Source organism: Scardinius erythrophthalmus (genome assembly GCF_964197995.2).
Source record: "Scardinius erythrophthalmus genome assembly, chromosome: 17".
Classification (NCBI taxonomy): Eukaryota; Metazoa; Chordata; class Actinopteri; order Cypriniformes; family Leuciscidae; genus Scardinius; species Scardinius erythrophthalmus.
The window spans coordinates 39,818,323-39,874,285 of NC_138237.1; the positions used below are offsets into that span (position 1 = coordinate 39,818,323).

The 55,963-nt window shown below is 40.1% G+C and overlaps 1 protein-coding gene across 1 annotated transcript; it reads right to left on the reverse strand.

Annotated features, from left to right (window-relative positions):
- Positions 1-3,717: 3,717 nt before the first annotated feature.
- Positions 3,718-19,429, reverse strand: slc22a4 (solute carrier family 22 member 4; the record flags this gene model as incomplete). Its single annotated transcript, XM_081391501.1, has 10 exons — positions 3,718-3,775; positions 4,739-4,874; positions 6,482-6,664; positions 9,009-9,223; positions 9,828-9,928; positions 10,008-10,134; positions 15,280-15,451; positions 15,541-15,695; positions 15,846-15,949; positions 19,037-19,429. 10 exons carry the CDS (start codon positions 19,427-19,429, stop codon positions 3,718-3,720), a joined length of 1,644 nt encoding a protein of 547 aa, XP_081247627.1.
- Positions 19,430-55,963: the final 36,534 nt, after the last annotated feature.

Sequence of the window (55,963 nt, forward strand, 5' to 3'; positions counted from 1 at the left end):
AAGGATCGAATAATCAACCCAACTGGAACTCTCACCCTTCCTAACCGGGAAAACTCATGCATATACTCAAAAATACTCAAACAACCATACTCACCAAATGATCTCAATCAAAAGGAATAAACAAATACAGTCCCCAAAATATATAAAAAAACAAACAAATGTTTTTTACCAACCAAATTGGACGAGCCCCCATTATGTTACAACCCTGGCTCTAGGGATGCAACATAAAGGACATGACAACAAAAGTTTGCCAATCAAAATAAAGTTTATTTAATATTAAAGAAAAAGGGGACTGTAGAAGCAGAAACACTACTGCTGCAGTGCTGGCTGCAAGACGAGAGAGAGAGAGTGAGAGCATGTGTCCAAGACTTTAAGTGGCTCCCTTCAGGTGGCACCAATTAACCCAATGATTGCAGATGAGCTACCAGGGAAACTGCAACGAAACACAAATTAGAACACTCCCACATAACACCACCCTCTTTCTCAGCGGTTCCCTCCGTATGAAGGTGGGGTGTCGTCAGGCAGGGTCTACATGAGGTGGAGCAAGACAGGGTGGAGAGCATAAGGATATGCTCTCACTAAACTTCGTAAAAGAACAAAAGCACGGCTCTCTCCTGAGGCCTCTTCCAGTTCTGAAAGTCGTGAGGTTTATTTTATGCTAGTCAGGATAGCAGATGATTTGCTCTGCCCTTACTTTGGGAGTTGTGTGTGGACGCAGTGAAACTGTTGAAAACTTTGCAGATTTTCAACCTGTTTGTTTTAATGTCAGTCGTTTATGTAAATAAACAATGTTCACTCGTTCTCTGTGTTATCTGGACTGAGACAAGACACTGCGTCGTGTTGCCCGAGAAAAAAAAACGCTCCATGAACAATGTATAAATAATGTTTTTGTGCTAACATTTTGAGAACATTATTAAAGACAGTAGAGCGTTGGCGCTTGCAACGCCAAGGTCATGGGTTTGATTCCCAGGGAAAGCAAGAACTGATAAGAATGTAAATTTGTACCTTGAAATGCAATGTAAGTCGCTTTGGATAAAAGCGTCTGCCAAATGCATAAATGTAAATGTAAAAATGTAAATGTTCCCTGTTAGCTAGGAAGCAGCTCTACGGAAGACAATAGTGTCATTATTCAGATCAATTCAGTTCAAGTGTTTTTCTCATCCAATAATGTCAGTATAGTCAGATCAATAATATTGCTGAATTTTAAAGGGGTCCTATTATGCTTTTCCACTTTTTCAACTTTAGTTAGTGTGTAATGTCGCTGTTTAAGCATAAAAAAGATCTACAAGGTTACAAAGCTCAAAGTCCACTCTAAAGGGAGATATTTTATTTAACAAAATCCACTTTTCAAGAACTACAACGAACGGCTCGTTTGGACCACAACCAACTACAAGACGGTTAACTGATCCTCAGCCTTGATTTTGTGTTCGATTACTATTTGTATTACCTTAGTTTTCTGACAAATATCACAATTAAATGTAGAGAAGATTTCACTAGAGAAGATTTCACAGTTATAAAGGGGCGGGACATTTCCCGAACAGGTGCCAAGCGCTGCCAATCACAACACACTGAACCAGCTAACCAATCGCAGCACATTTCATAGTTCGGAAGGAGGGGCTTCATCTGAATCGGCTTGTTGGAGCCAGACTGGAGAGAGGTTATAATGTAAAATATGTGAAAAATAATGCCTTTTTTAATAATAAATTTTATTTGTAATGCACCTTTCTCAAACTCAAAGCGCTACAGCATGTACAGAACAAAATAAATCAAACAAGGAGAAAAAATACAAACATAAAAAAAAATACACAGTAATAGGTTATAAATTAAAGCCTTGACTAAAAAGATGTGTCTTAAGAAGTTTCTTAAAACAATCCACAGAAGCAGCATTCCCAATAGATGCAGTTAATGAGCTCCATAACTTGGGTGCGTTACAGAACAATTAAGCATGATCAACAATCAAGCATGAAAACATTCAAGTACACCCCAAAAGCAAAATCAAGACTTTGTTAAAGGGCATAATAGGACCCCTTTAAATGTCCACAACTGATCAAGCTAAAGGCGACAATGGCAACTCAACGGAAGTCAAGCCAAATGTATGTCATGACGTCAACTCAACAGCATACTTCATGATTAAGGATTTAGGGTTAGGGTAAGTCGTTTGTGTCACGAGTGAGGTGGTTAAAATCAAGCACATGACAAAGGAGATACAATAGGATACTTTAATTCAAAACTTAGACCAGAAAACAACAAAAGATCACTGATAACAATATATAATGCAAGACAACGAACAGGGAGAAACAGAGGGCTTAAATACACACAGAACAGATCAGGGGCCTGTTTCAATAAGGAGGTTCAACCAACTCTGAGTTAAAACTTGAACTCTGAGTTGACTTACCCTGAGATGGGAAACTCTGAGTTTTCGGTTACAGAACAGCTGAAATGAGTTAGTTCAATCAACTCTGAGTTGACCCACTCTGAGTTAAGCTCGTGCACCACAACTATAAAAAGGCATTATCAATGGAGCGCAGATATTACGAGTCACCATGGCAACAGCGCCAGACAAAAAGAGGAATTGCTGTTATACAGTGTTGGGTGTAATTAATTACCAAGTAATCTAAATATTGTGATTTAATTAAAGGGATAACTCTTAATTCTTCTGTAATTTAAAATAAAATCTGATGTAATTACATTAAATAGGCTACTGCATAGACTATAGAGAACAATTCTGTATAAAACAATAGTGGATTTAACATACATTTTTAAAAGGTATATTTTTTATGTAACCTTCTCCCTCTACGCACTTTGGTCAATTCAAGAATAGTTCATGCAATTGTATATTGTTTATTTGAAAGCATTAAAAGTGCAGTTTCTTGTCTCTCCTTGTATTGTTCAAGTGGTTGAGGTTGATATGGGATTTAGTAATTAGTAATAAGTAGACCAATACTTTCTAAAGATAGTAATTATTACATTAATCTAATTACACTGTTGAAGATAACATTGATAACTATTTTAGAGTAACTTACCCAACTGTTATAATATCAGAGGTGAAACTGGAAGAACAGTCTGTGTTATTCAACCTAATTTTAATGTTCATGTGGAGCAATCCTGCAGGTATTAAAAGACCATGGCAGCAGCTGAAAATTAAATATAAAAACATAATTCAATCAGGTAAGGCTTGAGCATATCATGGGTGAAGGCTACCTGACTTTACAAACATTTGACATATTAAATAACTAAATAGCATCCAGTGTCTAGCAGTGCAGCAGCATTTCTGGATGAGGGAATTCCTGGACGGACTTCAGAGCCACTCCTGAAGATTCAAGGCCTTCATAAAATGTAAGAGGTTAACATATGTGTTATTTTTTAGATAGGCTATTTTTGATATTTCCATTTATTTTACTTTGAGGTTGGGTTTTTTGTTGGTCCCAACAGATTCTGATGGTAATATCTGTCTTTTAGAGCCTCCTGTCCCAACAGAACCCCAGGCAGTCGTAAGTCGCCTACTCAATACACCAGAAATTAAATAGTGTTATAAAGTGCACTCGACCAAATGCTCATCTTCACAGGACGATGAGGATAAATAGTTTCTGTTGCCACAGAGAGGCCTACAGAGGTAATGTTAATATTATGTGTCTACACATCAAACAATCTACACATTCAGATTATTTCACATTTTTATGTGGATAATCTAAGTTTAAATCTAAGCATAAAAGGGTCTTATCTCTCCCCCGCCCTCAGAGTGTGGAAGAACAGCAGGAGGACGGTCCAGCAACTTCTGTTTCACAGATGAACAGTTCAGTGATTTCCAGTAAATGCCACTGTTTAATTCTGTAGAATTTGTTTAGAACTACATTATGTAACTCTAATCTACTACTGTATTTTCAGTTGCCAGTTAAGGAGTTATATAGACTTCATCTTATTAAAAAAAAAAAAATAGAAAAAAACTGCAGTAAAAATAGCAATATTTTATTTATTAATAAAATATTAATTTTATTAATAAAAATTTACTGAAAGAATGAATGAGGTGTTTAAACACCGCTTCCCCTTTAAAAAAGGGGAGGAGACCGATAGAAACTCTGGGTTTACCGAAGAAAACCTGCTCCCGACCAGGTTAGGTTCACAGAGTAAGTTACCATGGTAACTGACTCTGAGTATAAGTTACCGCTCTTTCAGAAACGCCTTGACTTACTCTGCTTTGTCAGGTTTAACATACCTCCCATTCTGAAACAGAAAACTCAGAGTTTCCCTCATTTCAGGGTTAACATACTCAGAGTTTTCACTTAACCTCCTTTCTGAAACAGGCCCCAGGGCAAATGAACCCAATGACAGTAACCATAGTAACTAACAAGACACAGCTGAACCAAATGAACTAATGAAGGAGGAGTGGCTTGAAACTGAACAATGAACACAGAGGAAGTCCAAACACAAACAGAAACGTGATAGTTTGATGGATGGGACAACATTTTGTTAATTGTTACTCTCCGGTTGTTATAATTTCACTTCTTTGATGACTACTGTCTTCATCAATGAAGCCTGTTTTTTAGAGCTCCTCAGCCTGTGAGATAAAAGCAAAGAAATGTTATATTTTATAACGGTATTTCTGATCATATTCAGGCTTTTAAGTACATGTATTCTATTTAAAAAACCCAAACTCAGAACTGAATTTAGAATATTTAATTCTTCATCATTTTTAAGACTGCATCGATTATGAAGATGTGAGGATGAATAATGCACTCACCCTTTTATTCGCTGCATCTGAGCAATGGTCTCAGGAAGAACTTTTCCTTTAGTTTCTGGTAACAGTAAAGTAATTAAGCCAGCAAAAACTGCCAGGCTTCCAATTACAATATAAGGAATATAGCTATAGTAGTTACCTTTACAGAAAAAAAAGAAGAAAAAAAAATCATTTACACAAGTGATGACTTATGCAATGTTCATATTGCTCATATACACTGCTCAAAAAATTAAGGACACACTTAAATCACACATTGGATGTCAATGAATGAAATTTTCACTTTGAAAATCGTATTCATATACATTCTGTGCTGGTGCCGAGGTTCAGACCGACAGGAAGAGGAACACCATCGCCAACATGAAGCTCCAAGAGTTCATTGGAAAAACCCAGCAGGGAAGACAGGGGGCCCTATTTTAACGATCTGAAACGCAAAGCGCAAGTAACTTTGTGGGCGGGTCTTGGCGCTGTTGCTATTTTCCCAGCGGGATAAATGACTCTTGAAAAAATCTAAAATGGGTTGGTCTGAAGTCGCTTCATTATTCATAGGTGTGGTTTGGGCGTAACGTGAAATAAACCAATCAGAGCGACATCTCACATTCCCTTTAAGAGCAGGCGCGCTTGTTCTAAAGCGGATTCCTATTATAACGGCGGATTTGCCAGGAGCGGTTCACAGCCGAGGAGAGCAACACTCTCGTCAGGGACGTTGGGGATGGAGAAACACACCCAAATTAACTTCGGTTAAAAAGGCGTATGATAATTTGGGTAAATGTGTAAGCTAGATGTATGCTTTTATAATAAATTGTCTATCTATCTATCTATCTATCTATCTATCTATCTATCTATCTATCTATCTATCTATTTATCGTAATAATGTATGATTTGCAGAAATGAAAACTGCTGCTTCTGTGTAGATGAGAGAATCAAAGTGTATGCGCGTTGTGCAAACGCTACATTGATTATGGCCAAGCATGCGCCATTAAAATAGCATATGAATAACATGCGCAACTCGCCACTGACTTTAAACTATTTTTCCTGGTTAGTGGCGCAATTGTTTTCTAAACCTGGAAAATAGCATGAATGAACGTTTGCGCCGGAACACGCCTCCTTTTTTGCGCTGAACCGCCAAGAGCGCGGGTGCAAAATAGGAATGATACATGCGTCACTGTACAAAGTCAATTGCGCTGGGTGCGAGATAGGGCCCAGGGTCTCTTCTGGGGTGAGCCACGTAAATCTGTTCAAAAGCATCAATAAAGGATCTGAAAAAGCTAGAGATTACAGAAGTGACCAGATTGGAAGAGGAAATACTTCTTGTGAAATTTGTTGGCCAAGGTCAACAAGGCCAGTGGACGAAAGTGGGCCGACATCCAGCCAAGGTCAGTCAGTTGGAGCGACCTTTGGAGAATTCCCCAAGCCAGGATAAGTTTATTATTAGACCCAGTTACGACACAGTTCCTAGTCCAGCTAACCTGGCACTGTGTTTTGGGGCGATGGCAAACAAGAGACCCCAGAGCCTAAAGAGTCAGCCTGTCCAATTTGTTAGTGCACTTTCATTTGCACCAAGTCAGTGAAACTAGTTTACAATCACGTATGCATCCTAACTGGACAGATTGATATTCTGAATTTTAATTGACTTGGTGTTATACTGTGATTATTAAATGTTCCCTTAATTTTATTTGAGCAGATTAAATCCTATAGCAAATAATCCTATATAAAATAATAGAAGAAACATAAAAACTGTGGCTGTACCCAAGTATATGATGAAGGGAGAAATGATGCTCCCGATGCGAGCCGTCATGGAGCAGGATCCCATGGCCATGTTCCTCACCACTGTAGGAAACAGCTCTGAAGTCACGGCATAAACTACACAGAACGCAGCGGTAACACCAAGTTTTCCCAGCATCTCCACTAAGATTGCCAACTCCATTAGGTCTGCAATGACAAATATATACATTCTCTTTATATAGGCATGCAGACATGATCAAGACAATCTGCTGAAGTTCAGACTGAGCTTCAGAACGAGGAAGAAAGGTAATTTAAGTGACTAAGAACGTGGCACGGTTGTTGGTGTCTGAGAGTTTCAGAAACTGCTGATCTACTGGGATTTTCACACACAACCATCTCTAGGGTTTACAGAGAATGGTCTGGAAAAAGAGGAAACATGCAGTCAGTGAAAATGCCTCGTTGAAGTCAGAGGAGAATGGCCAGACTGGTTCAGCTGATAGAAAGACAACAGTAACTCAAATAAGTACTCGTTACACCCGAGGTCTGAAGAAGAGCATCTCTGAACACACAACACGAACCAACCCTGACGTAGACGGACTACAGCAGCAGAAGACACACCGCAAGCTGAGGCTGCGATTCACGGGCTCACCAGAACTGAACAATCGAAGCCTGGAAAAACTGATGAGTCTGGACTTCTGCTGCGACATTCAGATGGTCGGGTCAGTATTTGGTGTAAACAACATGAAGGGATCATCCAGCCCTGGGTCAGCGGTTCAGGTGATATAAATGCCAGGTGTCTTTTCCAATATAACGTTTTTGTTTTGTTTTTTACTGCAGAGTCAACAATCTTGCAATCTCTACAGATACAGAAGGGTTTAATGTAATAGTTTACAATGCAATACAATGAGATATTAATTTATCTGCATTTATTTATTATGTTATTCAGACATTTAAACTGATGAAAACTGTTGGAAAAGATTAGACCTACATGATATTAGTATTACAGACATCATCTGTCAGTTCTGATCATTTACAATTTGCTGTTAGCACTCTAAGCATCAGAAATTCATGAAGCTTCCGAATGTCCATATCTCTCTCTGTATATGAAGAGTTCAGATGCAAAAGCCTCTACGTGCCATCTGAAATTTTCTTCTAGAATGATCTTTTTTTATCAAGCTCGTATATTGTCATTTGAAATTACTTAACTTAAATATGCAAGCTTGATAAAAATGATCATTCTAGAAGAAAATTTCAGATGGCACTTAGAGGCTTTTGCATCTGAACTCTTCATATACAAATTATTTTTGAGAAGTTTGGAAGAAAAGAAACAAGAATTTTGACTTTTGTCTGTCACACATGGTTGCGGAGTTATTAGTGAAAACATAAAGCTGATTATTATACGATTTTTTGTTACCAAATTTGTTATACATACTTTTTTTAATACATAAATGTTATACATATTTTTTTTTGTTGCAGTCAGCTACAAAAGCTAAAAAAGTTTCAAAAACGTTTTTTTGATGTCAAGCAATCATTATGGAAGCTAATAATTTTAATTCGTTTTTTTAATAATCATAATTTTTTTTAACAAATTTGTTATACATACTTTTTTTAATACATAAATGTTATACATAATTTATTTTGTTGCAGTCAGCTACAAAAGCTAAAAAAGTTTTCAAAAACGTTTTTTTGATGTCAAGCAATCATTAAGGAAGCTGAAAATGTAAAAAAAATATATATATGTAGCCTATATTATGTATATATATATATATATATATATATATATATATATATATAGATAGATACATTCAATATATATATATATATATATATATATATATATATATATATATATATATATATATATTATATTCTACTAACTATAAGTAACTTTGCAGCTACATGTCAACTAACTCTCATTAGAATATTAGTAGACTGTCTGCTTAATATCTGCTAACACTTTATTTTGTAGGTCCCCCAACAGATATTCTACTAACTATAATAAGTAACTTGGCAACTACAAGTCAACTTATTCTACTAAACCGAACCCTAACACCTAACCATAACCTACCAGTCTACTGACAGTCCACTACAGCCTACTAATACTCTAATGAGAGTTAGTTGACATGTAGTTGAAAAGTTAGTTATAGTTAGTAGAATGTCTAAAATGGACTATCAAAATAAAGTGTAACCATATATATATATATATATATATATATATATAGATAGATAGATAGATACATACAATATATATATATATATTATAGACAGAAATGAAGACTGAGATTTGTGCACAATAACACTCTTGTTTATATAAATGAAATCCTTGTAGATCATGTACTAAAATGTCATTTGTCAAGTGAGAGAAAAAGTCATTTGGCTTCTAAATTACAGCCAATGCAACTTCATCAACATATTTTTGTCTATTGCTGTCCAGAGGATAATCCATAAGCTTAATTGTAAACCTCATTCCTGTTCAGACTTAACAAAGGTTTTGTAACTACATGTAACTTCCACACAGTTAGATGTGATGCAGGACAGGATCGGGTCTCACCTTTAGGAATGAGCTGTACGATGAAGATCATTGCTCCACCCATGAGAAGAGTGGAGGACTGGCAGAATCTCCTCCTGCAGAACCTGAGCAGAAGCATGGCTATGATGAAAGCTGGGACCTCCACCACCGCAGACAGGAATAAATTCAGGTATGGGTTTCCATGAAGGTTTGTGGTGTTCAGAATTAGAGCGTAGTAAGACATGGTGATGACCATCCTGACGGAGAAAAGCAGCACTTGTTTATGTCAGCCCTCCTCTGGTGTCTCACGACTGCGTCTACATTAATCCGGATACATTTGAAAACAGCGTTTCGTTTACAAACGCTCTCCGTCCACAGTAGCGTTTTCAGGCATTTCAATGCAGATGAGAAACTTTTGGAAAACGCCTGAAAATGCTAAATTCCCCTTTACAGCGCATGCGTAAAAACCTCACAAAAGCTCACTGAGATGATGCAGACGGAAACATAAATAATACAGTTATTGTGCAATTTTTCTGACAGGATCATTTTTATTTATCTAAATATCTCAGCGTTCACTGATCGTCCAGGCCGCTCTCACTCACCATTATATGTTTGGTCTGAAACACTAAATCTCTCATGTTTCACCGCAGGACTGCAAATGTGAGTGAATCCTGTCATCTTTGCAGGACTGTGATATGAAGAGTTTGCAAACTAGCATATTTTATCAAATGTGTGAAGGTGAACGGCACATAACAGGCACAATACCGGTATAAACATGTACAACAGCGTCACATGACTAAATTTACGTCATCGTTTTTTTAAATACCTGTTTTTAAATTAAAATAAAATATTACTGCATACCACAGAAATGAACAAATCGTGATGGTTAAAACAGCATTAGAGTTCCTTAGAATATCCAGAATATTGTGTTTTTTCTCCCTCATCTTTGCTGCCTCCTCAATCTAAGGACACATGAAAAGCATTGATGAAACTGGAGCAGGTTTGAGTTTATTTAGGGTGTGTTTGTCTAAAGTTCATCACCTCAGAAGAAGTGAAGAGGACTTCAGGAGCGGAGACCTTGTTCTTGTGAGCCGCGAGTCTCAGTATGGCCTCGGCCTCTGCTATTCTTCCCTGAGAGAGGAGCCATCGGGGAGACTCTGGGATAAACCTGGAGCATGACAAACACAAACACTTTTCTTACCAGTTTAGTTTCAGACAGTTTAGTCAGCTTTAAATATTAATTCAAGAGATATATATATATTAGTTTTTTTGTGAGCATTTTAAGCCACTGTACTTTAAGCCATTACTATAAATAGTAATTAAATAATGTTATTATTTTACACTTTAAATTATTAAGACTTTATATTCTCAGCGTGGACCTGCTTAAGATATTTTTGTATATTTTATGTAGCTATTTTTTCTCATGCTGAGAGATGAGCATATGTAAAGATGTGGCCAGAGCAATAAACTGCACACAGTTGAAAATAAACACCGTTTTCTTAACATTAGTAAAGGCATTGCGGTGGCTTGGTTTCGATAAAAGTTGTTTTTAGACTAACAATAGGTTTTGAGTTCCGAAACCTACAGTGTTTTATAATACAATGACCTCTTATGAAAAGGGTTAAAGTCCCCCTGTAGTCAATAATTGTATCCCTTAAAACTCATCTTTGATCGGCAAAATTAAATATTTAAAGGGGTGGTATAATGCTCTTTTCACAAGATGTAAAATAAGTCTCTGATGTCCCCAGAGTGTGTGTGTGAAGTTTTAGCTCAAAATACCCCACAGATATTTTTATATAACATGTTAAAGTTGTCACTTTTTAAGGGTGAGCAAAAATGCACCGTTTTTGTGTCTGTTCCTTTAAATGTAAATGAGCCTCGGCACATTTTGGGCGGAGCTTCAAGAGCTTGTGTCCTGAAGATTTCAAAAACTTTTTTGTTTATGTTTAAATTTATGTAGCTGATGTGGAGTTAACTATCTTCTAATCATTGATTAGCATATTCTATCATGATAATCTGTAAATCGCATTCCCAGGGGCGGGGTTTATGTAAATTTTAGAGTTAGTGATGTCACTAACCCGGGAGAAATGTCGTGTAGTCCACTAACTTTAGTTAGTGTGTAATGTTGCTGTTTGAGCATAAACAACATCTGCAAAGTTACAACGCTTAAAGTTCAGAGCAAAGGGAGAGATTTGCTTTTACAGAAATGGCTTTTTAAGGACTACAACAAACGGCTGGTAGAGACTACACCACATTCCTCCCGGGTTAGTGACATCACCAACCCTAGAATTTACATAAACCCCGCCCCCTGAACACGATTTATAGATTATCATGACAGAATATGCTAATCAATGACTAGAAGATAACTACACATAATTAATCAGCTAACCATTCAGAAATGTCCTGTTGCTTCTACATGTTGTCACTTCTTCTTGAGTCTCTCCATCATTGTCCGACTCCGGTTTGAACATAAAAGGCTAAAAGTTTTTGAAACTTAAAGGGTAACTAAACCCTAAACCAACTTTTTTTAGTTAATGATCTGTAAGAATGGGGCTTTATTAGTGCTGTTCATTGATTCGAGTAACTTTTTTGACATTTGGGTATAAAGTGTTTTAATTTTACAATATATGGTGTAAAAACGTCTGAGTGCTGCCCTCCTCAGGTTGAACAGTGGCTACTGCAGTTGAATTTTCCTATTGGATGTTGCGGTGGCAAGTGACATAAGCGGTGGCAGGTGACGTAAGCAGGTTCCAGCTCACCACGCTCTTGGTACGAGCTAGCGTAGATTTATCTGTATTGTACAGTGGGCAGGAGGGTACTTAGGTGTAGTGTTGCTGGGTGCAACAGCACTGCTGGACTGCATAGCTTTCCAGCAGACTTGGAAATTAGGCGCCAGTGTTTGCATGCACTTGGCCTGGAAGACCGTGAGTGTGAAACCTGCATTTTACGCGGGATTGCTTCTCCAACGCAATAGAGGTGGAAATGGGCTTCTCCACACAGCTCGCGCTGAACAGCGACGCAGTGCCAAACGCTGCTCCTCGATCCTGCATGGACTCCACCACCGCAGCGGCATCTTGATGTGAGTGATCATATATATAATAATCACAATTTATGGTTAGGCTAAAGTAAATCCTCTGGGGTCGACAAACGCATCGGCACATTTTTCGGGATTTTTTCACATAGCGGCAAAATATGAAAATGCCTATAGAGAGCGCGCGCTATTGACATCAACTCGATAAAACTCATCAGATGCATGTACTTTACGTCGTCTTGTGACCCTGTGAGCAAACTCGCCATTTTAGAGAGTCTGACAGCAGGTCTCAGGTGCACGCCCCCCCGCTCACGGTTCGTCCCCTCTCTCTCCGCTGTAGTCTGCCCACTTTTCTAGCATTTTTCAAATATTGCCAGTGGGTGGAGTCAGGCTCTGACCAGGGGTTTAGTTACCCTTTAAAAGCACACAAGCTCTTGAAGCTCCGCCCCCTGCGCCGGGAGCAGCAGCTCATTTGCATTTAAAGGGACAGACACAAAAACGGTGCATTTTTGCTCACCCTCAAAAAGTGGCAATTTTAACATGCTATATAAAAATATCTGTGGGGTATTTAGAGCTAAAACTTCACACACACACTCTGGGGACATCAGAGACTTATTTTACATCTTGTGAACAGGGCATTACAACACCACTTTAAAAGTTTTTTCCTTGAAAAAGATTTCTTCATGCCTTAAAAAATCTTGAATGTAACTCGACACCCTTGCCTCATTTAGTATGCACAGTTCTATGAATATGCAGATGAGCCCCACCTCCACTCACTCACTCAGCTCAGAGATCCACTGGTTGACGATCACACGTTGATCTGATTGGTTACAAGGTAGTTTGTGACGTCAGAAACACCAGCGATTTCAAAGCGTGTTTTTGAGACTGTCTTTGGTTCACTGCAGTTTTAAGGAGGAAATACTCAGCAATGCTGTCGACTTATGAATTTACACATGCTTTGTCTTAGGGCCCTTTCACATCTACCTTGTTTGGTCTGGATTTTCGGACTTTTCAGTTTGGTCCAAATTAAAATTACAGGTGTGAAACCTCCCCCGGATCAAACTGAACAAAGGTTAGGTTCGTTTCTAGTGTGAAAGCATTTTCTGTATGGTTCGGACTTTCAGACCATTTACAGGAAGATCCGGTGGTTCCCGCGTAGCCTAAACAACCGAAGAAGAATATTTATGTGCAGATCTGTCAGTCCGCACACACACACACACACATTTATATTTGTCCTGCCAGCGATGATAATATGTTCGCACAAAGAGGATGTTCATTCGGCGAATGTGGACAAGCCTCGAGTATAGCTGGAGCTGCTGGGAGTAATGCCATAATTAAGTATAGTGGCAACGATATGCGTCGGTTCATTCATTCTTGTCAAAGTTACCCGGCGCATTGACAACACCCTGACGTCAGATGCGCGTCTGTTTACAAACCAATCAATGTCAAGATGCATGACACATAGATGATGACGCAAGTACGTCATGTAAAGTTTTTTAGTGCGCTCGCATAATTGCAGTGTGAAACCAAACCAAAACTAACCGAATGTATACAATTATCAAAACATGACCTTTGGTTCGGACCTTGGTGCGACTCTCAGCTGTGAAAACACCCTTAAAGCATTTTAAAAACTCCACAGAGACTTATAAACAACATTTAAAAGTTTGATTTTCACCACAGGGGGACTTTTCTCAATTTATGATCCCTTTTTTTAGGGACACAAAGTAGCTTAGACACCTAATATGAAGTGGGGCTGCAGACATAGTCTCACAATATAGTCTTCTGAGACATATGAAATATCGTATGTCCACACTATGTGACTGGATTGCTTTCTCCATATATTAACGACCAGTGTTGTGTGTAACTCATTACAAGTAACTTGAGTTACGTAATCAGATTACTTTTTCCAGTAACTAGTAAAGTAACGCATTACTTTTAAAACTAACAACAAAATTGTTACTTTTTCAATTAAGTAATGCAAGTTACTGTTATGGTGATGCGGAGATGAACCCAATCGCAGACAGTACATACTTCACACAAGTTTTATTAATGACAAAAACAGAAAACAAAACCCACGAGGAGGCAAAACAAGACAGGAGTACAAGACTATTTTAGACTGACAAGACTAGACTAAGACTCAAAAACTAGACAAAAAACTAACAGCTAAGACAGGAACAAACTCTTCTTTCTAGACAAGACTTTCAACAGGTTACTCATAGATTGTTTCACACAATGAATGACAATGAACCGGCACAGGACAGCAAACACAAGGGGATTACTGTAAATAGGGAGAAACTAATGAGGGAAACAGGTGACAAGGGTAAAGCAATGATGACTAAACGAGGATAACAAGGGGGCGGGGCGAGGAACGAGACAAAACAAGCACATGGCCCAGCAAAAGGCCATGTGTATGAACATAAAACATGGGTCTGTCATGATCCTGCCTCAAGACCAGGGAAAATCAAAGACTAGAAGGCAGAATCATGACAGTTACTTTGTTTTCCCTATTTATTGACTGACCATAAGCAAAAACGACTGTAGATGTTTTTTAATTTTTTTTTATTGGTAAAGTAAGTGTTCAACTTTTTTCTCCCGCATCCTATTCTTTCGTTAACCAAAATAACAGCAGTTGAAAGGCTTTCTTGAGCGGCGCCCTCTACTGGACATGCGTGATTTTGCATTTCCTTCAGCCTGAGGATCATTATTTCACTTTTGGTGTGAAAGGGTCTTTACATTTGCCCAAAAATATAACTTTTTTGTTTAAAAAAAAACAAGCCCAGCCCAGGTGAAAAAAAGTAACGTGAAAATAACACAAAAGCATTACTTTTCTAAAAAAGTAACTAAGTAACGCAATTAGTTATTTTTTAAAGGAGTAACCAGGGTTTGAAATTAACACCTGCCAACCTGCCAAATGCGGGTAAAAATCAACTGTGGCGGGTAACGCTGTCAAATCACGACCCAATTTGGCATGTTACTATGTTTACTCACTTTGCTGGGTAAGTTTGTGTAAACCAAATCTGTGCAGATTTAGCGGAAATCCTCAACTCGTGAGTCAGTGAAAAAGTTAATTTCAAACCCTGGGAGTAATGCAATATTGTAATGCATTACTTTTCAAATGCGTAACGTTCCCCAACACTCTTAATGATCTCCTGCTTGTCCCGGGTTTATAGCCGTTTGATGTTAACTATGAAATCTCTTTCTTCATGTGTTATCTTAATTCTTCACACCTGATCTTTCTTTCTGATTCTCTGTGGCTTTAACTTCGTCTCTGCACACACTCACCACCACAGCGGTAGATACAGGACTCCAGTGAGGGCGTTCGTGAGCACCAGCCATCGCCAGCTGCGGATGAAATAAGCTGCTAATGGAAAGAGCATCAGACCGATTCCAGATCCCATGAAGACACCCAGAGAACCGAACACCACCCGACTCGCTGGACTCAGAATTTCACAACCTGTTCATCAAGAGGAATGCATTTTCATCAGATGAGAAGGGACACAGATGACTTTTGAAATCGTGCATGATTGTAATTCATGGTTTTACCTAGGACATATGCTACAACATAATTAGAAAAACCACTAAATCCCACAAGGAAGTAGATGGCAGTGAAGATTTCCCAGCTTGGAGAAAACATCTGGATTATGATGGTCACTGTCTGCATAGCCATCATGGCAAAAAGTATAGGTTTTCTGCCGTACCTGCACATATCAAATATATCATATTTTATCATTTCAGAGTCATATTTGAATTCCACATATTAAAAGTTTAGCTTAGCTGTCAGCTCTATTAACCATTAGTGTATTTTGTGTGAAGATTCGAGAGCTAACACTTGGATTGTTGGCGCTAACCTGTCAGACATCTGTCCTGAAAGAAAGGTCCCCACCAACACACCAAAGAAGTATATAGATGAGGTCAGTGGGCCTTTGTACTCATTCTCACAAACCAAGTCCCACTGAAAAACACAAAGACAGAAAAGTAACTTAAAGTTAATGTATGTATAATTATAACTTCCATTCCTTTGAAATCAAATAACTGTGATTTCTTGTTGCATCGCTGCTTCAATAGGTAGAGAATTACAATAATATAAATAAAGTTCCAGGTGCCCAACCAAAGGGAACACTGATCACCATAATGACGAGTTCAAACAAAACATTTGAGGAAAATCGACATCAATTTTTGAAGTCAGCTTATGTCATGTTCTCTCAAAATGTTCAGTTGTATTGAAAATTCAACATTTAAGATGACTTTGGGAAATGAGTGAATGTAAACAGAAAAATAACCGCAGAAGTGGTGCAAATTAGTGAAAAGTCTATTAAAAATTGCCCTGCCTTTATTTATTATTATTATTTATTTATTTTGCTTGACAAAATGGCACTCAAACCAATCAATAAATCTTAAAGTGTGTTTTCTGAGCAAACAAGGAATAGTATGGGAATAGTATAGATTACTATATTTTAACAAATAAGTTGAAACATTTGGTAAAGTTAACTAAAAAAGTGTTCCCAATGAACACATTACAGTAGTTAAGAAGGTATTGATTTGAAGGATTCAGTTAAGCTGACATGTATAAACGTAGAGGATCTTTATGCTCTCCTCAGGAGCTGTATCTTTGTAAGCTCTCCTGCCTGTGCTCTTTATGGAGATGGATTCATTTATCCTGCCATCCTTCTTATGGAAGATCTCAGGGATGCTGGATATACTTATGTTATTGAGATCTCTTTAACATCTCAAATGTTTCTCCTAGACAAAAATGAGTTTACTTTAACATCAAATGGAGACTTTTGCTTGAGTCTCCTTCTTCTCACACTTCTCTCCTGAGACAAAAACTCTAACACTCTCACAACGGTCTCCTATATAGTTTTAGAAGAGATCCCAACAACATCACACACTGTGCTCATATTTTTCTCTTAAACTAAAGACCCTGTTGGTCTCATAATTGTCTCCTCCAGAGTTTCAGACAAGAACATCACACATAGGCTCAGAGTTTTCTCCTCAGCTAGAGAAACTGTAGCGCTCATTTGTCTCTTTTAAAGTTTAGAAGAGAACTGAACAACTTTACAAATTGTGCACCAAGTCAAGTACTTGAAAGGCACTAAAGTAAAAAAAAACAATCCATAAATTCAAAGTTTAAGCCTATATTAAGAGTGACGTTATGCAGAAATAAGGTTAACGTAACTCTTAATTGCTGACACACAATAAGAAAATATTGAATATCCAGTGTCAAGGAGAAAATCTGAGCATAGTGTGTGATGTTGTTGAAGTCTCTTCTGAAACTTAGGAGGAGACAAATATGAGACACCTGGAGTCTTTAATTTAGAAGAAATATCTGAGCACAGTGTGTGACGTAGATGATAGAGTGTTAGAGTTTTTTTCTCAGGAGACGTGTGAGAAGCAGGAGACTCAAGCAAAACTCTCAATTTTATGTTAATGTAACCTCATTTATGTGTTTGGATATATAATACTGAGCATTGAATACAAATTTAAATGAGTAATCCATCATATTCTGAAATGTTTCATGGTTTTTAAATGATATTTACAGTATTTACAATATTACAATGTTTATCCTAAAATAAAATTGAAGACATCTTAAGACAAAGCTGATCCATAAATGAGACATATATTAGAATCAGCACTTAGTATTGTGAGCTTAGAGAAACCCCTGTGGGCCGCACATCGACATCGAGACACAAAAGGTACAGCTAAAGGTACTTTCCTTCTCCTGTTCTCTTCTCGCCTTTCCCACCTCACCTCTCCTCCTACTGTCCTGTCCATTAAAGGGTTAGTTCACTCAAAAAATAAAACTCTGTCAGTAATTACTCTCCCTCATGTTGTTCCAACCCTGTAAGACTTTCTTTCTTCTTCGAAACACAAATTAAGATATTTCTGATTAAATCTGAGAGCTGGATCACTTCTCCATAGGCTTCTGGGTAATTGAAACTTGAAAACAGAAAGTTAGTAAAGACAATGTTAAAATAGTCCAAGTGACTACAGTGGCTCAACCTTAAGTTTATCAAGCGACGAGAATAGAGTAACAGTGCAGCGCTTCTGGGTTGTACGTCAGAACGGAGGCTCACTATTGGCCGACGCTGGTCATGTGTGTGATGTGTGTGATGCTGGCCAATAGTGAGCCTCCGTTCTGACGTACAACCCAGAAGCGCTGCTGTTACACTGCGTCAACTGACTCAGAGGCCCACACAGAGGAAAATGAATTGTTGAATAAAGTCGTTATTTTTGTTTTGTTTTTGCGCACAAAAAGTATTCTCATCGCTTGATATACTTAAGGTTGAGCCACTGGAGTCACTTGGACTATTTTAACAATGTCTTTACTAACTTTCTGGACCGGCAAGTTTCAATTACCCAGAAGCCTATGGAGAAGTGATCCAGCTCTCAGATTTAATCAAAAATATCTTAATTTGTGTTCCGAAGAAGAAAGAAAGTCTTACGGGGTTGGAACAACATGAGGGAGAGTAATTACTGACAGAATTTTCATTTTTGGGTGAACTAACCCTTTAATGGACAGGACAGTAGGAGGAGAGGTGAGGTGGGAAAGGCGAGAAGAGAACAGGAGAAGGAAAGTACCTTTAGCTGTACCTTTTGTGTCTCGATGTCGATGTGCGGCCCACAGGGGTTTCTCTAAGCTCATTTTTGGGTGAACTAACCCTTTAAAGATGCAAAAAAATAACAATAATAATAATAAAGAGCAACCTTTGTAAGGCAATAAAGAGATCTCCCATGTTTCTCAGAGGCATTCTCCTTTCTCTCAGAACTTACTCATGTCTCATTTGTGCCTATTTTTATTTCTCCTAAGCAATTTTTAAGAGAAATACCTGTTGATACTAAAATGAGAGATATTTGAGAATCACAACTAAGTCTCCTCTGGGCAGAAACAAGCCAGAAACACTTATTGCTTCCCCCAATCAAAGTTACTTGAACTGATCTTCAAAGGATCATCCAGATTCATCTCAAGACCAGTTTGGTCAGTTGGACATTAGACCGTACAGCAACAGTACATGACCATACAAACAACCTGCCGACTGACCTCTGTCACTGTCGTAGACTCGTAAATCACTTTACTGTAGTTCCAGCCATTCATACAGGACTCGATCTCTATCTCACTGACATTGACATCCACATTTGGTGTGTAGTTAAGCATGGTAAAATTTCTCAGTGTTTCCATGTTGTATCTGGAGCAGGAACTGCGCTTTAAAACGCCATCTTGCATCACTGTTGGGATTGCGGCTTCTCTCCACACGTCACTGATGTTGTACTCCTCAGGGATCAGACACTCGTGAGGTGGCGTATCACCCACAAAAACGATGTAGAGGCCCACAAAACCATTTGGAAGGATACTTATAGCTAATGCAAAGAAAACAGTCAGCTGGAATGGACCCCATGTTCCCAGAAAAGAAGTGATTTCATCATAATCTCTCATTTTTCTCCGCTGTTAGCAAAGTCCTCTTTCTTCTTTCAGTCAGTTTTGCACATGCTTGTAACCCCTCCCAAACACACAAATCTGGACTGGAATGTTTATGATACACTTCGGAAAGGTTCCCCTCATTGGCTGTTTAAAGTCCAGTTGCTGACCAAGGGATCGCTTAACAATCATTACATCAGATACATACTAATCTTTGAATCATAATGGATTCAAGAAATGAGCAACTCAGTGACCTTTGTAATTTCATGAGTAGAATTTCAGAGAGAAAAAAAAATCCAAGCGTTGCTGTGTGTCTAGTCTAGACATTCAATTTTAAACATGACAGACATATTTAAATCTGATAATATAACCTGTCGCTCTCATTGGACAGCACTGATGTTCATGTTGAGTAAGGCTAGGCTTAGGCAATTACATTTAAACTGGAAAAACTAGTTTTAACAGGGAAGGATTTTGCGGTTACAATAATATTAATTAACTACATGTACATACTATAGAGTTAACGTTAGGGTTTAGGGTTAGTTTCTATGCATAATCTACTGTTATTACTATAGTAAGTACATATAGTAATGTGCAACTACATCACCTTAAAATAAAGTGAACGAAGGTATTTTTGGTGCAAATCAGCTGAACGCCTGTGACGGTGGAATGTGTAGTTGTAGAGAATAGCCAAACGTGTGTATCAGTACATTTGAAGTCACAGAGAGAAATGTTTTAAGAGTTGCAGACTTGTAGACTTTTTTCTCTCTCCCACAAACACAACAGTTACACCTTCTCAAATTCTTCATTGCAGGTTCACAAATCACATTCTACAAATAACAAATGAAGAAACTCATGCGCTCACATTTCTGCTGCTGTGAATATGGTGCAAAACGCATTCACACACCCGCATCAAAAAATGTGAAGTCACAGAGAAATGTTGCTGAATTTATTTAATTTATTTATTGCTATGCTCTTCTGATACCTTACTTTATGAAGCTTTAAAACTGTGCCATCTCTGGCAAAGACGTCCACAACCATATCGATGGCCTAATAAACATCTTACTCCCTGCACCGTTTCTCTTTGTCATCTGTTTTCTCTTTGACCATGTGTTTCACTGTATACCTGGATGCACAGTGATGATCACTGATACAAATGCATTATCTATTTTGTTGCACAACAAACACTCATTCAACATTTTTTACAAACCATAAAGTTTCATAACTTCTGACTTGAACTCTTGAGAAATAAAACCTTTAAACTTTGTTGGATCAGTGTTAAAACACGACATTCTGGCATTTTCATCACTTAAGATTTGCATGACAAAAGTTTGGAATCACTTTAAGAAATGTTAAACTTTTATAAGGATGCATTAAATTGATCACAAATGACAGCAAAGACATTTATAAAGTAACAAATAATTTCTATTTAAATAAATATTGTTCTTCTGAACTTGCTATTTATAAACAATCCTGAAAACATATGTTGCATAATGATTTCCTCCACACTTCATTGAGCAGTGATAAGTTTCTCAGGATAACTGTGATCATAATCAGAAATGTTTCTTGAGCAGCAAATCAGTGTTAGAATGATTTCTGAAGGGTCGTGTGACACTGAAATCTGGAGTCATGAGCACTGCCATCACAATAAATACATTTAAACATCAAAATAGAAAAAAAAGTTGATGAAAATATTTTACATTATTACTGTTTTTCCGATAAATGTCTTGGTGAACACAAACATACAGAACCTTATACTATTACCAAACCTTTGAACAGTGTACATATTATCATATCAAAACCAGCAAAAGCACACTTTGCAATCAAAACATTAAAAAAAAAATTATTACATTATTTTGCCAGTATGTATAATTTTAAATATATATATTTTGTGAACATTAAATTGGTTGCTATTCTGTAAAATAATGTTTTTCTCATTTACAGTAAGATATATATATATATATACAGTGCGTGCAGAATTATTAGGCACGTTGATTTTCTGATCATATTTTATTCCCAGGAACATTTTGCCAATTCCAAACCATATTAATCTTAATAACTACTATTAATTTTGCATTTAATCATTTATAAGTGATATATAATTGTTAATGAAGGCTGGAAATGAAAAATGCCTTATTTTCAGGTGTGCAGAATTATTAGGCAAGTTTTCTATTATAGATAAAATAAGCCAAAAAAGATATTTAACATAGACTGAAAAGTCAAACATTATTAAATCCCCATGAGAAGAATGCAATACTAATGCAATACTAGAGATTGCAGTTAAGGCATGACCATTGGACAGTGAAATGATCATTGGGTCAGCAGGGTCAGACAAAAACAGGTGGAGAAGAAAAGACACATGTTAACTGCAAAAGAATGAAGAATTAAGGTGAAGAATTAAGTGTGAAAACATCAGGAACCCTTTAGTCTTCAGCACCACCATTTTCCAGAACTGCAGCCTACCTGGAGTCTCCAGAAGAGCAAGGTGTCAGGGTCTCAGAGACTTAGGTTAGGTAATTAGCCCATAGATACATTTATGCAGGTTTATTTCATTTATTTCATTCAACAAATGATAACAATTAGTAAAAGACCGTTTTAAAGCATCTTAAGGTAGGCCTACAATTTATACAACGAGTTGACGTTTGCTGTGCTTTATATAGGCCAACACAAGGTAAATGTCTGCAATCATTTAGTCATTGACAAATGCACAAAACGTGCAAACTAAAAAAATATATATTATCTTTACGAAACAATAAACAAACCATGAATATTCATGTAGGCTCCACCCACTGCCTCTACAGATGCACAACTCACTTTTGCTCCACATTTTTCACATAGACCAATAGTGCAAAAGGGAGAGTGTGTGAAACTTGTCACTTGAAAGCGAAAAACAGTGTTTGAGACTCGTCGCAGCAGATTCAAGCAGTTGTAGTCACGTACTTCTGCTTGTCCTAGAAAAATATCCAAGACATTTGTGAGAAAATATTCTACAAGTGTGCAACTCTCATTAGAAGAATTCACATACTGATTTGAGGATGAGCAACATTTCTGAATTGTTATTTGTAGAATGTGATTTGTGAACCTGCAATGAAGAATTTGAGAAGGTGTAACTGTTGTGTTTGTGGGAGAGAGAGAAAAGTCTACAAGTTTGCAACTCTTAAAACATTTCTCTCTGTGACTTCAGATTGACTGATACACACGTGTGGCTATTCTCTACAACTACAGATTCCACCGTCACAGGCGTTCAGCTGATTTGCACCAAAAATACCTTCATAAAAGTGTTACCGGTTTTGCTTATATGTTTGGAGGGTGTGATTTGTTAAAAAAAGTATTTGAAAGAGTGTTTCGTCAAATTTTGATGTAGAAATTTAGACAATTCAGAAATAAGGTGTAATTCATATAAAAAAGTAAAAATACTGAAAAGAATTGTTTGAAAAAAAGGTAACACTTTACTTGAAGGGGTGTGCATAAGACTGACAGCTTCATAATCATGATATGACACATCATTAATATGAAGGAGGTTTTATGCATGTTAATGACAATTGTCTTTAAGTGTCATTCGCTAAATTATGTAATTTTTAATGCAAAGATGACATTGTTTGAGATGTCTTTGTTATGACAACTTGACATAAACCAATACATCATAACATCAAGTCATAAATGTGTCATAAACATGACATAGCAGATTAATCATCAAACTTAAGAAACTACTTAGTTTTATGGCTTAACATGAAATGAAAACTAAAAGACTTTTAAGTCACATGAGCTAGTATTTTATTCACAATAGAACATAGATAACATAACAAACGTTTAAACGGAGACATTTTACAATTGTATCCACTACATGAGCTCATTTCAAATGTGATGCCTGCTTCAGGTCTCAGTATGGCTGGGACGGGGCATGTTGACCATGGTGTAGCATCTCCTCTTCTTTTCAAAACACTTTGAAGACGTCTGGGCATCGAGGTTATGAGTGTCTGGAGTTTTGGTGTTGGAATTTGGTCCCGTTCTTGCCTTATATAGGTTTATAGCTTCTGAAGAGTTCGTGGTCGTCTTTGACGTATTTCTTGTTAAATGATGCGCCAGATGTTCTCTCTAAGATCAGGCCAGTTCAGCTCCGGACTCTTCTATGATGAAGCCATGCTGCTGTAATACCTGCAGTGTGTGGATTAGCATTATCCTGCTGAAATACACAAGGCCTCCCCTGAAATAGACGTCATCTGGAGGGGAGCATATTAGTAGGGTAGGAAGGGGGGTTCACCTGCACCCGAAAGGTATATTTTTTTAACCTAGTTTTTTGTAATCCTTAAGGTGTCTAGTAAAGGAATTTTGATGTTCCCCACGCAAATTATTGTCCCATATATGATTTTTTGTATCATCTTTTGTGTCCGTGCTTGATTTTCGGCTGTGAAAAATGAAAACTTTAAATCTACATAGAATCTGAACAATACATCCTACAGACACAATCCACCCAATTTTCTCTTCGTCTTTGCATGAGGAATTGATAGATACGAGGATTGTTATGATTAGATGATGTTTGGTGCATTAAAACTCAAATAAACGCAAAAAAAAAAACGTAAAAAATCGGTGACATTGGATCACTGGAACTCCTCCCCCATGGACCCTATTGATATATGTTTTCTAACTTTTGTATTTTTATAGTCTTTATGATGTCTAATAAGCAAATGTTGATGATCCCTACTTGAAAAATTGTCACATGTTGGTCCAAATGAACATCTCCCATAATAAGGAGTTACTATTCAAACCGTTATATTGGTATCATATTTATTGAAACAAAACAGAAAACCACTCATATTGTCAAATGTGTGTATATATAGGGTATAACAAATCCCCATTAGAATAAACGGAAATAGAAAAAAGTGATTCTAATCAAAGGTCAAAAGGTCAAGGGCAATGATGTCTATTCATCATACAGCAGGTCTTCATAATCGACCTCTTGCTCCTCGTCTTCTTCACCATCTCCATCCATCTCCTTGACTGTTTCCTCCAGCAAGTCAGTGAGTAAAGTGGGGAGGACAGGTCCACAAGACCACACTGGTTCCAGGGTACCCTCTTCAGTCTTTTCCCAGCCTTGGCCAGGATCATGGGGCTTGGGACACCAGAATATCAGTGTGGCTGCTCTCTTGTAGTTGGCCAGACGGTGGTCGACACGGTTGATGTGTGGGACCAGGCTGTCTCTCTAGGGCGGGAGCCGGGACAAATCCACCTTGAATCTGGTGGTAAGCGTCTCATCCTCTCCAAAAACTCCTCGGCAAAAACTTGAAGATGCGATGCACCTTCTGCTCATTATATAACCGCACTGTGAGGAGGGGCAGCTGATGCAAATATCGGCTCGCTTAGTTACACTCGAAGTCGATTGGCCTCTCTAGCGACATTCCTATTTGTCAGTCACCGACATGACGTCACCGTTCCCTCCTTCAGGGAACATAGGTTACATTCATAACTGAGACGCTACATTAAATAAATGGTACTATAACATTTAAGGAAGAAGTTGCTCTATGAATGTAGATTCACTCCAGATTTGAGGCAATTAATCAACTGTCGCTTTCATTGTGGCTATTATGATATTCAGACTAATATTAACCCATTTTAATTGTACTCAATTAGTGCCAGAGAATTGTTTTTATATGACAACCGGTTTATTCATTCTTGTTCTCTTTATTGTGTGGGGAAATTCAGATCGATCTCGTCGCTTTCATTGTGGCTGCAAAATGATATTCAAGCTCTACTATTATCTATCAAAGATTATTAATGATAAAAAGATTACTAATTATAAACATATCTGAATATGAAATATGGCATTAATTTCCCCATTAAGTGTGATTAGGGGAAGGATTAGGATGAAATCATGTGAGTACAAGTAGGTTTTGTGGCACACGAAAAGTAGATGTGTCCGGAGAGTCCAAGAATCTGATTTGATTCAGCAAGCAGTCAAGCTGTTTTTTGCAGATGAAAAAAAGCACATAAAGAGAGACATTATTGAGTTTGAGGAGACAAAAGAAATGTCTGTAGTTGAAGATGTTACAATTGGAAAACTCCATGCAGAAACCAAAGTTGCCACTTTTGCCGTTCTAACAGTAAATCGATGAGAGAGAAAAAACACAAGAAATGAGCAGTTCTGACTTTACAGATGACACAGACTACGTTTACAAGCTGTCAATATTCGGGTTATGGTCGGGTTAAGGTCACTATTTGGGTTTCTGAAACATTCGGAATAACCCGTTTACATGCGTGAGTAGAGAGAGTTACTCCTGTATACATGGAATTGGCAATATCCTGATGTAAACGGCGACGCACAGTTTGCGTCTTGACGTACGGACAACCTTAAGACACAATATGCGTCATTTCCGATTCTTCTTCCTATATCCAAAGACAACAACAACAGCAGCAGCGGCACGCGGATAATGAATAGTTCGGGGCAGATAGCGATCGCCTTTGTTTGCGCTTTCCTCCTCGCTCCAAAAGTGTGGTGCTGTCCTGCGTCTCGCCATGTTTACCTCTACTTCTTGTTTACTTCCGGTATACTGCACGCGGGTTTTTGTATGCGCCGTCTCTCGGGTACCCCAGGTATCATATCCGGGTTTTTAAAAACCGGGATATGAGCATATTCGGGTTTTTGCCGGTGTTTACATGGCCGTGCGCGACCGGGTTATTGCTAATATCCCGGTTTTGAACGGGTTATTGGCTGCATGTAAACGTAGTCACAGATGTGGTTGGGTCTCTCTTTATGGGGTCAAGCTGTGTTCCCTAGTACAGTAAGCATTAGACCTTTTAGAAGCAGGATTAAATTGGTAAGATTTACTGGGGACACAAGGGAGAGAAGCTGTTAATCAAAGCTCAGTTTATTGTGCACATATTTGCAGAGTTTATTTAGTCTGTCTGTTCGTACAAACATCAATGATTAAACAGAAACTCAAACTGACTGGAGTGCAGTGACAGGCCTATGGTTTCTTTCTACTATTATATAAAGAATACAGTAATTCACTGGATGCTCAGGATTTTCCTGATGATAGAAACCCATCATTCTGCTTTGCTCCGTTTTACGGGACCAGGGAGTTTGTCTTGCAGTCTGCACAAAGAGAGAGAGAGGTCGAGTATATTTAGAAGAACATTGGACAAAACTGGCTTTCAATAGGACAGTTAATAACAACTTGATAATGAAAGTTCAAAACTGAGAGTTATTGTTTTTAAAGACTTTCATATTTAGTCACATGTGTCAGCATCCAGCTGTCAGTCACTGATTCCAAACATTGCACATATAGTAAAAGGTATGTCATTACAGTCAGGAGCATGAAATATTGTTGAAAACAGTGATAGCATGCACTTCCAACAATTGCTGAAAGAGAATTAATTCAACCAAAGTCAATGGCCAAGGACCCAACTAAAGGGAACACTGATCACACTAATGGTGACTTCAAACAGACTTCAACAACCTTTGTACATGTACCATAAAGCCAAACTGGTTTGCAATAAGTGATTTTTTCTGTTTTTGGAGTTGTTTAATCATCCTCTGGTGAGATATTCATTTTATTTGCAGTTACATTTCATCTAAGGCTGTGTGGCTGTAAGTCGGTTGTTGTAATGGTCACCAGCTGGAGTGCCCATGACAGAGCCATAGAGAGAAAGAGTTGCGACACTCCCATAGACCTCCGTTGTAAATAATGGCGGCGCTTTTAACCGCCTACTTCCGGGATTAGAAGATCGGAATAGTTCTAAACACTGTCATTTTGGCGTTGGACACCATTCACTTACATTGCTGCGCGTCGAGTTGTTCTAGAGTTAAGTTGCTGAATATGACTTTTGATTTGTCAGCTGTCTATATTGTATCAGAGGCCCTTTGCGATGCTTATACTGGTCTTCATTTGTACATGCACAGCGTAATTATTTATATTTTATGTTGGTTGTTTCAACCAATTTTCAAGCACTGCCTGCTAGCTAGTTAACTAGTGCGACTTCGTCAGCTGTGACAGTAAGAGTTCGGTAATGAATCACTACCACCTTTATGGCAACTTTTATTTAATTTAATTTTTTGGGATATACTAACTTTTCATTATGTTTTATTGTCTTGAGTGAAGCGGCTTGTGAGAACAATGCTGGACCTCTAGGATTGTTATGGGATCACCAGTCCTGTCTGTTTCATGGATCACCTGCCCCTGGTTTTTGTTTTTCTTGTTCACACACACACTCACACAAGCACACATTTTTGTTGTCTGTCATTGTTTAATAAAAAATATTTAAGCGAACTCTGAACGGACCCCCACGGCAGACCTCTTTGCGTGATCACGAAGGTAGGCTAATGGCTGAATCGGCATTTATAAGCAAAATCACGGGAATCAATAGCCTAATACAGCCCAGTTGTGCTAAAATAAATATCATGAGACGTCCATCATCAGATGAATGACATGGAAAAGTTAAGTTAGAGCCGCTAAAGCCAGTGCTACTACCCATGCGAACATGAACACTGAGCTTTTCCCTCCAAAAATATAGCCTAAAACTTGTCTCCAAATGCAAAACTGACATTAACAAAATGCAATAATGCAATAACAGCTGGAAAAGTACTTGGGTGTGTGTTTTATTTTATATTTACCGTTCAATAATGCAATCGCTGCTGTCTGTCCCATAGAAGAGCATGACAGCCAGCGTGTGTTGTGGAACTATTGGGGCTTACATGAACCACGTGACAGCCATAGCGGCGACATCAGAGAGTGTCGCAACTCTTTCTCTCTATGGCTCTGGCCCATGAGAGCCACTAGAGGGCACTCCACACCGGACTATCTTGTTCACTCACAGACTACATTTCCCATAACTCACTGCCCGAGTTCATCACTGATTGTATTCACCTGTAACTCATTCACCTGTATCTCATCACCTTGTTAGTTTCAGCCTATTTATTCCTTGTTCATTCATTCAATCATTGCGAAGTTTTGTTTAGTGTCACACTGCAACTCTGAGCGTTGTCCTGGTTTTCTTGTTTCTTGTTTCTTGTTTCTTGTTTCTTGTTTCTTGTTTTTCGGATTTCTTGCCTGTTCCTTGGATTACTCTCTTGCCTCTGACCCCTGCCTGTCTTGTTTTTGTTTTGTTTGTTTGGTCTACCTGTGTTTTGACCCATTGCCTGTTTATTGGATTACGTGTCTGGATTGCCCCTCAATAAAGCTGCAACTGGATCTCACCTTCGAGTCTCGGAGCAGTTTTTTGACAGAAAACAAAACCAAGACAGGCAGGGGTGACAACAAAATGACAACATGGTCTAGGCAATGAGAAATGAAGGGATTTGTGTGTAGAGTTTTGCAGTGACAGTTCAACAAATCTGACTCATGTGTCAAAACAGGGAATAGTGTTTATAGTTTAGTGAAATGGCTGTGCTTTTTGATAAATGGCGTTATGGTTTTGAAATTTTAGTTCAAAAGCCTGGTTATAGTATTTAAGCAATTGAGAAAAACTGTAAATCTTCTCCTGCTCTAGATGTTTTAAATCACTTATTAAAACATGCTCGTTTTGTGTAGCATTTGAAACGACACTAGTGTAGTAGTATGTAAGCTCATTAACAAATACGTCTTTTGTAATTAGCCAAAATGTGGAAAACCATAAGCTGGACATCATCTTCCTGACAGAAACATGGCTTGACAGAAATCATAATTTTGTCCTAAATGAAACATCTCCAGCAGGTTTTAGATATTTCAGCTCCCTAGACTGTTGTTTTATTAGTTCTCTAGACTCAACAAGGGCTTTCTTGATGATCTTGGATAACTGTTTTCTAGGATTTTAAATGTGAATAGTGATTTCACATTCACTAACTTTGAATGTGATTTAATCATTGGTGATCCATATGTATGTAATTTCTGACCCATCGACTGTTAATTTCACAGAGTTACTAAACTCATTTGGCCTTATACAGCATGTTACACACACACAAACATGGACACACACTTGATCTGGTGATCTCATGTGGCTTAACCGTCAGTAGATGCTGCTATAATCTGACCACTATTGTGTCGTCTTTAAGATTTCAGTACCAAAACTGTGAGTGATAAGAGCAGTGTCAATAAGCGCTATCTCCCAGCGGATTCTGCCGTGACCTTCATGGAGCTCGTGTCATCTCGCCTTTCTCTCGCTTACCTCTCTGTGAACACTTATGTTGAGGATCTTAGTCTCAGGCTCTCTGAATGTATGAACTGTGTTGATCCTTTAAAAACAAAGACTCTGGGACAATTAAAGCCCCATGGAGAAATAATACATCATATTAAAATTAAGAAGAGCCTCCAGGAGAGCAGAAAGGCAATAGAAGGGCACAAAGCTTACAGTTCACCATGATATCTATATCTAAAAACGTTAAATAATGCAATGAGGTCTGCAAGAAAAGCTTATTTTTCAAGTTTATTTGACCACAACAAAGACAACCCTAGATTATTATTCTCCTCTATCGATAGGCAATAACCACTCAGCTCAAATATCATCAGAGTTTGCAAAAAACATTAATGACAAAATTACTTCCATAAGACGAAACACTGCCAGCACTTGCCCTACTTGTAAAGTCTCCAACTCCCCAGCTAGTCGTTTGTAATGCAATCTGTCCTCTTTCTCAGCTGTCAGCCTCAGTACACTTACAAAGATCCTATCACATATGAATTCCTCTAGCTGCTCTCTAGACCCATTACCCACAAAATTTCTCAAAACGTTATGAACTGCTTTTTACCAGAAATCCTGAATATCCTTGATCGGTCCCGATAGCAAGTCTTTCCACAAATTTTAGAGAGAGTTCGGCCCATTCTGAAGAAAAGTCATCTTGATTTTTCTGTGCTCAGTAACTATACAGACCAATCTCTAATCTAATTTCTTGGTAAAAGAAAAGAAAAAATAGTATCCATACATCATAATAACTATCTCAATGCCAATAATCTTAATAAGACATTTAATTCTGGCTTCCGGTAAACCACAGCACAGAAACAGCCTTGATTAGTGTTTTAAAATATCTGCAATTTAACTGTTAATTATTTGAAGAAAAATACACTGCTATTTATTTATTGATATATAAAGCCATTTTGGGTTAACTGCCCTCTTATATTTGTTGTTTTATGCAACGGATTTGCCTAGCAATTACTCATTATGCTCTCAATCAAGTTACAATCTACGGGCCCTATTTTAACGATCTATGTGATCTTAATGAGTAATTTGTGTGTTTTGTCTCTATTCTCTTAATGAGTAACGGGTGTGTTTTGGGCGTGACGTGAATTAAACTAATCAGAGTCTCATCTCTCATTCCCTTTAAAAGCCAGTTGCACTCTTGTCATGGCGGATTCGCTATTTACATGGAGGAGTTTACAAGCGGAAAGACTGAACGCTTCTCTAGTGAGGAAACGGATCTGCTCGTGTGCGACTAGTGTATGATAGGGCCCTTTGTTAGAACTAAACTTGGTAAAACTTCCTTCAAATATGCCGCCACCTCAGATTGGAATGTTCTCCAGACTGAGATGAAGCTGCAAAACTTGGTGCCATATAATCATTTTTTATTTATTTATACGTAATCTAGAGAGTTAATTAACTGGTTGTATGTTTTATGTTGGATTTAGTATTGTGTTGCAGCTTTTCATAAAACAGGCTCCAAAACAAATGTAAACAAAACCTCTTCTCAGAGATGTAAATAGCTGCACACAAGTTTGGTGGTGATCCAGGGACATCCCTGTCAGTGCATAAACACAAATAAACACACACACTCAAAATTGATCTGATGTTACATTCACATAGCCTGGGAAAACCCAGACAAACTTCCGGCACATTTATATTTGCTCTGCAAGTCAGTCTGGCCAAGAGCCCATTCAAGCCCATTTCCAATCTTTCCAAATCTTGGCACCAGTCACAAACGTTGAGGCGGGCTTTATACAATGATGATCGCTCTGATTGGTTTTAGGTCTATCCAATTGCGCCCAGAGGCATTTGAGCGATGTCCGTTGGTGATGTCCCTTTGGAAATGGGATGTGAACGAAGCTTCCCCAGACCCACTCTCAGTTACGACTGAGAAGGGTCTGGTGTCAACCAGGCTAACATTCACATACCAGAAGCACACTATGTACAGCGCAACAGCGTTCACATACCTTGAATATTTTACCATATGCATTCTAATCAGGTGCCAAGGCAGCTGAGTGGCTGTGAGCAATCAGTCCTCTGATTGGCCATGTACAGTTGCTCTGGCACTGTGATTGGCTGAGACACAGAGATCTGCTTATGGTCTGTACTGTTTTTGCCTGGCGGTGCATCTACAGTATGCACTCTGTGCCTCCTCCCACACCATCTTATTTAAACATGTTCCTATTCTCCAAATAGTTGGGTTTAGGTTACGTCAGGGCAGTGTTAACTCTTTCCCCGCTATTGACAGAAATTTCCGGCTTTCCGTGTTTTCACTGTTATACAGTAGGGGGCGCTATTACACATCCTCTGAAAGAGTACTGAATCTCCTGATGAAAACACAGGCAAAGAAGTTGCAGAAACAAGCAATAGCATATGTAAACATATGCACATGTAAAATAACTCGATCGTCAACAGCATATAAATTAGGGCTGGGTATTGACACAAATTTCACAATTCGATTCGATTTCGATTCACAAGCTTGAAATTCGATTCGATTTCGATTTCGATTCGATTCAATATTGATTATTTTGGATATCAGGTACAATACATGGCAAATTTTCTCAAGGAAAACAAATCTCTTCACTAACACTGTAAACTATGGGAGTCAGTGGTAGCTTATAGGCTTCATTAGCCTACTATAATATTGAAGGTAAAAATTAACTGATTTGTATACAAACACTTAAATTACACTTTTATTTATTTTTATAATAATAAAGTTATATGAAATATAAACATTTAAATGGTGGCTATCATAAAAAAACCTGCCAGATTTATTCGAACATGTATTAAAAATTGAAGAATATTAAAAATTATAATGAATATGTAATATGGTGCATATATTTAGCAAAATGCTCCTCTCTACAGTTCATTTTTCTAGCTGACTAACGAGTTTATGGTCACTGGATATGGTTTTTCTGAGGTAAATGTGACGTTACATGACATTGTTTACAAGCTGATTTACTGACGTCTTTCCACGGTTGAAATACTGATTGAGTGATTCCATGTCACTGTCATGATTCTGCCCTCTTGTCCTGGTGTTACTCTAGTCTTGAGGCAGGATCATGACAGGCCCATGTTTTGTGTGCTGCCTTTTGTTTTGGCTGTGTGCTTGCGTTGTCTCGTCTCCTTACCCTGCCCCCTTGTTCTCCTCGTTTGTCATTATTGTTTCATCAGTGTCACCTGTTGCCCTCATTATTGTCTCCCTTATTTTCTCCCCTTGTGTTTGTTGTCACATGATACGGACTTCGATAAGTTGTACTCTATCTTTTAACACACTTTCAGATGCTCATTCATGTTTATTGCGCGCTGTAACTGGTGTTATTAAGGCGGAAGAGAAGATCATGTGCTTCTCTAGAGCTGAGCCAGAGCGGTCTCACGCCACAGCGCCAGAACACTATATATGTTTTTGAATTTCGTAAGAAAATGGACGTAATTTGAAATCTGAGACTTTGTTTCATATCAGTAGTAACAAAGCACAAAGATTATTGCGATTACTGGATGGGATGCGCGCTACAATGTTACATTCATTCATCAACTGAAAACAGGATGACTAATCGATTCTTGGGATTTAAGAATCGATATCGGTTCGTAAAAATGAGAATCGGTTAAAATCGAGAAATCGATATTTTTTTACCCAGCCCTATTATAAATCAAAACTGCCTAATGTTACTGAATAAAATATCGACCCAGGATGACCTACAGGACTGTGAAGATTTGGGGGTGTTGATGGATTGGATCAACCCCATCTGTGTTTTGATCATCGTTCTGAATCCCGTCTGGATGTAGTCTTTGACAAAAACATGTTTTTCTCAGCTTTTTGCTCAAAATTATGCTTTATGAAACTTACCATCACTATAATGAAACTTAGCATTAAGCTTTTTGTTTAAAAACAGAGGCTCTGTTCTTTCTTTTGATATATTGCATGTTCAGATAATCATACAACAAAATATTCTGGGGGCCATGAACATTCTGTGAAAATGTTCAAATATGCTGCCGGTGGCTGGCAACTAAAAAAAAAAAAAACGCTGCTGCTTTTGATACCGTTGATCATGAGATCTACTCGACCGACTTCAGAATTGGCCGGTCTATCAGGTCCTGTCTTAGACTGAATTGAGCAACAGGGAATACTATGTTTCACTGGGTACCTACACCTCCAGGCATAACCTCATTTCTTGTGGTGTTCCTCAAGGCTCAGTTTTGGGTCCTCTATTATTTAACCTACTGTATACACGCTTCCTTTAGCTTGTATAATTAATCAGTAAAATATTTCATTTCACCAGAATGCAGATGACACTCAACTCTATCTCTCACTTTTCCACAATTCAATGTCCACCCTGCTGGACTGCATAGAGAGCATACAGTTTTGGATGTCACAGAACTTTCTACAGCTAAACAAAGACAAGACAGAGGTACTTGTTATCGGTAATGACATGCAGAGAACATCTATTGATCCACATCTTGACTCTCTATCACTAAAAGCCAGTAATCAGGCTAAGAACTTAGGAATCATGTTTGACAATGACTTCAGTTTAAAAAAAATATAAAAAACATTAGCATTGTTACTAAAACAGATTATTATCACCTCCAAAGTATGTGACATTCTCTGCCCTTCTGACAATGAGAAACTTGCTCATGCATTTTTATGTCTAGACTGAACTAATGCAATAGCATTTTTGCTGGGTTACCAAAGAGCTCTATTAAACACAAACAAAGAGTTCAGAATGCAGCAGCACGAATTAGAAATCACATTACTCCAACACTGGCTGCCTGGATCATTCAGAATTTAATTCAGGATCCTCTTATTAGTCTTTAAATGTCTTCACGGAACTGCTCCAATATACTTTTCTAATTTGTTGAATAAACATACTCCAGCAAGATCACTCCGAACATCAAATAGTCATTTGTTGGTTTTGCCAAAAACACGGCTACAAACTGGTGAGTCGGCCTTTAGTCATTTCGGTCCCAAGCTACTGTAAGGAACTCTCCTCCTGACAAACTACGAGCCATCGACTCACTGTGCACTTTTAAAAAAGTATCTCAAAACACATTTGTTCACTAGGGCCTTTCCTTGATTTATTTTATTGTTGTATTTAACTTGTTTCTATTATGTGATTCTATTTTTGGTTAGCGCTGTCAGGGTGGAGGAGTTTGATAGAACTGGGGAGGGATATTTTGGATGCGCCCTCAGACGTTAAGAAACGTCACGAGCCGAGGAGACGCCCTCAGCTGCCAAGCCTACTGTACGTCCTAACAGACCCGCCATTCCATTAGGCGACAAATGCAATGTGCTTGTTTCTGTGCGATAGAGAGTGACACAGGAGTGGATTTTAAAACCTCCCACAAAAAAAAAATCGTCTGTGATCTTCATCACCCCGAATTGGCCGAAAAAGCCTTGGTTTCCGGACCTGAGAGAGATGCTGCCGGCCCCTCCTTGGCAGATTCCCTTCAGGAAGGACCTGGATCTCAGGATCTCAGGCGAACGGCACAATATAGCACCCCATCCCGGAGCTGGGGAACCTTCATGCGTGGCTGCTTCAGGGACCTTAGAGGGGCTAATGAGGCTAATTGCCTTCCCCGTGTGCTGAACACACTTACAAAGTGCCTTCCATGAGGCGCCTTTATGCTCTGTAATGGGGAGTGTTTTTGAAATGGTGCCGTGATAACAATACCGACCCGGCGAGCTGTCCCGTGTGGGATGTTTTACGATTCCAGCAGCACAGGTTGGATAACGGGAGCCTCCAGTACACGCTAAAAGTCTTTGTGGCCGCTATCGCCTCGTTTCGTTCCCCGGTTAACGGGCAATCGATTGGGAGGCATGCGCTGGTGGTCAGATTTCTCAGGGGGGGGCGAGGGAACTACATCCCTCTCGCTCATCTTCAGTACCACCGTGGGATCTTGTTCTGAAGGCTCTCTTCCCCCGTTTGAGCCCTTCACATCTATTACTGTGAGGGAGCTCTCTCTCAAAACTGCTTTGCTTCTTGCCCTTGCTTTGGCTACGTCCATTGGAGATCTGCAAGCGTTCTCGGTGAACGGCGATTGTATTCGTTTTGGACATGATGACTGTAGTGTCACTCTCTGGCCAAGACCGGGTTACGTGCTTAAGTTTCTTTCTACTCCCTTAAAAGCGCAGGTCATTTCTCTACCCGCTTTGTCTTCCGAGTCGTCAACATCGCATGATGCTGATGCTCAGAGCGCTGTTTGCCCTGTCAGGGCTTTACAGGGTTATATAGACTGATCAAGCCACCTTTCCACAGTCGGGCCAGCTCTTTGTGTGCTACGGTCTCTAAGCAGAGGCTTTCTCACTGTATAGTGGACGCCATCGCTTTGGCTTATGCAAACCAGGGACAGGAATGCCCCCTCAACATCAAAGCTCAAATTGTCGCTCCTCCACATTTTAAACTGCCCGAAGGCTCGTCAGTATTTGCATGTGATTTGCATTTCCTGAAACGGCCATTAGTTCCTGCACAAGGGCCTGTATCTGTTGTTTTGTTCACCCATGTTTTGTTTTACTTGATAATTACATATTTTATACCTTCTCTAGTGCTTGTATTCAGTTACATATTCTACAGGTGCTTAGACTTTGATTTTATTTTAAACTGTGCTTTATAACGGGAATAAAAATCAATGATACATACTTTGCCAGTTTCTCTTCAAGCTGAGACTGCACACGCACCAAGTAACCATCAATCTGGGTCTACAACAAATAAAAAAAGTTTAGAAAATAAAATGAAGAACACTAAAACCAGTAACAGCAAGAGCATAGAAGTTTATAAATATGAAACACATTCTTACTTTGTTCCTCTCATACAGCAGCGGTGTGCAGAACAAGATGATATCAGCTGCCAAGAGAAAGAACAGGTAACGCTTTAGATTACAGCCCGGAAAGTACTGCGTAATTAACACGATTTTACAGCGTAACTTTCGGTAATTATAGTGTTCCTATAACGTACTTACATGTAAGTATAAGGGAACAATATGTAAAGATTGGGGAATAAAGGGGTAACAACCAGAAATTTAATAGAACTAAAGGGTACTTATTCTACTATTATGATACAACAATCTTACATTTGGGAGCAATTTAGCAAGAACATTCACTGCGTACCTTTTTGTAATAATGGTGTACCAATACATACTGTATAGGCTTTTTAAAAATTACAGGGTACATATTTATAGCTGCATAATATTAAAATAATTCATCACTGTTTTAGCACAGTGCCTTCTGGACTGTATGTTATTTGAATTTTCTTTAACCACCAATATATTTATATTTTATCATTATTTTGACTATTATTATATATTTATGAAGATGGGCTTACCAAGTATTAAAATTGTGATACCATTGAAGACGGCACCCACACATGTCAGAAACCACATAGCAACGGCAAGCTGCAGATAAACACAGCAGGTCAGTCACTTTTTAGTCACATTTTGGAATGCGCATGCGTCGCGTCTGAACGCGTTGTTGTCTTTGGAGCTCTATCGATTTGATTTATAATTCTTGATTTTACTCTTTAAACTTACTTACAACAAACATTTTCTACTTTTCCTCACTGAGAAGCACTACTGCTCAAACCTCATAGTTACAACGCGGACTGTTGAGCAGACGTGTCTCAAGCCTGTTAGTGATTCTACGCTGGATACTCTTATAGGTTACTCCCGGGGATCACGGCTGAACGCGTCTTCTCAACACTCACTTACAAACATTTTTCACCTATCGTGCGTCTACTCTACACCCGTACCACTTAAAAGACGGATTATATCTAAGACGCTTGTCAGAAATTAGTATTAATTGATAGCATCACTGGTAGTGTCGTTGCTAACTTACTGTCCATCTGTTAAAATGGCGAATATATCAGATGCAAGTAGTCTACCTTTTGGTGCAGGTGAGGACACATTTGAGCTGCACGCGGTGCAGTCTGAGCTGGAAGCTGTTGAGAAACAGATCCACGACCTTTTAGTGAGACAGGCCGAGCTGAGAGACCGGCGTTTAGCTCTTGAAACATCACGCGCTGATGCTCACAAATCAGAGATTAATGTTACTAACCGGCTGACTCCGACCTCGTCTACTCCGTGCGTTACTCGGCATCGGTTCCGAGCGCCAAGGTCGCGATCAGCCATGGTCTCGTTCACTCCGGCTCCAACACGCCACCACGAAGCCTGGATATTTCCGCAGCGGAAGACGCGAGTCAGGTCTAGACCAAGACCCTCTCCGACCCTCCCGGTTTTCGAGTTATCCACACAAAACCGCTTCTCCGCTCTTCGCGAAACAGAACGCGATGCTGTGATCATCGGTGATTCCATTGTTCGGCACGTCCATGCTACATCAGGTAAAAATAAGGTGCACAGTCACTGCTTTCCTGGTGCTCGTGTTTCTGAAATCGCTGCTCGCGTTCCCGAGATTCTGAACGATAACGAGCGCGTCGGAACTTTGGTATTGCACGCGGGAGTGAACGACATCAGGCTGCGCCAGACGGAAGTTCTGAAGAAAGACTTCAGGAATCTGATCGATACGGTACGCAGCACATCGCCTGATATAACGATCATTGTGTCAGGACCGCTTCCCACGTACCGTCTAGGACATGACAAGTTTAGTAGATTATTCGCGCTAAATGAATGGTTAACGTCATGGTGCAATGAGCAGAAACTGCTCTTTGTAAATAATTGGAATCTGTTTTGGGAGCGTCCTAGGCTATACCGTGCTGATGGCTTACACCCAAACAGATTCGGATCGGATCTTCTGTCAGATAACATCTCCAAAATGTTAAATACCTTTTGACTAGTAACCAAAAGTCCAAATCATAGTCTCTGCTGCACCAAATTAACTGATATAAATACTAGTGTAGAACATTGCATAGAAACTGTGTCTATTCCTCGTTTAGTGCGATCAAATAATAAATCTACTGCAGGATCTAGGAAAAATCTAATTGTTATTAAAACAGAAAATGTTGCTATTAGTAAACAAAAACAATTTCTAAAGCTAGGTCTTCTAAACATTAGATCACTCACACCTAAGGCAGTTATTGTAAATGAAATAGTCACAGATAATAGCATAGATGTACTTTGCCTTACTGAAACCTGGCTTAAACCAAATGATTATTTCGGTCTAAATGAGTCTACTCCAGCAGGATACTCCTATAAGCACGAGCCCCGTCTGATTGGTCGTGGCGGCAGTATTGCAACTATCTATAGAGATATTCTCAATGTTACTCAGAAAACGGGTTATAAGTTTATTTCATTTGAAGTACTTGTACTAAATGTTACGCTCTTAGATGATAGAAAAACATCCCTATTATCTTTAGCCTTGGCTACCGTATATAGACCACCAGGGCCTTACGCTGATTTCCTAAAAGAATTTGCAAATTTTCTCTCAGATCTATTGGTCAATGTCGATAAAATATTAATTGTTGGAGATTTTAACATACACGTAGATAATCAAAATGATACGTTAGGGGCTGCGTTTATAGACTTATTAAACTCCTTTGGGGTTAAGCAAAACGTTACCGGACCGACTCATCGTTTTAATCATACACTCGATTTAATTATATCACATGGAACCGATCCAACCGATATAGATATCATTCCGCAAAGTGATGATGTAACTGACCATTACATGGTAACTTGCATATTACGTACCCCGGTAATATATCATGCTGCGCCGCGTTATCGATTAGGCAGAACAATCCTTCCATCCACCATAGATAATTTTTCAAATTGCTTATCGGATCTGTCTCAGCTGCTGCCTGAACCTAAACAAACAGATGAACTAGACGAACTAACCAGCACTATGAGCACCGTTCTCTCTGGAAAATGGGATATTGTTGCACCTATGAGACTAAAAAAGGTCAGAGAGAAAATTAAAGCACCATGGTACAACAATACTACTCGTGTTCTAAAGAGAGAAACCCGTAATTTAGAGCGTAAATGGAAACAAACTAATTTAGAGGTTTTTAGAATCGCTTGGAAAGACAGTACGTCACGCTATAAAAAGGCCCTAAAAGCGGCCAGGGCTGAGCATCTCCGCAAACTAATAGAAAATAACCAAAACAATCCTAGGTTCTTATTTAACACCGTGGCTAGACTAACAAATAAACAAGCGTCACCTGAACAAAATATTCCGTTACAGTTTAGTAGTAATGATTTCATGAATTTTTTCACTGAGAAAATAGAAAACATCAGATCCACAATTGTAAACGTTCAATCTTCAATCGCGCCTTATAATTCAGCCTCGATTATCACCCCGCAAGAACAATTACAGTGCTTTACAACTATAGAACAAAAAGAGTTAAATAAATTTATCATTTCCTCTAAAACAACAACATGTTTATTAGATCCCATACCAACTAAACTATTGAAAGAAGTGTTACCTATAGTGGAAGAGCCTCTCCTCAATATTATTAACTCGTCTTTATCTTTAGGTTATGTTCCAAGAACATTTAAATTGGCAGTTATAAAACCACTAATTAAGAAACCACAATTAGACCCAAATAACCTAGCAAATTATAGACCCATTTCAAATCTTCCTTTTATGTCCAAAATATTAGAAAAAGTTGTGTCTGCCCAACTGGGCTCTTTCTTGCAAGAAAATGACACCTATGAAAAGTTTCAGTCTGGGTTCAGGCCGCATCATAGCACTGAAACTGCGCTCGTTAAAATCACAAATGATTTACTCTTAGCTTCTGACCAAGGCTGTATCTCAATACTAGTTTTACTTGATCTTAGTGCTGCGTTCGATACTATAGATCACACAATACTCTTAGATCGGCTACAAAACTATACCGGTGTTCAAGGACAAGCATTAAGCTGGTTCAGATCATACCTATCTGACCGCTACCATTTTGTCTATTTAAACGGAGAAAAATCGATCATAACTCCAGTAAACTATGGAGTGCCGCAAGGATCTGTGTTAGGCCCTCTATTATTCTCAATATATATGCTGCCACTTGGAAATATTATAAGGAAACATGGAATTAGTTTCCATTGTTATGCTGATGACACTCAACTATATATTTCATCACGGCCGGATGAAAACGCTAAATTATCCAAATTGACAGAGTGTGTTAAAGATATAAAAGATTGGATGACGCACAATTTTCTTTTATTAAATCCAGATAAGACAGAGGTAATACTTATCGGTTCAAAAAACCGCCCACAAAACCTCCTTCAATACAACTTTAACATAGTAGGGTGTCCTGTTACTTTATCCTCTACAGTAAAAGACCTGGGTGTTATATTAGATTGTAACTTGTCTTTTGAAAATCATATTTCATGTTACAAAAACAGCCTTTTTTCACCTTAGAAATATTGCTAAATTACGTAACATGCTATCTGTTTCTGATGCAGAAAAGCTAGTTCATGCATTCATGACCTCGAGACTAGATTACTGTAATGCTTTATTAGCTGGTTGTCCTGCATCCTCAATAAACAAGCTACAGTTAGTCCAAAATGCCGCCGCTAGAGTTCTTACTAGATCAAGAAAGTTTGACCATATAACACCAATTTTATCATCACTACATTGGTTACCTATAAAGTTCCGTATTAATTACAAGGTATTGCTACTGACTTATAAAGCCCTAAACGGCTTAGCTCCAGTTTATTTAACGGATCTTCTATCGCCCTATAATCCATCGCGCTCTTTAAGATCACTAAATTCGAGGCTTCTGGTCATACCTAGGATATCCAGATCCACCAAAGGAGGGAGAGCATTTTCACATTTAGCACCAAAACTCTGGAATAGCCTTCCTGATACTGTTCGTTGCTCAGATTCGCTCTCCCAGTTTAAAACTAGATTAAAGACGCATCTCTTCAGCCAGGCATTCATATAATATTTTAATCTTACAGTTAAATCCGGTCTCTACTTCATAAACGCCAGAGGAGAACTGGCCCCCGACTGAGCCTGGGTTCTCCCAAGGTTTTTTTTCTCCATTAGGTCACCTAATGGAGTTTTTCGGTTCCTTGCCACTGTTGCCTTTGGCTTGCTCAGTTGGGGATGCTTAAATTGATTAATCGATTCAACAGTGCTATTGATCTGCATTACCAAACGTGGATGTTTTACACCAGAAACATACACTGATGTACTATTTTATTTAATACTGTGAAGCTGCTTTGATACAATCTGTATTGTGAAAAGCGCTATATAAATAAAGTTGACTTGACTTGACTTGACTTTTTAGTGTGAAACAATTCGGTTAATAATTTAACATTCTACATTAAGTGCACAGTGCTAACTGATGACAAAGAATTGAATAAAATATGAATGTATGAATTTCTTAGCAAACACTTCTTTTAAAGGGCCCCTATATTATGGTTATTTACTTGATCTTCACAGTTTTATGGGGTCTGCTAGAATATGTTTACAAAAAGCACAGTCTGCTGTGATTGGTCAGCCGGCCCCAGTCTGCTGTGATTGGTCAGCCGGCCCCAGTCTGCTGTGATTGGTCAGTCTGCCCTAGTCTACTGTGATTGGTCAGTTGGCCCCAGTCTGCTGTGATTGGTCAGTTAACCCCAGTCTGCTGTGATTGGCCAGCCGGCCCCAGTCTGCTGTGATTGGTCAGTTGGCCCCAGTCTGCTGTCATTGGTCAGTTAACCCCAGTCTGCTGTGATTGGTCAGCCGGCCCCAGTCTTTTGTGATTGGTCAGCCGGCCCCAGTCTGCTGTGATTGGTCAGCCGGCCCCAGTCTGTTGTGACTGGTCAGCCGGCCCCAGTCTGCTGTGATTGGCCAGTTGGCCCCAGTCTGCTGTGATTGGCCAACCGGCCCCAGTCTGTTGTGATTGGTCAGCCGGCCCCAGTCTGCTGTGATTTGTCAGCCAGCCCCAGTCTGTTGTGATTGGTCAGCCGGCCCCAGTCTGCTGTGATTGGTCAACCGATCCCAGTCTGCTGTGATTGGCCAGTTGGCCCCAGTCTGCTGTGATTGGTCAGCCGACCCCAGTCTGCTGTGATTGGTCAGCCGACCCCAGTCTGCTGTGATTGGTCAGCCGGCCCCAGTCTGCTGTGATTGGTCAGCCGACCCCAGTTTGCTGTGATTGTTCAGCCGACCCCAGTCTGCTGTGATTGGTCAGTCTGCCCTAGTCTGCTGTGATTGGTCAGTTGGCCCCAGTCTGCTGTGATTGGTCAGTTAACCCCAGTCTGCTGTGATTGGCCAGCCGGCCCCAGTCTGCTGTGATTGGTCAGTTGGCCCCAGTCTGCTGTCATTGGTCAGTTAACCCCAGTCTGCTGTGATTGGTCAGCCGGCCCCAGTCTGTTGTGATTGGTCAGCCGGCCCCAGTCTGCTGTGATTGGTCAGCCGGCCCCAGTCTGTTGTGATTGGTCATCCGGCCCCAGTCTGCTGTGATTGGCCAGTTGGCCCCAGTCTGCTGTGATTGGCCAGCCGGCCCCAGTCTGTTGTGATTGGTCAGCCGGCCCCAGTCCGCTGTGATTTGTCAGCCGGCCCCAGTCTGTTGTGATTGGTCAGCCGGCCCCAGTCTGCTGTGATTGGTCAGCCGAACCCAGTCTGCTGTGATTGGTCAGTTGGCCCCAGTCTGCTGTGATTGGTCAGCCGACCCCAGTCTGCTGTGATTGGTCAGCCGGCCCCAGTCTGCTGTGATTGGTCAGCCAGTCCCAGTCTGCTGTGATTGGTCAGCCAACCCCAGTCTGCTGTGATTTGTCAGCCAACTCTAGTCTGCTGTGATTGGTCAGCCGACCCCAGTCTGCTGTGATTGGTCAGCCAACTCTAGTCTGCTGTGATTGGTCAGCCGGCCCCAGTCTGCTGTGATTTGTCAGTTGGCCCCAGTCTGCTGTGATTGGTCAGCTGGCCCCAGTCTGCTGTGATTGGTCAGTTGGCCCCAGTCTGCTGTGATTGGTCAGCCAACTCCAGTCTGCTGTGATTGGTCAGCCGGCCCCAGTCTGGTGTGATTGGTCAGCCAGCCCCAGTCTGCTGTGATTGGTCGACTGCTTAGAGTATATGTCATAAATGTAATGCCCCTAACTATGGCATCAGTTTTGCTGTATCAGTTTGAGTCTGAGTCCAATAATGACATAGTGATTTCCCTCATAGGGAAATTATAACGGCCTTATAACTGCTTTTGTTTGAGGGCGAGCCAAATTAGGCAGCATTATGCAAATGTGTTATATGGTGACGCAGCTACATTATGGAAATAAAGTGCAGGCGTTTTCTGCTGGAGAGATTCACTCCTTTTGCTGTGGACTTTGTGCTTTGTAACTTTAACAGATTGTTTACATCCACAAACAGGAATATTGCACATTAAAAGGAATGGTAAACTTGAAAAAGTATAATAGGTCCCCTTTAAATAAGAAACCGTTGAAAACACTGATATGAATTTAGCTGTGAACTGTTGTAGATAAATGGACATACCTTCAGTGAATCGACCACATCTTCTACAAGCACAAGTCTTCTTGTCTGTATGAGAGCGGTGTTTAATTTCACCAAAAATATGTCCATGTACCTGCGGGCTGTGTCCGGGGAAATGCGGATATCTCTTTCCATCAGAACTCTGTGGATGTACAAAGATCTCATATTACCTTTTTTATCAAAGTCTTGTCATTTTAAAGAAACATTTAGCTAGTCGAGCACAAAAGCAGCATCACACCAGGAAACCAGCATCTAGGAAGAAAAGCTCAGTGAGATCTTGCTAAGCAAAGAGAGATTCCAGGAGAAGTCTCAGGCCCGCATGTGACTGCAAATCCTCCACCTACAAATGTACATTGTACATAAGCGCACAATGAAACAGATTAGAAAAACAAACAGTCTTTTATAAATCCAAACAGAAAACTCAAAAGATCATAGGAGAAAATCACAACCACATATAACACAGATGTTGACATAAACAACACTGGACAATGATCTAGGGAGAACCCAGGGCTTCAACAAGTGGGAGAGTGTGGTGATTCGTAGTTTAACCATAAGGTGGCATTACAATGCATGAGTATTGAGGTGATGCTGATTATGAAGGAGAGCAGTGTGTTTTCTGAGAGTAATTGCAACATGTGCTGAATAAAGAGCCTAAAATGAATGACTTGTCCTCTTACTCATTACTAGAGGACACAACAGAGATCAATCAGTGTGAAACAGAACAGGTGTGATGAACTAATTAACAGCCAAGGAGACTTATGCCGAGTTCACACTGCACGATTTTAGCCCCGATTTTCACTCGCCGACAGGTTTTGCGAGATCGCAGATAAAAGCCCGAAATCACAGGCAAATAGGTGCTCGTTTACACGAGTGACAATCATGCAGTGTGAATGATCAAAGACGCGATCTGAGAGAATCCCCGACGAGAGATATTTCACATGCTAAATATCTGGACCTGTCGGCGACTCACAATCCTGCAGTGTGAATGTGTTCTGACTGAAAACTACATCGGCGATGACCGACAGCCAATGAGAGAGCAAGATACAGGGCAGCGGGATGTTCGGGGAGGAGTTATGGACCAGAATATCAGTATTTTAATAGATATATTTACAATTATATCCAACAGAAACAAAGCACAAACATTTGCTTGACTAGCAGCAACAGCAGCACATTGCAAAATGATTTATTTACCCTCATTGTTTTGCTTGTTCTCCTTTTTGCTGCAAATCAGCGCACAGACAATTTGGATCACAAGCTTCTTGCAGGCTATCATTATTAATAACAAATTTAGTCTCGCTCGAGAACTCCGGTCTCTTGCATTATTTCCTTATTTGGTTGTGAAACGTAGTTAGCGGACCAGACAGAAGTTGTCGATGATTCTTCCTCTTGTAAAGTCACCCCAGATAGTCCCGCAGTGTGAAAATAACAGTGACCCGACTACTTTGAAAATCGTGCCGTGTGAACTCTGCAAAATCAGGGAACCGAGGAAGACGGGGACGCAGAAACTAAACAGAAACAGAGTTGTGCTGCGTTATCCAAAATCAGTTTCCAAAGGTACCTTTGTACACAAACCCTGCATGCCTGTGAAATCACGGGCTCATAGGACAATGAACGAACTGTTACATATGTATTTTATTGATACTTCATTGCATATTAAATTTGTAGCGAGGAATATATTCAATAATATTTCCCTAGTGATGTTGTAAGCCTTAGGCCGGAGAAAAACATGTTTGCAGAGTTTACAAAGAGGTCAGACAAGTATTTGATTAAGCTCAAAATAGAAAGAAAAGCATGTATTATAGTTACTTTTAGAATTATATAAGTGTCACAGTTTGGGTTTTGTTTTCTTGTTCTTGTCATTGTCATGTTTCTGTGTCTTGTCATGTGATTCCCTGTTTGTCATGTGATCCTGGCATGTGTCTTGTCATTGGTTAATCGTCTGGTTCATTGTTCACAGGTGTTCCTTGTTTAGTAATTAATCTGTGTATTTAAGCCCTCATGTTTGCCCTGTGTCTTTGTAGAGTATTGTATGAATGTTTTGAGTTGTGAATGTTTCTTGTCCAGGTTCTTGTTCTTGTTTTGAGTTACCAGTTTCCAGCCTTTGTTTTATGTTTGATAATCAAAGTTGCATTTGGGTTCTGTACATCTTGCCTCCAGTGGATTTCGTTACAATACAATCTTACCATCTGGGCCATGCACATACATAAGGGGCAATGGCCCAAACCAAAAAAGGGGGCACTATAAGGAGGTTGACTCTGAGGCAGTATCATCATTAATATAGAGAATGAACAACAAACCTTTTACAATCATATTTTAAATACAAATAGGCTTTCTTATCACACTCTAGCACAGTGTTCTTCAACCCTGCTCCTGAAGGACCCCCAACACTGCATGTTTTCTTTGTCTCCCTAATCAAACACACCTGATTCAACTCATCAGTTCATTAATCCATGTGATAATGAGCTGATGAATTGAATCAGGTGTGTTTGATTAGGGAGACAAAGAAAACGACCAGTGTTGGGGGTCCTTCAGGAGCAGGGTTGAAGAACACTGCTCTAGCATATTCCTTTACTGTGAGCCAGTTGAACTGTCTGATTTGGCTGATGCTGAGTGGGCTCTACCTCTCTCTCTGAGCTGCCTCATTTTAAAATGGAAGTATTAGACATTTAATATTATACAGAATAAATCTATAGTCCTTCGGATTAGACCTTAAACTGAGGTCCTGACTCTCTGTGGTCATTAAAAATTCCAGGATGTCCTTCGAAAAAGAGTAGGTGTGTAACCCCGGCATCCTGGTCAAATTTGCCCCTTGGCCTCTGTCCATCATGGCCTCCTAATCATCCCCATATACTGATTGGCTTCATCACTGTCTCTAATCCAACAGTAAGCTGGTGTGTGGTGGGCGTTCTGGCGCAATATGGCTGCCGTAGCATTATCCAGGTGGAGCTGCACATTGGTGGTGGTTGAGGAGATTCCCCCCTTCCATGTAAAGCGATTTGAGTACCTAGAAAAGCGCTATATATAAATGTAACGAATTACTATTATTATTATTATTATATTAGGCCATATAGGGTACAACGGGTCTAAAGTCACACCAGGGTAAAAAGCGCATTTGACTTTATTCTCTTTTAAACCACTAGATGGCACAAAAATTCAGCAACCGCTTTTGATAATTCACGTGGAAATTTGGCTGATCCTTGACTTGATTGTGACAAAGTTGATTTTGCGATTGTAGCAATTGATAATATTTAAAATTATTAAATATATTTTGAGACAAAGGTCTCAAGAATCTTAACTTTTTAAAATCATTTTATGTATGTATTTTTAAAATGAACTTTTTGATGACAGTATATTTATTGAACAAAAATGAATAATTTAATTTATCAAAATAAACCAAAAAATAGTTCAAACTTTGCTAAAGTGATTGTTTTGAAAAAGTATCATTATTGAATAACTTAGACATTATTAAATGCGAGAACGAGAGGGTCTCTGGGAAAGGGTGCTGGAAAGTGCTCCGACTGGGGACTCTTTCGTTCTACTGGGGGACTTCAACGCCCATGTGGGCAGCGACAGTGACACCTGGAGGGGCGTGGTTGGGAGGAATGGCCCCCCTGATCTGAACTCGAGCGGTGATCTGTTATTGGACTTCTGTGCTAGTTACAGCTTGACTAGCTTGTCAACAGTTTGTCCATAACGAACATCATGTTCAAGCATAAGGGTGTCCATCAGTGCACGTGGCACCGGGACACCCTAGGCCGGAGGTCGATGATCGACTTTGTGGTCGTTTCATCCGACCTCCGGCCGTATGTCTTGGACACTCGGGTGAAGAGAGGGGCGGAGCTGTTAACTGATCACCACCTGGTGGTGAGTTGTATCCAATGGTGGGGGAGGAAGCTGGACAGACTCGGCAGACCCAAACATAATGTGAGGGTCTGTTAGGAACGTTTGGCAGAGTCCCCTGTCAGAGAGATCTTCAATTTCCACCTCCGGCGGAGCTTCGACCGGATCCCGAGGGAGTCTGGAGATACTGAGTCTGAGTGGACCATGTTCTCCACCTCCATTGTCAACGCGGCCACTCGGAGCTGTGGCCGTAAGGTTTCCGGTGCCTGTCAAGGTGGCAATCCGTGAACCCGGTGGTGGACACCAGTAGTAAGGGATGCCGTCAAGCTGAAAAAGGAGTCCTATCGGGCCTGGCTGGCTTGAGGGCCTCTTGAGGCAGCTGACGGGTACCGACGGGCCAAGCGGAATGCAGCCCGGGTGGTTGTGGAGGCAAAAAATCGGGCTTGGGAGGCCATGGAGAAGGACTACCGGTTGGCCTCGAAGAGATTCTGGGAAACCGTCCAGCGCCTCAGGAGAGGGAAGCAATGCCCTACCAACGCTGTTTACAGTGGAGGTGGGCAGCTGTTGACCTCAACTGGGGATGTCGTCGGGCGGTGGAAGGAATACTTCGAGGATCTCCTCAATCCCACCGTCACGTCTTCCATTGAGGAAGCAGAGGCTGAGGGCTCAGAGGTGGACTCGTCCATCACCCGAGCTGAAGTCACCTAGGTAGTCAAGAAGCTCCTCGGTGGCAAGGCACTGGGGGTGGATGAGATCCGCTCAAGTCTCTGGATATTGTGGGACTGTCTTGGCTGACACGCCTCTGCAACATCGCGTGGGGGTCGGGGACAGTACCTTTGGGCTGGCAGACCGGGGTGGTGGTCCCTCTTTTTAAGAAGGGGGACCGGAGGGTGTGCTCCATCTACAGGGCGACTTCTCAGCCTCCCTGGGAAGGTCTATGCCAGGGTACTGGAGAGGAGAATACAGACGATAGTAGAACCTCGGATCCAGGAGGAACACTGCGGTTTTCGTCCCGGCCGTGGAACACTGGACCAGCTCTATACCCTCTCCAGGGTGCTGGAGGGTTCGTGGGAGTTTGCCCAACCAGTCCACATGTGCTTTGTGGATTTGGAGAAGGCATTCGACTGTGTCCCTCGCGGCGTCCTGTGGAGGGTGCTCCGGGAGTATGGGGATCAGTGGCCCTTTGCTAAATGCTGTCCGGTCCCTGTAAGACCAGAGCAGGAGTTTGGTTCACATTGTCGGCAGTAAGTCAATCTTGTTCCCGGTGCATGTTGGAGTCCGGCAGGGCTGCCCTTTGTCGCCGGTTCTGTTCATAATTTTTATGAACAGAATTTCTAGGCGCAGCCAGGGGCCGGAGGGTGTCAGGTTTGGGGACCACGCGATTTTATCTCTGCTCTTTGCGGATGATGTTGTTGTGCTGGCTTCATCAGACTAGGACCTTCAGCATGCACTGGGATGGTTTGCAGCCGAGTGTGAAGCGGCTGGGATGAGAATCAGCACCTCCAAATCCGAGGCCATGGTTCTCAGTCGGAAAAGGGTGGCTTGCCCACTTCAGGTTGGTGGAGAGTTCCTGCCTCAAGTGGAGGAGTTCAAGTTTTGTTCACGAGTGAGGGAAGGATGGATTGGGAGATTGACAGACGAATCGGTGCAGCTTCTGCAGTAATGCGGTCGTAATACCGGTCTGTTGTGGTGAAGAAAGAGCTGAGCCGCAAGGCGAAGCTCTCGATTTACCAGTCAATCTACGTTCCTACTCTCACCTATGGTCACGAGCTGTGGGTCATGACCGAAAGGACAAGATCCCGGATACAGGCGGCTGAAATGAGCTTTCTCCGCAGGGTGGCTGGGCGATCCCTTAGAGATAGGGTGAGAAGCTCTGTCACTCGGGAGGAGCTCAGAGTAGAGCCGCTGCTCCTCCACATCGAGAGGGGTCAGCTGAGGTGGCTCGGGCATCTGTTCTGGATGCCTCCTGGACGCCTTCCCGGGATTGTAATTTGTAATCTACCTATCAATATGACAACATTCTATTCTGTGACAACATTCTATTCTGAAACTTTTATTTTGCTTATATGCGACAGTCGTCCGTGAGGGGTAGCCGCTTACTTACGTTTTTGTTGTTTATGTTTATTTTATTTCTAAAGTTAGACTGAACATTCGCTGGTACCCGCCTCCTCCTTCCCTGAGCTTTGAACTTCGTAACATATAGAAATTAACTTTTGTCTATTATTAGAAATGTGCCTCTCGAGATGTTGATTTATGATACTGAGAAAGAACAGATCATGGAGGAGTCTTCTGTCCAGGTCGGTAGTGTTGTTAAAGTGCTTATCATTTAGGTCAGATTTGACTCCACCAAACCAGGGAATAATAGAAATAATTAATTTCTCATCCAATTAAATGATCATACTTCTTGTTCTCTGGGATAGAGAGATCTTTACTGTCAGAAAGGTCAAACCCTTCCAAGTGTTTTAATAAAGTGTTTATCCATGAACTGTAAATAAATGCCTTTCACCACTGGACACTTTGACTAGTTTCTTGTTAATTTTACCTTCATTCATCCTCAAAGACACCAACAGATCAGACTGGTGAAGGGAGATTTATAAAATACAACAAATGCCTACATACTTAAAAGGGTGTCCTTCGTCGGACTTCTGCACAGCATGCACGACTGACTTGTAGACTCTGAAAGTGATGGTGACACAGAGCAGGGCCAGGAGCAGGTAGGATACGACACTAATAACACTGAACCTGGCTAGAGATATGAGCACCAGCATCGAGCCACCAAACACTAGCACTGACTTCTTCGGCTCCTGCCAATACACCAATCCCCGCACTGCAGAGAGATATGGATGTTGGAAGAATGGCAAGATGAAGACTGCCTCCTCATGGTCCTTTTCATTGGTCCAATCCTGGACTGCAGAGAGAGAGAGAGAGAGAGAGAGAGAGAGAGAGAGAGAGAGAGAGAGAGAGAGAGAGAGAGAGAGAGAGAGAGAGAGAGAGAGAGAGAGAGAGAGAGAGAGAGAGAGAGAGAGAGAGAGAGAGAGAAAGAGAGAGTTTAATCTCTTAGCAAAATTCATGGGTGTTGAAATTCACTTGTTGAACAGTAGGTTTATTGCGGTGGCATGTGTGGTGATGTGAAATGACAAAATAAAGATCCTACCTCTGTTTAAGATGTTTTAATATCAAATATCACGTTCCAGTTGCATTTGATGTTGAGTTTCCGAGTACTATCAAGCAGCAAGCAATACTATAATATGTTGGTGTGTTTACATTGAATTCATCCTCTACTATGTTTGTTTTCTTGTAGGTTGCTTCAGGCATCTGGGAGACTTTTGGCACTCAGATGGCACTTTTGCAGGCTTTTGCATCTGAATTCTTCATATATATATGCACATAAAAATCATTCCTTATAATACATGTATTAACTCAACCCTAATCAAACCCTAAACAAACAACATTTACGACAGTCCAGTTACCAAAGCGATCGCGCATGCGCAACGCGAGAATTTACTGATATCCACCCCAGAGCCATAGAGAGAGTTTTCTCTACCACTCTGATCCACCCAGATAAGTATAATAAATATGTATTGCTGAACTTATCTGGTGTTTGTGTGTGTTTATTAAGGGATATAGGATAGGATGTAGTAATGGAGTGGTCATGAGTGTGTTATGTATGAAACTGGAACGTTAACCTGACCCTAGTGTGCACCCAAGGGTAGGATAAACATGCAAACGGTTGAACAGTGAATCATATGCATGTGTGAATACAGTGCTGTCGCGATCGTGGCAGAGCCCTCTGTCACAGGCTACAACTGACTCCCATAGTTTACAGCATTAGTTAAGAGATTTGTTTTCCTTGAGAAAATTTGCAATGTATTGTACCTGATATCCAAAATAATAAATATTGGATTGAATCGAAATCGAATCGAATTGTGAAATTTGTGTCAATACCCAGCCCTAGTTCTAAGTATATTTAATAAAGCCTGTTCTTGCTTTGTTCTCCATCGTTCGTGCTCTTCATTACTACAACCATAGACAGAAGACTGAACCCAGAAAGAATTTGAATAAGGACTTACCTCAGTCTGTTTGCTCTGTTTGGAGCAAAAACAATCCCTCAAAGACTACATGTGGGACTTTTTACAACTGGCATGCCTCACCGATTTCCCTGATCACTCCCTGCGCGTGTTTTTCATGACCAGCCTGAATGAGCACACAAAGGCTACGTGCAGACTGTCAGTCCAAATCCATGTCTGTAAACCGGCGGAGACAACAGGCCGGAGTAAAGCCGCTCACACCAGCCTCCTGCGGTTCTGCCGCTCCCTCAGAAGACGCAATAGTCCAGCCGGACAGCTACGCATTGTCATGTTGTAAAATTTAAATAAGGCAACATCTCTATTGCAAACCCCTCCATGTTGCGGTTGTTGTTGTATTTGGCATATTCCTACTAACGCAACGTCATTGCCATAGAAACCAATACAGATATTCCGGAAGCTGCATGAACACACAAATATGGACACAGTGTGGACCTCAATAATCTTAGATCAGATTCCAATCGGATACACAAATAACTGGATTTGGACTGGCAGTGTAAACGTAGTCAAAGCACGCCTGCCCGCTGATGTTCCTTGGGGGACTTTCGCAGCATTTGTGGGTGCTGGTGAACTGCGGATCACTGTTTACTCTCTGCCGCACTGAGGAGGACATCATCAGCCCAACTCCGGACGCGGAGCCCAGCCACGCTTCTAACGGATGAAGTGCCTGAGCCCACCGCAGACAGAGGCCCGAGCCTGCCTCTATGCCCACGCCTGAGCTGACACATCATCGCCCGGAGCCTGAGCGCAGCGATATCTCTGACCAGGTGCAAGAGCCGGCAACATCGCCCGGCCCAGTGGGAGTGCTCGTGGAGTTGATATGGGGGAAGCCCCGCCCACACTCTGGGGGAAGCCCCGCCCACACTCTGGGGGAAGCCCCGCCCACACTCTGGGGGAAGCCCTGCCCACACTCCTGCCACTGAGGGTGAGCTGCGTCTGGCCTCTGGGAATTATTTTAACGAACTGGAATTGTAATTGCCCTAAGTTTCCCATCACAGCTGTTCCCGCCCAGTCTCCTGCATCTCCAGTGATCCCACCCAGCCTCCCACTCCCAGTCCTTTGGCCCTGCCTCTGCTGTGTCCCTACAGTTCCTCGGCACCACCTCTGTGCAGCCGGATGCGCCTCTGGTCTTCCGGTCTCTTTGGCAGGAGGATCCCGTCTCCTCCTCGGGTTGCCGAGTCTGTCACTCCTCCTCGCCCCTTCAACAACTAATGTCATGGTCATGTTCAGTTTAGTTGACTTTGATATTCTGTTCCGTATGCTTTGGTTCCTGTTTCCCTGATTGGTTTAGTTTCTGTTTCCATGGTTATTGTTTTAAGTATGCACTTGTCTCTAGTTTAGTTAAAGATTTAGTCCTGTGTATTTAAGGTCTTTTGTCCTTTTGTTCAGTGTTCAGTCTTGTCTTTAGTTTACATGGTTGTGAAATATATTTCCTGTGTTTTTCATGGAGGACGCCAGGTTTATTCTTGCCTATGTGTTGGGAAAATCTCATTAAAGCAAAAATGTATTTAAGATATTAAATTTTGAATAAAATGTAGGGTTTCATTTGTTGAAAACCATAAACACATTCACCTCTCTATCTAGATCAGGGGTGTTACTGGAATATTTATTTCTGATATTCTGATATTCATTTTAATTTAATTGTTTTTTAATTTAATTGTTTGCATACAAAGAATTTTCCCCTGCTTTAAAAGCACTTTCATAAATCCAGGACAATACATCTTCTCTACAACATGTCCAAATTTCAGAAACCTTGGTACAAATGGAGAATTTCATGTTTCATAATTTCATCTATTTCTGTTGCAGCGGGGCACTATACTGTATTAACTGTGTATACCTGAACTGTGTTTACATGTACCCGGATCTGTTCTTTATGTGGAAACAGTCCCCCAAAATTGTCAAGACATCCTCGCAAACACAGTCAGTTGTGTCTTAAGAGAACGTGAACAGTTGAGAAAAACACGTGTATCAGTGTATCGAATCCGTGCATTCAGTCTTAAAGTGACAGCGGTCTAATATTCCTTCTGCTGTCTTTGAAATTAGTGTTAATCTACGAACAGAAGAAAAAGAAAACCACTCACTGTTTTTGACTGAATAACTTTTTAAAGATATTAATCTTTAAAAGGATTAATATGTTTTTTATTTATGCAGGGTTATTTTACATTTGATTTTAATTTCTGAAGTTTGTTCAGTTGTGTTTATTTGTGCTATTGCTAATTTGCGTACTTGTTCTTACTGTATTACTGACTGTATGTTTGAAATTTATATCAGTTTAGTTAATTTATATCTAGTTTATCCGTTAGTTGTTCTGGCTGCTGATTTTTGTTCATGGTATTCAGCTGAAACAGAATGTTTTGCAAAAACACAATAAATATGATAGATATCTAAATGTTTGACTTCTTTCTTCTTTTAACTAATTTGGAATCGAAACTGGGAATCAATAAGAATTGTAATTGATAAGCAGAATCGGAATTGTAATCGGAAACCCTAAACCTAAAACTCAAATAATACCCCGAAGTGCATTTGAAGTGTGCTATTTGGGACAGGGCCATGCTCTTCAACCTCACTCACTACAAACATGCGACTGCCACCAAAAGGAAACTATAATAAGCATATTTAATTGTAATATCAGATCCACTGATAAATGATGCCGTCTGGTGGGTGAATCAAGAATTGCAGATGAGAGGGGAAACAACCTCTTTAGCTTATTTAATAAAATTGATTCAACATAACAACCATTCATGCTCAAATAATGTGTTTGATATGTCATTTAATCCTCAAGCTAAGAAACCTGGGCCTTGATTGTAGTGCATATTGGAAATAAAGCAGTGAATTCACTCTCTGTTGCCTATCCTCATTAAGACCAATAAGCTGACGATGAGAGTGTTGTTGTGATGCGCATGTCCTTTGCTTTCCTGTCAGTAGATATTTCATAATCTAGATCAACAAAAACATTGATAATTCTGATAACATGCCATTTGTTGTATCTACTGTTTTGTTTACTTATATCATTAATATCAAGTTGCCTTTACTTATATGATTATTATGATATTTGCTAGAAAAGCGAGCGTTTATGTCTCAGACTAACTGAAGCTATTGGGTCAAAGACATTAATCTGCTTACAAATCAGCCAATGAGAGTCATGTGTGAAGACTTAAAGGTCAGAGAAAAGAAACGTGCAAATGCACAAATGTAAAAAGGACCACAATTGGGCATCACAAAGTACCAGAAATCAGATATGACCAAAGTCTGATTCTGGAAAAAAAGTAAATTCGTGTAAATCTCACACTGAACAGATCTCGATAGTTTGAACTTTAAGATGTTTCAAAAGGTTTTGCGCAAAGCCACACTGGATAATACAACATTGGTTTCGGTTGTATTTGGCCTAATGCATGGCTGTTAGTGAACAGATTATAAGCAGAAACTGTTGCTGACATTATTCTACAACCATTCCACATGAGTTATTAAACTTACCTGATGAGTTGGAGTCTTTCAGCAACACAATGGAGTTTAGCCCTGAGGATGAAGAAATCGTTGGATCTGCCATATCACAGTTTTAATGGATGTTAAACAATAGCTACAGTCGATAGGTTAAAACAATGCCCAGCGCGCGTCTGAAGTGTTGAGGTGTGACGTGTCTGAATGTTTCAGTGGATTAATGTAGTCTTGAGGCATTCAGGGGTGTGTTTAAACTCTTTAAGCAGCTTTTGCCATGGCATGTAGTTTTATAGATCAAACATTTAGCACCAATCCCACGGGACAATGTACTTGCAGAACATACGATAAAAATACAAATTAATTTATGGTTAACAAAAGGGCGTTTCCTCCTTCAAGTGCCGGCTCAAAAAATTGAATGAGATAATATCCAAATAGAAAAATAAAACTGCAAATAAACTCCCTGAAATGCCTCCACTGTAGTCCTGAGTTTCTTCCGGGAATGAACACGTCACAATATTCCTCATTATAATAATTAATATGCAGAATAAAGGGGCGGGGCCTGGTAGAGTTAGTCAGTAGTGTGTTAAACTGGCGGTTATGGTAAGGGGCGGGACATTTCCCAAACACACTCGAAGCGCTCGACCAATCACAACACACTGCTCCAGCCGACCAATCAGAGCACAGTGTGCTTTTCAGAAGGAGGGG